This window comes from Dipodomys spectabilis, unplaced genomic scaffold (genome assembly GCF_019054845.1).
Source record: "Dipodomys spectabilis isolate Male_0828 unplaced genomic scaffold, ASM1905484v1 ptg000073l, whole genome shotgun sequence".
In the NCBI taxonomy this organism is placed as follows: Eukaryota; Metazoa; Chordata; class Mammalia; order Rodentia; family Heteromyidae; genus Dipodomys; species Dipodomys spectabilis.
In genome coordinates this window covers 36,114-107,787 of record NW_024870750.1, presented here as the reverse complement: position 1 = coordinate 107,787, position 71,674 = coordinate 36,114, and the positions used below count along the sequence as shown (strand labels likewise).

Here is a 71,674-nt window from a genome sequence, read left to right as displayed (position 1 = left end):
GTGTGTGTGTGTGTGTGTGTGTGTGTTCGTTCTATCTTGAAGGGAAGAAAATAACATACATAGAAAAGATATGCCTTTGTTGACTAGTCTATAACTAATTGCAAGAGCCTAGCTACTTTATAAAGAAAAGATATTTCTTCCATTCACAGTTCAGGAGATCTAAGAGCCTGGTGTTGGCTTCTTGGCTCAGATGAGAGCTCTTATTTACATCAACAGATGACAGGTACCATCACTCCCTTTATAGCAACTGAGTCTCCTGGAAACTAGCTGGGTCCCTCAAGAACTACATCAATCCACTCTCAAGGCAGAGCCTTGGGTGACATAACCATGTAACACTAGGCCCCATACCTTAAACATTCCACCAGTTCAATACCATTACCACCTAGGGGACTAAGCTTCGAGCACCAACCCTTGGGGTGACATTCAAACCCTGCTTGGATTGTGGCAGCATCAAATCCACAGCTGTGAGTGGAGGAAACACGTCCTCTACCTCATTTTTTCCCTGTATTTTCCACTCTTCCACATGGGAAAGAAGGCCAGACTTGAAGGCAATTTCAAGCCTTATGTATTCCAAGTTGTTTGTTGCTCAGCCCCCTGCCTAAGATCACATCTTCACCCCAGAGACAGAAGTTTCCCACGCAAGGATTTTGAGGGGGGGGAAGAGAGGGAGAGAGAGAGAGAGAGAGAGAGAGAGAGAGAGAGAGAGAGAGAGAGAGAGAGAGAGAGAGAGGAGAGAGAGTCCTATAGAAACACCTTGGTCTTTGAGCTAGAGGTATTTTCTTCTCTTTGTTTTAATTCTTAAATTTATATAAGAAGTCAGAATACTTAAAAACCAGATATACTTACTTTTTTCCCCTAAAGAGTGTGAATTCATTATCATGTTTATAAGAAAAATTTTTGGTAGGTATGGATGCAACAAAAATTAAATCCCACATCTTCAAATTTATTTATTTACTTTTTGTGGTGCTGGGGTTTGAACTCGGGGACTTATATAAGTACTCTTCCATTTGAGACATGCCCCCAGCCCTTTTTGCTTTAGTTATGTTTAATTATATGTTAGGTAGGGTTTCATATTCTTAGATGCCCAGACCTACACCCTGATCCTCCTATTTATGTCTTCCACATAGCTGGGATGACAAATATATTCCACCCCTCCCCTCCCATTTTTCTCTGACCTTCAACACCAGTGTACTTAAAGGGCAGGGTTCTCTTTTTATTATCCCAAGCCAAAATTGTTCTAAGGGTCTCACGTAGTCTGAGGACTGTCTAATACTGATTTGTTCCTGGAGGAGCATGGAGTCATTGCTTTGCTCAACTGGCCGCATTAGCCAGCTGCCTATCTTCTCTGGGTCTCTTGCAACCCAGGATAACACACATCAGGCTCTCCCAAGGCTGCTTTGGCCCTCTCCCTAGACTTCGGGGTATGCCTTTGGATCTCTCCTTCTGGCTGAAGGGCTTAGAAGTGGGAGTCACAGATAAAAGTGGGCCCCAAGACACTTCCTCAAAAACCTCCTCTTAGGAGCTCAAATGCTAGATCCAAAGCCCAGTGAGTCAGACCTATAGGCAGGGATTGTTCCTTTGAGCAGCCCTGATGGGTAGACATATTCAGAATTGAGAAATGAGTTTTCAATATGTAGTGTGTGTGTGTGTGTGTGTGCGTGTGTGTGAAAACTGGTACTTAACCTCAGGGTTTTGTACTCTCACTTAGCTTTTTGCTCAAAGCTAGCACCCTACCACTTGAGCCACATCTCTGCTTCTAGCTTTGTGCTCGTTAATTGGAGATAAGCATCTCAGATTTGTTGGCCCATGCTGGCCTGTAATCTTTTTTTTTTTAATAAAAAAATTGTATTTCCTTAGAAGCATGCAGAATGTCAACAAAACATCTGCAACTTTCTTTTTTTGCAATTACAGAGTGGTATTCAGCTAACAGAACAATTATTTTGTATAAGCTGCGTCAGACAACTGAAGATGAAAAAACTACTGTTCCCATGTATAACTAATTAGCTGTGCACCAACCAGAACCTGCTTTAAATTTCCATGCCAATTTACATCCCCCATACTGCACCCGGCAAGGTTAGTGGCTATTGAAAATACCACCAGGACAGGGCTATCTAAAGACACATTCGGTAGTGTGTTAACTATACAAAAAAAGACACTGTACAGTTTAAAAACAAATCCTACACAGCCTTACATTTCAATTTTTTTCTTTAAAAGGAGTGAGTTGTGTACAGGGGGGTTAAATGCTTTATAGACAGGAAAAAAACCCTGTGTTAGAACCAACTTATTCATCATCATCCTCTTCATCTTCCTCTTCATCCTCTTCCTCCTCTTCTTCATCCTCTTCATCTTCCTCCTCTTCCTTCTTCTTCTTGCTCTTTTCAGCCTTCACAACTCCTTTTCTTTGCTGCATCAGGCTTTCCGTTAGCTCGGTAGGCAGCAATACCCTTTTCGTACTTTTCCTTCAGCTTCGCAGCCTTCTTTTCGTAAGGCTGCTTGTCATCTGCAGCAGTGTTGCTCTACATCTCTCCCAGTATTTTTTGCCACATCACCAATAGACAGGCCAGGATGTTCCCCTTTGGTTTTAGGGCGATACTCAGAACAGAACAGGAAGAAGGCCGAAAGAGGCCTCTTGGGTGCATTGGGATCCTTGAACCTCTTTTTTGTTTCCCCTTTAGGAGGGATGTAGGTTTTCATTTCTCTTCCATAACGGGCCTTGTCTGCCTTGGCCATATCTTCAAATTTCCCTTTCTCTTTAGCAGACATAGTCTTCCACCTCTCTGAACACTTCTTAGAAAACTCTGAGAAGTTGACAGAAGCATCCGGGTGCTTCTTCTTGTGCTCCTCCTGGCAAGTTTGCACAAAGAATGCATATGATGACATTCTGCCTCTCGGCTTCTTAGGATCTCCTTTGCCCATGTTTAGTTTTTCCTCCGCGAGGCACAGAGTCGCTCGGTGCCCGTCCAGCTCTCACTTGCCCCTGCGCTGTCTCTATGGAGCTCAGTGTACTGCAATGGCTCTGGCCTGTAGTCTTGATCATCAGATCTCTGCCTCTCACGTAGCTAGAGTTGCAGGTATCAGACACCAATGCCCCACCAAGTTCTCTATATTTTACATTGTTTACATCTTGACCCCAAACTTATTTTGCAGTTTCCTTTCCACTGTATCTTAGTACAATGATAGAAATGTCCAAATTATAATATGCAGTTAGATTTGTGTATTGACTTTTATGCAATGATTGAGTACCTTTCATATGTCAGATATATAAGAAGATGAGTCCTTTGAGAGCTTTCATTTTTATGAGCAAGGGAGTGAACAAAATCAAGAGTTCATTTCATCTGTGATGAGGAAGCTGAAGTCAGAAGTACCACTGTCTCTCTCCTTTCCTGTGGCTTCTGTTCACCTTATATGCTTGGAATAGATGCTTCTGTAATTGCCGTTGAATAAGCCTTGATCAAAGCATTCAATTCTGAAGCTCAGTGCAGTGATACACACTGATAATCCTAGCACTCAGTAGCCTGAAGCAGGAGAACCCTGAGTTCAAAACCAGCCTGGGCTTCATAGCAATCACTAATCAACCAACTAACCAATCAATCAGCAAACCCAATAACAAAACACAACACTACATTCACTCCTGGGCAAAGGGAGAGACAAAGAACAGCATCTTCCTTGTGTTCTTTGTAGCCTATCCCCAGGGTGGGGATTATAGGTAGAATGACACTAATGCCACAGTAACACCTAGAGTATAAAATTTTGAAGTGAGAGAAACATGAATTTGAATCTGCTTTCATTACAGGACAAGTGTCCTGATCTTCCCACATTTTATCAGTGGAATGGTGAGATGGTTAATGGCCAATTTGGTTGGGCCATGGTATATCTGGTTAAACATTATTCTGGTGTAGCTGTAAAGGGTGTTTCTGGGTGAGATTAATATCTGATTGAGTTAACTGTTAAAGCAGATTGCCCTTCCCTCTCTCCTACCCAATGAAGGTGAGTTCCATCCAATCGGTTCCCAGCCTGAAAAGAACAAAGGTTGACTTCCCCATAGTGCGAGGGAAATCTTCAGGCCCATTGCCCTCGAATAGGCACCTCATGCTTTCTGCCTTTATACTTGTCCTGAAACATTGGCTTCTCCTAAGTCCTAGCCTGCCAGCTAAGTGCAAACATGTCATTGGGTCTCCAGGGTCTCCAGGGTCTCCAGCTTGCTGGCTTACCTTGAGACACAATCTTATGAATCAATTCCTCAGGACAAACCTCTCTGTGAGTCTATGTGTGTACTGGTAAGTAGATAGATGCTCTCTGTCCTACCATGGGGTCATGTCTGAATACATCCCCAGTAAGCTGAAAATAGTGTTAAATTGAAAATGCCTTTTATTCACTTACCCTACCAAGCACAGTACACTGGAATGGGTTGTGATCATTTGGCTAACTCTAAGCAGTAGCTCCCTGCTGCTGCCCACAGCACTGCCCAACCCAGGAAAAGGTCTAAATACAATGTGTAAGGTATGCTCTCTATGGAATGCTTTTTGCTCTTGCGTCATCCTGAAGTTGAAATGTTCTAAGTCAAAACCATACACAGGGAAATGTTTGTGTATGCATTTATAAACATCTTATTAGTGAACCTTGATTAATAGGAATGGAAATTTCATTTTCTACCTCATAATTTTGTCAACAGTGACTGCACTTGTTCATTTCTCTTTAATGAAATTCCTGAATCTAGTACCTATATAAAGAAAACAGGTGTATATTTTGGCTCATATCTCTGGATATCCAAGGTTGAGCCTCTGCATCTGGTGGTGACTTTCTTGTAGGGAATCACGTGGCCAAAAACAGAGAGGGAGGAGTGGAGAGAAGTGGAGGGAGTGGGGAGAAAGGGAATAAAGAGAGGGAAGATAGGGATAGAGAGGAGAGAGAAAGAGTCTTCTCATTTTCCTTCCAAACACCATAGTCCCATTAAGTTTCCCCTTTATCTATCCTCACAATGAAGCTTACATTTCAGCACAGAAACCCTTGGAGTTCACATTCAAGCCATATGCAAAGCATAACAATGATGAAACCCAAACAAAGGGAAGCTAACACAGGAACAAACTTAACACAGTCCAGTTGAAAAGGGAAAGGAAACTATGTAGTCCTCTTCTGGTATCATATCTCAGGAAATAGGCTAGCCACACAAAAACACAGAATTGGCTCTGATTTCCTGTTGGTATACAATCTATGTGAATAGACTAGATGGGGGCTAAAAAAATTGGGAGAAAGAATTTAAAGAAGTTCAGATGTGTTAAATTTGGTCCTTCTGTAAGACATAGAAGTAGAATATCTTCTTTTGGCACTTTCTTCTTTCCACTCATTCCTTCGTGGAGGACCTTGGGCTTGCTAGATAAGCACTCTGCCACTAGAGCCTGGCCTACAGCCCTGGAGCAGCAGTTCTTTCACTTCAGGGTTGTATGAGTCCATTTTCTGTTGCTGTAACAAAATACTGATGGTTGGGTACTTTATAAAGAAAAGAGGTTCATCTAATTCATGGTTTGGAAAGTCCAAGCCCACGTTGCCGTAATAGTCCCACCACTGTGAGCTCCCCCTCGGCTGCCCTGGCAGCGACCGCAGCTGCTGCTTCTTCTTCTTGTTCTTCTTCTTGTTCTTCTTCTTGTTCTTCTTCTTGTTCTTGTTCCTGTTCTTCTTCTTCTTCTTCTTCTTCTTCTTCTTCTTCTTCTTCTTCTTCTTCTTCTTCTTCTTCTTCTTCTTCTTGTTCTTCTTGTTCTTCTTCTTCTTGTTCTTCTTGTTCTTGTTGTTGTTGTTGTTGTTGTTGTTGTTGTTGTTGTTCTTCTTCTTCTTCTTCTTCTTCTTCTTCTTCTTCTTCTTCTTCTTCTTCTTCTTCTTCTTCTTCTTCTTCTTCTTCTTCTTCTTCTTCTTCTTCTTCTTCTTCTTCTTCTTCTCCTTCTTCTTCTCCTTCTTCTCCTTCTCCTCCTCCTCCTCCTCCTCCTCCTCCTCCTCCTCCTCCTTCTCCTCCTCCTCCTCCTCCTCCTCCTCCCCCTCCTCCCTCCTCCTCCTCCTCCTCCTCTTCTTTCTTCTTTCTTCTTCTTGCTGGCCCCAGTGCTTGAACTCTGGGCTTGGGTGCTATCCCTGAGCTCCTTTTTGCTCAAGACTAGTGTTGTAAAATAAGAATCCTACAGAGTTTCCTGCTTGGACCAGCTTCAAACCATGATCCTCAGATCTCAGCCTCCTGAGTAGCTAGGATTACAGGCTTGAGCCACCGGCACCAGATAGGCTTGTTCCTTCTTTCTTTCCTCCTTCCTTCCTTCCTTCCTTCCTTCCTTCCTTCCTTCCTTCCTTCCTTCCTTCCTTCCTTCCTTCCTTCCTTCCTTCCTTCCTCTCTCTCTCTCTCTCTGACTCTTTCTCTCTCTCTCTCTTTTCTTATAACAACCTGCTCTCACAGGGCTGGAGTCTCTTCTAGGGGAGGCAACCCCAGTGACCTAATGGCAGGCTATCAGACCCCTCCTCTTAACGTTTCCACCACATCCAGACTCCCACCCTGGGATCCGAGCCCCCAGCATGGGAGTCTTGCTGGTTTTTCCAAAGCCATATATACCCACAGCAAACACAAGCCTGCAGGGCTCCGTAGTTGCTGGGTCCCACCTCCAAATTTCTCATTAAGAAAGTTTGGGTGGAGCCTGGGAATTAGCATTTTCAACAAGTTCCCAGGTGGTGCTGATGCCCCTGGCCTGGGTTTCCACTCTAAAAACAACTCGTCTAGACAGAGGATAATTCTAGGGGTCTAACAGCCATCTGTCTACAGATAACAAATCCGTGGGATGAGATGAAATTGCTTAATGTGCCTGAGCAGAGAAAGATGGGAAGGAGGCCCTGAGTGACCTGAGGATGGACAGGGAGAAAGACCTGATCAGATAGAGAAGGAAAAAGGAAAGCATCAGAGAAGGAGGTAGGAAAGCAAGAGTGAATACAAAGCTGGTATGTATGTGTGTGTGTGTGTGTGGCGGGGCTGGGGGAGGGGTGATGTGAGGGGGCAGGGAGAATTCTAGACTGGTGTTGAGAAGCAGAAAAAGAAGCAAGTGGCACCCTGTCCATCCATTTAACAATATTAGAACTGGGAACAAGAGCAAGGGATTCACACACCTCTCACCTGTTCTTTGGTCAGGATCTAGCCCACAGACATAGCCAGGCCCTCATGGCTCCTGCCTCAGAAGGCTGAAATTTGAGCACTGTGGTTAAAAGCCAGCTTGAGCAGGAAAGTCCATGAGATTCTTATCTCCAGTTGACCACCAAAAAAGCCAGATAACTGCCCACCTTGAGTGAAAATGCTAAGGGTTACTTCCCAGGCCCTGAGTTCAAGCCCCAGGATTGGCACAAAATCAAAACAAAAGATCACAGATCTTTCACCCTTTTCATTGGCTTCCCATACTCAATTCCAACCTAGGCCTCATGTCTGCTCAAAACCACAGATTCATCCGTGATCAAAAGATGACAGAATGAAGCAGGTGCTAATTGTTAGTGTCAATGTCAAACAACTGTTTTTTGGATGCCCAGTGTTTGGTGGTTTCCAGACATTGAAGGTTGATAGAGTGGGGATAGATTCATGGAAGGGACTGTCACATGCCTCCAACCCACCACGGTAATGATTTCTAAAGCGTCTCCACGGCCTTCTGGAGTCAGTATCTTAATCACACAAGTTGTGCAACACCAGGACATCTGCTTAGCCAGAGGAGGGAGACAGGGAAACTAGTGTGCAGCCACTACCATCTCCCCACATGTCACCTGCTTCTTCAATGTGGCATCCAGCTCAAAAATGTACCCCTCCCCACCAGGTGTCCAGGGTTCCAGAATGTTCTTTTATGAGGCTTCCAGTCTTTGCTTCTTTGGTGTCTGTGGGCATTTATGATGGCTCAAGCATAAAGGAAAATCTGGGTCTGGAATAAGCTTTGCGGTTCCTTGCCAGTGTGCAAAAGTTGATGGTAGAGACCAGACACGCATCTTGTTTGTGCCAGTGTACTATATTTCCTTGCAGAATCAGAGAGAAGGGACTACATCTTCACAAAGGAAGGAACGGGCTCCAGAGGTTCAGTCCTAAGGCAGGAGGGACTTTCACTTCCTCCTGTAACTTCTGAGAAAGAGAGGTCTCAGAGTAAGTCTGCTGTGCGGGACATGCTGAATAGTTAACCATGAATAGTTAAGAGTGTTACCTCACACTACCAAGTGGGGAGCCAAATGGGAGGACCAGGGGCCTGTTTGGGAGGAGTTGTTGAGCAGCAAGGCTGTGACTTGGATTTGATTTGGAATATGGGAGTGGGCAAGGGCATGGCTGAGACACCAGCTGAAACTTTACAGGAAATATTTCTTTGCAGTCTGATCTCATCCCTGTGTCTTTTGAGAGGACACAATCTGTGTAGAAACATACTTCTGGGTTCCAGTGGCTCATTGCTTATATTCCTAGTTACTCAGGAGACTGAGTTGGGAGAATCATGGTTCAAAGTCACCCAGGCAGGAAAATCTATGAGACTTTTCTCTCTCTTTTCTTCAAAAAGCCAGAACTAGAGTTGTGGTTCAAGTGATAAAAGCTAACAGACAATACTTAGGCCCTGAGTTCAAGCCCCAGTACCTGGCAAAAGAAAAAAAAAGAAAGGGAGAAAGAAACATTTTGAGACTCAAAGTGGCTACTTGAGTTGGCAAGCAAAAACAATGGAGAAGAAATTATACATGACTGCTTTTGAAGAAGCTCTTACATAGTCTTTAACCCCTAAGGGCTGCTACAAGCCACATGCACTGGCCAAAGAAGTTTCCAAAAAGGATGTAACCATAGGCTATGCTTGTTTACTCTAGCTATTCAGTTCACTGCTTCCCATTCTGGGAAAATTCTCACTGCTGTTCTTATTATTTGTAAATCCCATAGTCATGAAGGTCCTGAGGCCCCCAGAGATTCTCACTGAATTCTACCTGAAGGTCGCACACTTTCTTCCAATGCTGTCAGGTACAAATTTGCTTGCACATGCATGCATGTATGCATGCAAATGTGTCAAAATAACATTAATATTTATAATAATACTTTGCAATTCTACCCTGGCTTTCATCTATAGATCTGAAGGTACTCTGCAAGTATTCATTAATTCTCCCAACATTCCTCTGAGGAAGGTAAATATTATTATCCTCCCCTTCCCAGATGAAGCAATAGAGACAGATAAGTGATTTGCCTGCAGCCAATGAGGGAGTGTGGGCGGAGGACTGAGGTTCAGAGCTCAGAGTTCCTAGAGATGTACAAGAAGAAACCCAGTAGCCAAGACACAGAGAGCCTGGTGGCGGGTAGCCAACAGGACTACTGTTGGGCTCACTTTCTTCTGCCAAACCTATCACCATGGTAATAATTGCTACAACTTACTAAGCATCTACTATGGGTTGGATGCTTTACCTATCACTATTATTTCCTTTCTTCCTGTTGAAACTAGAATTACCCTCATGGTAAAGATGAGAAACTGAAATTTATAGAGATGAAGTGTCCTTATCAAGAGCTCATAACTTGTAAGAATCTGGATCTCTGGTACAGGAACTCATACCTCTAAACCCACTACTTGGAAGGCTGAGATTAAAAAAAAAACTTGTGAGCTAAGGTCATTCTAGGTATAACCAATAAAAAGCAAGCATGGTGGCACACACTTCTGATCCCAGCTACGTGAGGAGCATAAATAGGGGGAACACAATCCAGGCTGGTCTGTGCAAAAAAAGCAAAGCCCTATTCAAAACATAATGAAGGACTGGGAAGGTGGCTCAGTGGTAGAGCGCTAGCCTTGAGCTGAAGAACTGAGGGACAGCGCCCAGACCCTGAGTTCAGGCCCCACAACCGACAAAACAACAACCAAAAAAGATAATGAAAGTGTGAGGCTCTGATGGCTCCTATTTCTAATCCTGTCTACTCAGAAGGCTGAGCTCTGAGGATTGAGGTTTAAAGCCAGTCAGGGCAGAAAAATCCAGGAGACAGTTATTTCCAGTTAATCAATAGCAAAAAGGCAGAAGTAGAGGTATGGTTCAAGTGGTAAAGTGTCAGCTTTGAATAAAGAAAGCCAAGCGAGCTTGAGAGGCCCTGATATCCAGCCCCAGTTCCAGCACCCCTCTCAAAATAATAGTAATCATAATATTATTATATAATAAGTATATATAATATGTCTAATATATAATATACATGTATAAATATATATAATATACAATATACAATATGTGTATATAATATAGCATATAGTATATATAATATATTATATCTATATACTATATATAACCTATACTATACATTATGTAATATGGTATAGTATAACCTATCTACTGTATTATATAGTATATATCTATAATTTACTATATTATATTGAAGTATATAATATATACTATATTATATAATAATGTATATTATATATTATTATATACAACATTATGTATTATATAAATATATATTGTATATAATATATATGTGTATATAATATATAATATAGTATATATAATACATTATATCTATATACTATATATAGTTCATACTATACTATAGATAATAGTATAGTATAATGTATCATAGTATATTATATATTATAATATATAATTTACTATATTATATCTAATATATACTATATTACATAATAATGTATATACACACATATAATAATATATATTACTATATACAATATTATATATTATTATAACATATATTATATATAATAATGTATAAAATACATTCATATATTTTATAACATTTATATTATAAAATATATAATTATAAAATACATATGTATTTTATACATTATTCTATATAATATATTGTATTTTATAATTATATATTTTATAACATAAATGTTATAAAATATATGAATAGCATATATATTTAACATATATAAACACATAGTATACTATAGACTTTATATTTATTATATTATATATTTGTTATATGATATTTTACTTATTTATTGCTTATTGAACCTAGCAGGGAAGCACCTTTCTTCTCTTCTGTATCTCTTCCTCTAGTCCTAGTCCTTGTCTCCTAGCTACCTACCAACAGTTTCTTACCTTTGACCAAATTTAAAGACTGACGCTTCTGGTATTCCTGATAGAGACAGACATGTTCCTATTTTGAGGCATGTACAGAAGCTTTATTTAAGCACTTTTGCTTTACTTCATGTTATTTTCTGGTGGGTGTATCAACATGGCTTCTCTAATCAGAATAAAGAAAACAGCCTCAAGGACAGAACATAAATTCTCCTGGAATAGAGATAATTCCTGCTACACTGTTAGAAGTCAAAGGGCTAGCCAAAGGCCTTAGAGAAATTAGTTCTTAGGGATTTAGTTTTCCTCTGGTTTTCAGACTCCTCAGAATGACACTGCTTGCAGGAGCTGAACTGAGCCTTACGATTTTTATAACTCAGCTTGCAACTCAAATGGTGTGGTGATACACACCCGGAAACCCAGTACTTGGGAGATGGAAACAGGAAGACCTTGAGTTCAAGGCCAGCCTGGGGCTATATAGTTAGTTTGAGGCCAGCCCAGGCAATTTAGCAAGACCCTATTCCACAAACAAACAAGCCACAGCAGCAAAAACCATGACAAGAAAACCCTCCAAATGGTGTCTCTCCTGAGCTGCAGTCAATGGAATTACAAAGGTTGCCAGAAAGATCTTCATGCCAAGTTCACTGATATGGGAGGGAACTTGAGCAATAGTGTGCCTCCTGATATATACCATGATGCCTATTGGATATGAGGAGGTGGTCTGGTTCAATCTCTTCAGTGGCTCCTGGAAGCAGGATTCACAAAGACCAGCCATTGGTCACCAAAGTTTGGTCCTGGGTATAGAGAAGGAGACATGGGATTGGGCTCCCAAAATTCAGCCAACTACACCCAAGTAAATAAAATCTATACCCTTTGGAGAAGCTGACTTCCTGGTTGGGTTCATTTGTATGCAAGCTAAGAAAAAAATCAAGTTTTGATCACCACTCAACTGAAGCTATTTTTCTTGGAAAACTGAGAACTAACTTATTCTTTAAAATGTGATTATACAACAATCTGAATCTAGGCAACCTGCTCATTGGAATCCTTTCATTGTGCATGTGTGTGTGTGTGTGTGTGTGTGTGTGTGTGTGTGTGTGTGTGTGCATAAGCACGCATGCGTGTGTGTTGATCCTAGGGCTTGAACTCAAGATTTGGGTACTATCTTTGGTGTTTTTTTTTTGCTCAAGGCTAGTGCTCTATTGCTTGAGCCACAGCTCTATTTCTGAATTTTTGGTGGTTAATTGGAGATAAGAGTCTCATAGACTTTCTTGCCTGGGCTGGCTTTGAATTGTGATCCTCATATCTCAGCCTCCTGAATAGTTAAGATTACAGGTGTGAGCCACCAGCACCCAGCAGCAATTAATTTAGTTTTAATCCCAGTGCACCTTCTCAGCTATTTCTTTTCTTTACATGATTCACACATAGTTCCTGCCATGTTGGGCCATTTAACAAAATGATTAACTCAGGTGGGGTGGTATGCACCTATAGTCCCAGCTACTAGGGATGCTGAGTTAGGAAGATTCATTGAGCCCAAGAATTTGAGGCAACAAAGCATTACCTTGTTCCCTGACCAAACAGCAAACAATTGGTCATAAACAAGTTCTCTTGGTTTGATTCAGATTCCACAAACTGTTGTGTGTTCATACTCCCTTGTACACATGCTGGTTGCAAGCTCACAGACTGTGTGTGTGAAGCCATCTTTATGTATAGTAGGGGAGCTAACCATCCTTGCTTGCTGGTAGCTGAGGTCTCTCCTGAGATGCAGGACTTCTACTTTCCAAACCCAAAATGTCCCAGGGAAACTGGGGGCTGGCTGATCAACCCTGTCACAAACAAACAAAGATTCAACCTAAGCTTGGAAGGCAACAAATTGTTCAAAACATGTCAAACTTCTAAACAAATGCAAATGTAAGCCCGCTATCCACCCCACCTTAATGGGATAAATTAATACCATACAATTGACGAGTATCCATACATATTGGAAAAGACTTTTAGCAGAATTCTAACAGTAATTTTTTAATTTTAATTTTCAAGGTCACAGAATAAGGATTCTGCTGGGGTTTGGGGGGTTAAGTTTGAATGAAATAAAATCTCGGTGTTTATTCTGCTCAGTGAATAAACGTTTTAGGAAAGTGTTGAGTGGAGGGTAGGGCTGGTAAGGGGCGGGATGATAATGGGCTGGATGGCAGTACCTTCTTTAAATACATGTGGGGATGGCTATAAATCCCAAAGCTGGGTCCAGTGAGAAGGATGAGCTCCTATTCCCACATAATCATCAAGGGCACACCTCGACTAATCCTCTCCTATAGGACAGCAGGGAGTGTTAGCATTTTTGGACTGCTTCACATTCCTTCTTGCTTACTTTTGAGAACATACTACATTTTCAAACCTGTTGGTTTCTTTCATGTTTTATTTGACCCTATGTAATTGCATTCCTGAGGGACTAACAGACCCCTCTAGTGATTTACACCCTGTATTAAATGTCAGTTTTGAAGAGACACAGTTAACAGTTTGGTTTAACCTCCTGCCTCCCCTCTCCCTATTAGCTCAAAACCGAATCTGAGCCCCAGCTCTAAGGACTCGGAGGGAGGGAAAGAAGGATGGAAAGATAAAAACTGAGTTGGAGTGGCAGTGTTGAAGGGAGAGTTTGTAGTGCTTTCTTGGTTCACATTTCCCCTGAATATCTTGTTACTGGGCCGGGAAGAGACATCCTTGTAAGTGCATTCATTGCTGTTCTGGCGTAGCATACGCGGTGGTGACTCAGCTACATCCTGGACTCTCTGGGACTCTGGTTCACATGCTCAATGACAGCCCAGCCTGCGGCCGCATCATCTGCTGCCATAAACCATGGTTCTACTTCAGCCAAGCAGCACCCAGTGAGTAGCGGGTTTGATGAAGCTGGAAAAATATTGTCTTCATAATTTACTTTATGTTGTTGGTCATGGGGCTTGAGCTCAGGGCCTGAGCATTGTCCCTGAGTGTTTTTGCTCAAGGCTGGTGCTTTACCACTTTGAGTCACAGCTCCACTTCTGGTTTTCTGGTGGTTAATTGGAGATCAGGGTCTCATGAACTTTCTTACCCAGGCTGGCTTAGAGCCCAGATCCTCAGATCTCAGCCTCCTGAATAGCTAGGATTACAGTTGAGAGCCATTGGCACCTAGACTATTTAATTTTATTTACATAGTTTCTACAATATTGTTACTCTTTAAAATATTTTGTTTTCCCTTGTAGATTCATTTAAAAAACACTTAACTATGACTTACATACTGTGTTAATAACTAGAGAACCTTTAAATCCATCTTGATCCTGTAATATATTTTCTATGATTCTCTCTGTCTCCATTTCTGTTTCTCTGTCTCTCTCGTTTTCTGTCTCTCTTACTTTCTGTATGTATGTGTGTGTATGCGCTCATGAATCTGTGTTTAATATCTAGAAATAAACACATCCGGTGTGATAACCTGACAGGTAACTTAAGCAATCATTACTATTTTCAGAAGTCCATATTAAACATATGAGATAAAAGAGATTGTGTGTATTTCCTCCCCCCTTAACCAGATTCTATGAGATTTCTTAGAAATGACTGTATCTTTCTGCTAAGAAATGAAGTAAGTAGGGGCTGGGAAGGTGGCTCAGTGGTAGAGCGCTTGCCTTGCATGCATGATGCCCTGGGTTTGATTCCTCAGCACCACATAAGCGAAAAGAAAAAATCCGGAAGTGGCGCTGTGGCTCAAGTGGTAGAGCATTAGCCTTGAGCTGAAGAGCTGAGGGACAGCGCCCAGGCCCAGAGTTCAGGCCCCATGACCAGACTCCCCACCCCACCCCACCCCCCCACCCCCCCGCCAAAAAAAAATGAAGTAAGAAATAACAATTGGCTCAATGAAGATGCCACTATGAAGATGTGTCCTAATTTGATCCTATCAATAAAGTCCTCAAATACCATACCAAGAAACCATTGTAACCGCATCATACAACTACATCATCATCATCATCAAAACAATTACATAGGCCTTTAACTTAGAACTCTGTAGCTGCAAGAAAATCAACACCGATTCCAGAGGTGTGGAAATTTGGCTCTGGGTGCATATATTTATTTTGACCTTATTTCCTAAGTCATTTAACAGTTTATAAAATAGATTGAAGAAATTGTGAGTAAAGTGAAAATAAAGGTAAAAGAAGTAAGACAATGTCAGAGAAGAAAGCGTTCATGAAAGATATTGGCCAAGTGTAATAGTCCCTTGCCTGTAGAGTGCTATGTTGGTCTATTCAAAGTCTGCACTAACTCCTGATGCTCACACTCTCAGAAGGCTTTGCAGTGGGCAATGACAACTGTGAGACATCTTATATTCTCTTGTTAGCAGATCCTGCAGAGGCAAGTCCTGTCTTCCAGAAAGGGCAAAAGATGCTGGTAGCTCACACCTGTAATACTGGCTACTTAGGAGGCTAAGATCTAAGGATCAAGACTCAAAGCTAGCTTGGTAAAACAAATCTGAGAGATTCTTATCTCCAGTAAACCAGCAAAAAGCTGGAACTGGAGGTGTGGCTCAAATGATAGAGCACCCCCCCAAGAATATGAGGTGCTGAATTCAAGCCCTAGTAGTGGCACAAAAAAAGATGTAGAGAAAAGGCTTGGAACTCATCTTCCCTTCATAGGAAGCAGCTTTGAGACTTGGCTATTATCTGTTCTTCCACTTAGTACGTTAGCCATTGGTGCTGATGTAGTTATTATAACTTGTATTATAATTCCAACAACTATAGTATGACACTGATAACAGCACAAGATCGGGGGCGGCGGGACATATCCAGCTCTTCATTGAAAAAGAGAGGAATCTCTTAAACTTTTCTGCCTTTTCTGGCCTCAAATCTTGATCCTCTCATCCTCATCCTCCTAAGTAGCTAGGATTACAGGTATGAACCACAGATGTCCTGCTCAACTGTATCAGACTTTTGAAATGATGTCCTGAGCTGTTACTGATCCCTTACGTCGTTAAGAGGTAGAGAGATGGTAGGTTTTTTTTTAAGTCATAAGAGAAGGAAGGCAGCAACCTGTTGCTGACAGGAGGTCCTCAAAGGAGACCTGGTGAAATTTAGCAGAATAAGGGGAGGTGAAATCCCAGAGGTGTTCCATGGAGCGGAGGAAGGGTCTAGCACATACCTGTGAATAAGCAGAAGGTAAGAAGACTCAGGCAGACGCTTTCTCCCCATCTCACCACCCCCTACTCCTCTGCCACATATTCTGCCTTAAAACCCTGTTTCAAATTTGGAAGTGGCTAGATCCTATATTATAGTGGGTGTCAGGAACATTTTCCCAATAGATAGGTTACATTATAAAACCTGGTTGTCCACCTGTGTGCGCGTGCGCGCACGCACACACACACACACACACACACACACACACACACATACACACACATACACTGTAGCTTTCTATTTTCTACTTTAGTACGTAGGAAAACACATACGTGACTTAACTTCCCACCTGTCCACAATGCCTGCCTTAACATCTGCAGCACAGGTAGACCTCTTTATCCTCTGAGCTTTGACGCAGCTCCAGTAAAACATTCATATTTGGTACTTGATTACATGCTGTCTGGTTCTAGGATTGTCTCAGGTGTTAGTTCTTTACCTGACAATAGTGTAAGTTCTTTGAGCTCAACCACTGTCTTATATTTCCTTTGTAAGTCTTCAGGAAATTCTTGGAGATGATTGGCTGATCTGAGTGTAAAATGCATGGAATTTACATTGAAACAAAATGAAAGAAGATAAAGTTTTCCATAAAAATTTCACAAACTAAATTCAAAATGAAGCAGATATTAAAACATTTAAAAGCTAAACAGTGAAATGATTAGAATAAAATACAGGTGTGTGTATTTATAGTGAAATGAGCCTAGCCTTCTAATTAGGACACACAAGCCTAGAAGACATGAAATAAATAACAACAAAATTCAGTCAGGTGCTGGTGGCTCACACCTATAATCCTAGCTACTTAGGAGGCTAAGATCTGAGGATTGCAGTTCCAAGCCAGCCCAGGGTCCAGTCTGTGATACTCTTCTCTCCAGTTAACCAGTAAAAAGTCAGAACTGGAGATGTAATTCAATTAGAAAACCAGCCTTGAGCAAAAAAGCTAAGTGAGAATGCTAGGCTCTGAGTTCAAACTCCAGTACCAACACACACACACACACACACACACACAAAATCTAACTTTTCTCTGGTAAAGACTTTAATTTGTGAGGATCTTGAATAGTCAAGAAGATGATTAACAACCCTTCTTCAATCCAAACTACAAGAGGGTAGAAAATGTCTGAACTTTCCTTTCCTGACTCTTGTTCTTGACTGAACCCATTAGGGTTCTTTCATCCCAACTAAAGATTATCTTCAAATTGTCTCCCTAAATTTGTCTTACTCCATTTTCCTGCCTTTCTGTTGGAATTCAGGGCCTTTGTGATCGCACTTTGGGCAAAACATGACTTGCTTGAACTTGCTGCAAGTGACTTGCCCAATGGTTGTGTTAGACTACTTTCCATTACTATAACATAATACACGAAATAACCAAATTAAAAAAGACGCTGTTTTGGAGGTTCTAGTCCATAGTGGGTTGACCCCATCATTTTGTGTGTGTGTGTGTGTGTGTGTGTGTGTGTGTGTGTGTGTGTGTGTGTGTGTGTGTGTGTGCCAGTACTGCGGCTTGAACTCAGGGCATTCCACTCTTGCTTGGCTTTTTCACTCAAGGCTAGCACTCTACCCCTTGAGCCCTTGAGCCACAGCTCCTTTTCTGACATTTTTTGCTGGCTAATGGGAGAGAAAATTCACTTGGGGATTGTCTTCCCAGACTGCTTCTAATTATGATCCTCAGAGCTCAGCCTCCTGAGTAGCTAGGATGCCAATGGTGAGTCATCACACCTGGCTGGCCCATTGTTCTTGGGAGTATGTGGTGACACTTGTCACCACCTGGCTGGATTTCCAAAGAGGATGGGAGCAGGAAAGGAAGGTCTCACAATCCCCTTCAAGGATAAATCCTCAGTGACCTAAACCTTTCAAGCGGGCCCCACCTCCTCAAGCTTCCACTGCCTCTCCCCACAGTGCCAAGTGGAGGACTATGCCTTTCCAATAATGGGTCTCAGGGGGACGTTCACAGATCCAACTTGTAATGGTTGTCAGTGGTGAACAGTATCACTGGCTAACGCTGGGATGGGCTCACCTGCCGAAGCAGCTCATTGTACTCAATGGGCAGTGAGCTGGGTGTGTTATTGCACTACTGCAACACTACAACATGGAGTCCTGGAGCTTCAGCACAGCTTGTGTGAGGGTGGCAAATGAAGCTTTTTTTATTTGTTATCACTAAGAACGGATAAGTCTTCTGAATATTGCCAAGCAATTGAGAAAAGGCTTTTGTTCATGGAGAAGATGCTGGGGACAGACGGGAGAAAAGGTGAATATATGAGCTCTGTGAGCTGGTATTTGAGGATATTGTTCGTGAGTCTCACATAGACCTAAGGAAGTCATTGAAATTGATCTCAGTTAATTTTAGTTTCTTTGGGAGCACAGGAAAAAGCATTGTTGTTTATCAAGAGGAAAGAAGCCTATCTTTTTCAGAGTATAACCTATTACAAAGAATAAAGATGAATTCAAACTTTCAGGTCAGAATACCTGAGAATGTTCCCTTAGGAATGCCCAAATCCTGATATTCTGATTATTTCAAAGACGAAAATGTGGAAAACCCAGTGCCCTTGTTTGTCTTTAGGACTCCTTCTACACATCCCGAGAAATAAAGTTTTTGTGAACTATTTTTAAGTAGGACATTGGGAAGTCTTTTCATCAGAAATAGGTATATCTATGTGCCTGTAAAATAAAGTGAAAGGTACTATTTATATAATACATTTTATTGAAGGATATGGAAACTTAATAATGATGATAATGCTGATTTCACACCTAGTGAAGTGGCTCATGGCTATAATCTAGCTGCTTGGGAGATGGATTGATAGGACTGAGGTACAAGGTTAGCCTAGGCAAAAAGTTGGGAGGCCTCATCTCAATCAATAAAAAGGCTGAGTGTGGTGGTACACTCCTGTCTTCCTAGCTTAACAGGAAATGTAAACAGTAAGATGTTCAGGCTGGCCTGGGCATAAAAAGAAGACTCAATTCACCTAACATCAACTTATCTGACCATTTTTGCTTGTTTCAGACATATACTAGTTATTGCAATTAAGGGAAACCATGGGATCTATGTTTCTTTGGGCGTGGCTTACTTCACTTAATATAATTTTTTCCAAGTCCTTCCATTTCCTAACAAATGGGGCAATGTCATTCTTTCTTTATTTTTTTTATTGTGAAAATGCTGTATAGAGGGGTTACAATCACATGGGCAAGATAATGAGTACATTTCTTATCAAGCATTGTAGCCTCCTCCTTTGTTTCCCCTTCCCATCCCTTCCCATCCTCCTCCCACCCCCCCACCTAAACTTCCTCCCCCTCCACCAAAGTTGTAAAGTTCGTTTTCAACATAATGACTTGTATATCTCATTGTTGCAATGGGTCCACTTGTATCCCTAGTTAAATGATTTGTTTTTTCCCTTCCCCTCCACAAATTATACCGACACCAAATACAGTGAAAGCAGGGGTTATATCGTGGGGGGAGGGACATACAAAGCAACAAAGAAATAATCTTATAAATGTGTTAGAAAAAAAAACATTTGAATACATATCTTAGGGTTCATTTCCCTAACATCAACTTATCTGACCTTTTCAGACATATACCAGTTATTGCAAATAAGGAAAAACATGGGACCTATGTTTCTTTGGGCCTGGCTTACTTCACTTAATATAATTTTTTCCAAGTCTTTCCATTTCCTAATAAATGGGGCAATGTCATTCTTTCTGATGGAGGCATAGAATTCCATTGTGTATATATATACCACATTTTCTTGATCCATTCATCTACTGAGGGGCATTTGGGTTGGTTCCATATCTTAACTATGGTAAATAATGCAGCAATAAACATAGTTGTGCTGGTAGCTTTAGTATGGTCTTGGGTAAATGCCCAAAAGTGGGATTGCTGGGTCATAGGAGCTCTATGTGGAGTCTTTTGAGGAACCTTCATACTACTTTCCAAAGTGGTTGAACAAGTTTACACTCCCACCAACAATGCAGTAGAGTTCCCTTCTGTCCCCATCCCCTCCAGCATCTGTTGTTATTAGAGTTCTTGATTATAGCCATTCTAACTGGGGTGAGGTGGAATCTCAATGTTGTTTTGATTTGCATTTCTTTTATGGCTAGGGAGCTTGAGCATTTCTTCATGTGTCTATTGGCCATCCTTCTTTCCTCTTCAGAGAAGTTTCTCTTTAAGTCTTTAGCCCACTTATTTATTGGGCAGTTGTTTCTTTGAGGATTTGTTGTTGGGGGATTTAACTTTTTGAGTTTCAGGTATATTTTAGATATGAGACCCTTGTCCATTGTATGGCTAGTGAAGATCTTCTCCCAATGCGTGGGCTTTCTATTGATCTGACTAGCTATGTCCTTTGCCATGCAGAAGCTCTGCAATTTCATGCAATCTCAAATATTTTTTCTTTCTTGCTATTGTTTCTAACATATTTCTTTGTTACTTTGTATGGCCCTCCCCATGGTATAACCCCTGTTTTCACTCTATCTGATATTAGTATAATTTGTGGAGGGGAAGGGAAGAAACAAATTGTTTAAATAGGGATACAGGCGGACCCATTGCAACAATGAGATGTACAAATCGTTATGTCAAAAAATGAACTTTGTACAACTTTTGCACCGGGGGTGGGGAGAGGGGGTGTGGGGGCGTGGGGTGGGGGTTGGGGGGATGGGGGTTTGGGAAGAGAAGAGGAAACAAAGGAGGAGGCAACAATGCTTGATAAGAAATGTACTCATTATCTTGCTCATGTAATTGTAACCCCTCTGTATGGTATTTTCACAATTAAAAAAAAAGGGGGAGACTCAACTTGAAATATAAACAAAAGTTCAAGTGGTAGAACAACCTGCCTAACAAGCATAAGGTCTTGAGTCCAAATCTCACTACCCCTAAAACAGAAACAATAAGATTCCAATTTCTTTTTTTTTTTCTTCTTGGGTCCGGTCATGGGGCCTGAACTCTGGGCCTGGGCGCTGTCCCTCAGCTCTTCAGCTCAAGACTAGCACTCTACCACTTGAGCCACAGTGCCACTTCCGACTTCTTTTTTCTTTTTGCTTATATGGTGCTGAGGAATCGAACCCAGGGCCTCAGGCATGCAAGGCAAGAGCTCTACCACTGAGCCACCTTCCCAGTATAAGTTATACAGCAAATCTCAGAAAGGATCTGACAAGGACCCAAGTAGACTTCAGGCAGTTTCTCACCTGCTGAAGTGAGTTTCTGCACTGCAGAGTATCTCAGCCCAATCTCACACTGATTGTTTACCCCTTCCTGGGTCCACTCAATTCAGTTAATATAAACATCCCTGCCATTTTTGTGCCAGTACTAGGGCTTGAATTCAGATCCACACATTCTTGTGTGCTCATACCACTTGAACCATGGCTCCACTTTGGGCTTTTTGCTGATTAATTACTATTTGTTCCTCATATATGTGATATCATAATGCTTGAGGCAGCAGACACTGTCAATTCTAGGCCTGGAGTGCTGACTCTGAACACTGTTAAGGACATCAGCGAATTCCTTCACATAAATGAAATTTGGTGTGTGTAGATAAGCCACATGTGTTTTTCTAGGGTAGGATTCATCAGATCCTCAAAAGAATTGTAATTCCAAAATGAGAATGACTTTTCCCAAAGGGAAAAATCTCTCTAGAATTTCCCCAATGAGCAAAATTCTATAATAGCTGGCTCTTCCTTTTATTATTATTTTTGAATCATTAAGTTGACCATTTTAAAATTTCATTTCATTTTCTTTCATTTCATTTTCTTTTTATTTTATTAAAATATCTATTTACATGTAAATGCTATGTCACTCTTCAACCTATTGTAATTCAGGTGTTTTTAAACAAAATACCTTGTCTTTCTCAACAAAAAACAAAACTACACAGCCTGATTCTATCTTTAGGATCTGTAAAAGGTCAAATGTCTCCTCATTGAAAAATATGTAAGATTTCTAGCTGGCTGCTTAAAGTGTTTTTCGAATAGGGTCAATGGAAGGGATGAAATGGAATGATAAAAATGCTTAATTAAACCCATGCAAGACAGAAGGGGAGAGGGAAGAAAATTACAAGAATAGAAAGGGAGAGGGATAGAGATCAAGAAATGTATGATTCATAGAATGTAGTCAGATGGAAGAAATTGATGCAATGAAATCAATCTATATGTGAATGATCTAAATGTACCAATTAAAAAACAGAGATTGTTGGCTGGCTAAAATAATAAGACCCAATTTTGTCTACCAACACTCACTTTAAATGTGAAGTATTGGATTAAAAGTAAAAGCATAGAGAAGCTATGACACGAAAAATTAAAAGAAAGCTCAAATGGCTCTATCATTTTCAAACTATGTGGATTTCAAAATAGCAAAGATTTTCAAAACTAGGCAAGCATGATGCTAAGATGCCTATAACCCCAGGACTCAGGAGGCTGAGGCAGGAGGATCACCAGTTTGAGACCAGCCTGGACTCTATAGCAAAATCCCAAGAAAATCAATTTAGAGACTTTACAGACTACATATGACAAGTGAGTCAAATTTCTAAGAACATAACAACCTTAAATGTGTATGTATCTAACAATAGAGCTTCAAAACAGGTAAGACAAAAACTGATGGAAGTAAAGGAAGTAAAATGAAGAGATAAATATAGAATTATAATGGAAGACTTCAAAACATCCCTCTCAGCAACTGATAGAACAAGTAGGCAGAAGAGAAGTCAGGGTATTGATGAGCTAAACATTATCCAGACTTGATAAATTGACATCTGTGAACCACCCCACCTAGCGGCAGCAGAACCCATATTCCTCTCAGTTGCACATGGAACATTCGCTCATACCAGTTGTACTCTGAGCTAAGAAAGCACATTTTACCAAAATCAAAATAAGAAGAATCACATAAAACAAGGCCGCAATGGGATTAAATGCAACTATATACCAGAAAGATCTGGGAAATCCAGAAATGTTTGGGAGTTAACACCACACTCCTAAATATCCCAGGGGTCAAAGAAAGTCTCTCAAGGGCAATCTAAAGCAGAGTGTGAAGCTGGGACAGGGTGTGGTACAGGGAAGCTGGCATGGCCTCTCCGGGAGATGGAACTGGGTGCCAGGCCCTCAGGCTCTCAGAAAAGGACATGCAACTAGATGTGGGTTGAGGCTTATGCAAGGGTGGAGTTGTGGGTGTGGCTTGGGGGGGGGGGGGGACAATGCACAGAAGACACCAAGGGGTCCAACTTCTCCTCTGAAACTTCCACGGGAATGAACACAGTAAAACCATGCTTCCTTGGGTCACATGGGGAAACAAAGTCAAAGGGCATGACCTAGTTTTTCGTAAGGCCTTCAATTCAGAGCTCTTTTCTTTTAATTTAGCTTGTAGAAAAACCTATTATAAAGGTGATGTACAAAAGGGTTACTGTTTCGTAAGTCAGGTAATGAGTACATTTCTTTTTGGACATTGCCCTCTTCCCTCTTTTCCAGTTGCTCTTTGCTTTTGATTCAAGTGTCCCATGTTGTGCTTTCCCCATTCAAATCAAATTGCAGACTCTGTAACTATGCAGTCTCCATTTCATGGTGGGATAAACAAGATCCAGAGAAATTATAATAACACAGAGATGGTAACTGGCAAAGCCAGGTTTTCATTCCTACTTTGAGACTCAGTAGCAGTACATTCTGCCCAGTACCATCGGTGCTCAGTATGTCTGCATTATCATTTCAATCCTGAGTGCCTAGTGCAGGAAGGTCTGAAAGGACCTGCTAGGGTGGTGTTTGCTCTCTGGGACATCCTTGGTTCAGCAGGAGTTGGTAGCAGTGGAGCACACATTTAAAACATATTTGCTAATGTAGGGCTAGTTGTGCCAGCTCCAGGGGTCTTCCTATGGGCTAGTATTTCCCAAGTCAAGCCTTCTATGATTACCCAGAAAATACTGCAGTTAATGTCAAAAGGAAAGACAAAAATCCTCCTTTTCATTAAGCAGCAGAAATATTTAAGGAAAAGAAAAAGGATGCTAAATGGAGCAAAAAAGTACTCATGGAGGCAATAAAGCAAAGCATAGGTAGGTTGTTAATGGCCTAAGGCATAAAATTTACAGGTGATGGAGAGAATATATATATTTATATATGTAGTAATGTGTTTGAGATATTTTAAATTTTTATAATTATATGTCTAGCAACATCATAGAATTAAAATGTGTATGAAATAGGTCAAAGCCCAAGGAAAGAAAGCAAAAAGAAATATTTATTCTTTTTCAAGAGCCTGATCAAGTTTACTTCCGAGCTCCTTTCCTCTTTCTATACTTTGAGCACATTATTGTTGGTAAGCATTCATTGTATTTTGAGTACAAATTATTTATATTGAAATATCTTGGAAACTCTTTGAGGTCAGGAATAAGGTCTGGCTTGGTTGACTTCCTGAGCCCTCCCTCACTCTACCTTGGCCTGCAAATAAATCTACAGACACTTAGAAGACAGGGATACCATGGCTCATGTCTGTACCACAGTGACACTTCCAGTTTTCTGGTGGTTAATTGGAGATAAGAATCTCACAGACTTTCCTGAATAGGCTGGATTTGAACCTAGATCTTCAGATCTCCGACTTCTGAGTAGCTAGGATTACAGGCGTGAGCCACTGGCACCTAGCCTGAATATAATTTTATGTAGCATTTTCAGTGCTCCTGTGTTTGGCTTTGGCCCAATGCAGGAGGTCAGGTATGGAATTTTCCCCTGTGGTTTCATGTCAATACTCAAAACTGTTTGAATTTGGGAGCGTATTAGATTTGAGAGTTTCGGAGTAGGAATGTTCCACCTGTATTCTATTTTGTTCTGTTTTGTGCTGGTTGTGGGGCTTGAACTCAGAGCCTGTGCACTGTTCCTGAGCTTCTTTTGCTCAATGTTAGGGCTCCACCCCTTGAGCCATAGTTCTACTTCTGTGTGTGTGCGTGTGTGTGTGTGTGTGTGTGTGTGTGTGTGTGATATTAATTAGAGATAAGAATCTCATTAATTTTTCTGCCAGGGCTGGCTTCAAACTGTGATCCTCAGATCTCAGCCTCCTAAGTAGCTAGGATGATAGGCATGAACCATGGGTGCCTGGCTTCAACCTGTATTTTATTTTATCTTAACAGAGCTGGCACTACAATCCAAATGTCTGATGATGCCAAACTTATATGTGCTTCACTGAACCCCAGGTGTCTTTGATGGCTGATTAGGAGCCTCATAAATGGAGTCTTTGCAGCAGGCTATATTAAGACACTTAGCAACCATCAGAGCAGGTGCGGACCTGGTCCCAACTGATACCAAGGCTGGAGCTAGTGGTGGTTGCCTGGATGTGGAAGGAGAGTTCAGTGTACCTACTCCCCTCCACTGCCCCACCCACTGATAATGGCATAGCTCCCTTGCAGATACTATCACAAGGGACTCAGCTCCTAATTAGGGGTGGAAGACAGAAGCAGGAAATCACCTGCTTCCACTCAACTTCCAGGTTCCAGGACATATGAGAGTAAACAGAAAATAACACACACACACACACACACACACACACACACCTCTCTCAAAAAAATGTAAGCTGTTTCCATGGGTCAACGTAGAGATCTGAATTAGAAAACTGCTTTCCAGGCTCATGGTGGGGCTCAGTGGTAGAGTTCTTGTGTGGCATGCAAAAATCTTGAGTTCATAGCTCTAGCCAACACTGAAAGAGAGTGCAAGCAAGCAAGCGAGAGAGAGAGAGAGAGAGAGAGAGAGAGAGAGAGAGAATTGAAGAATGGTGATAACATTGCCCCTAAACAACATGTCAAGTTTATAGTCCCAAGTAACCTCAGTTTTGCCTGGCTGCAGCCCAGATCAGCTGTCCTTAACCCTTAGTCAGGGCCTTTGAGAAAGCCATGTGAGCTATAGTTGACTTTCTTTTTGTCTTGTCTTTTCTTTTTTTCCTTTCCTTTCCTTTTCTTTTTCTTTCCTTTTCTTTTTTTCTCTCTTTCTGGTATTGGGGTTTGAACTGAGGGCTTGGGTATTCTTCCTCAGCTTTTTCTTTGCTTAAGGCTGGCATTCTACCACTTGGGCCATAGCTCCACTTCTGGCTTTTTTTCTGGTTAATTGGAGATAAGAATCTCAGACTTTGCTGACTAGGAGGGCTTTGAACTGTGATCTTCAAATCTCAGCCTTCTGAGTAGCTAGAATTACAGGCTTGAACCACTGGTGCAAAGCTGAGATTGCCTTTCTTCACAGACTGCAGTGTAGAGAAAGTTCTAGTCCATTTTTTTTCTTATGTTATACTGAGGATTTATACTTGACACTTAATCTTTTTAAATTATACAACCCACCATCCTGAATTTTCATACTAAGTTGAACTTTTCACTCTGAGGAGCAGTTTCTAGCCTCCCACCCCCCCCCCCCCACCCCTTTTGTTTTTGGTTTAAGAATTGACATAAGCACTTCATTTCTAACTTACAAAGATTTCTGAGTTAAAAACACACCATCCTGATTTTTAAGTCCGTATTTATCACAGCCATGTCTAATAACCATGCCCACAAGGCATTTAAGGTAATTGGAAAATATTTGTGTGTGGCTTCACTTCCGTAAAAGTATTCCAACATCACTGATTCAAGTCACTAAAATAGAAGCTTGATCTTGGAATTAATTGAGGATTACCACGGAATCTTAATTTTAAATGTATCAAAGCAAAGAAAACAATTTAGACCCCAGTGTACATCAAAGGATAATTCTATCTGGCAACCTACAATGGTTTTGCAGCCGCCTAATCTTCCACCACACCCTAATGCTTCCATGACAACCACACTACAGAAGTCCCAACAACATCTCTGGCTTTGTTTCTTTACTAAAGGCATTCTCCCAAAGCACTGGGCCTGGGATTTCATTAATTATCACTATTGATGAACTCACAGAAGCTGGTTGCACCCCAAAATCTCCCTCTTTGGCCTCTGATAGCTCTTACTAAATGACTGATGGACCTCAGACAAGGAGATAGTCAGTTTGCTATCTCTGCAAAGGGAGAGGCTTATCAAGCAGGCTTGAAGAATTGGCTAGAGGGATGAATGAGGCCTCCAGGAACAAAATGGGAGAAAATTCAGTCTCATAAACCCTAGAGGTTCCAAGCAGTGTTAATCTAGGTGTTCAGTGGCTCATACTTGTAATCCTAGCTACTCAAGAGGTCAAGAGGCTGGGATCTCAGAACTGAGGTTCAAAGTCAGGCCAAGTTAGGAAAGTCCATGAGACTCTTAACCACCAAAAACAAAACAAAACAAAAACACAAAAAACAAGGAAGTGGAGCTGTGGCTCAAGTGATAGAGTGCCAGCCTTGAGTAAAAATGCTGAGGGACAGTGCCTAGAGTCTGAGTTCAAGCCCTAGTACTGGTACACACACAAGTGTGTGTGTGTGTGTGTGTGTGTGTGTGTGTGTGTGTGTGTGTGTGTGTGAAATGTCAGCACTTTGTCAGGGAGGACATTCAAATGCACTTTCTGTTTTCTGGGAGGCAAATAGTTCATGCACATTTTTTGCTGTTTTGCGCATTTTTTGCTGTTTTGCACTGCTTTGAAAATCTTGCCTGGATAAGGAAGGGATTACAACTGGGAATGTTTCATTTTCAAGTGTTTCTGTAGGTCTTTGCCTCACACCAACATTTTGCCATCATATAGAATGAGTTCACTAGGAAGCAGTGTTTCCTTTAAAATTTGACTAAGCACCATAAAATACACACAGGATTCAGCACGCTTAATTTGAGAAGAGAGAAATCTGAGTAAATTAATGGTCATTTATTTAGAGGTCAAGTTCTACCAAAACACCATCTTCCGAACCTGTGTCAAACTGCTCATAGTTTGAAACTTTGATAAGAGATTAAGATTGAGGACTTAAGCAAAGCTTTCTCCTTTCCCCTGTTCCCCCCACCCTTTTCCTCCACCTCTGGCTCCTCCACCCCCTCTTTCTACTCTTTCTTTACTGAAATAAATATAACTGATAGGGAAACTTAAAAGTTATCCTCAGTACAAATCAGTTCAATTACTTAGCTCCATTTCTAGCTAATATAAGTTCCTAAATACTCAGCTTGGGTGAAAGTACAGAATTGAGTTCCCCCTGTTAGTTAGATACTTTCTATGTTTCTGTGTCTAACTATAAGGGGTAACTTTGCTCTTGCTGGAAGTTAGAACAATTACTAGTACTATAAAGGCCAAATTCTTCACCTGGGTGGAGAGCCAGTCCTGATGGGACTCTCTTTCCTTATACTGGAAATGGCTCAATCTCCAGAAGGGTTTTCTGAATGGAAACAATGAATAAATAAAAAATGTTGTTAGTGAATATTTCCCTGGATATAAAGTATCTCTTAAAGAATGGAAATGTTGCACTCTCAAGAAATGAAAATAAGTAAATATACAAACTTATTCTCAAAGATAAAAAGTAATTACAATGAACATTTTCTCCTGCCTTAAAACCTAAGACTCACCTTGGACTTTGCATAGTAGAGTTTCCCAAATACACACTATGGTTCTCAGATCTTATTTTGCTTAAGGACAAGGGTTGAATCCCCAGTGGGTGAGTGATTTACCCTATCACCCTCTCTACAGAGGCTTCAAAGATCTTTAACTCTTTAACCAATGGCATTTAAGTATTAACAACACCCTGAAATATGCCCCAAGGTTTAGAGTCTCAGCTAAGAATAATATTTAAAAAAGACCAGCTTGGATATCAGCAAAGCAGAAAAAGAATAAGCCAAGTAGCTAAGTTCTGATAAGATGGGATGGGAAATCTCTGCAAATCAAGTAAGCTGAACTGCAAACAAGCACACTCCTTCAACAGAGGCTGCCTCTCCTGTATCCTGGCACCTTTATTCTCAGAGGACACTTACTGGCCAGGAAAGTTAGATAGGCTCTGGCCCAGCTCTGTGAGCAATGTGGTTATTCTTTTATTTTTGCAAACATTTTTAATCACATCTTCTTACCTTTCCTTTGTGGATCAAAAAGAAGTTATCTGCCCCCGAATAGTAACTGTCTCTCAGTGACAGCAGAGAAGACTGGTAAGTTCATAGTAAAACTAGTCAATTCAGCCTTGAGAGAAAAAGCTAAGAGACAGTGCCCAGGCCTGAGTTCAAGCTCCAGAACCAACACACACACACACACACACACACACACACACACAGTTTTTAAATTTAGATATGTTTTGTTCATAATTTGCTGGAAGTACTGGTTATATACATTATATACAAAATCCAACAAACAAGCAAACAAATGTCTCACTGAGACAGTTCTACATATTTAACTTTGTGACTTTATGACAGTTCCACATATTCTACTTAATGACTTTTTGCAAATCAAGCACAGTTTACATGTAATGTGAATTGTAAAAAGAATGTTTTTAAAAAGCCAATAAAAAGCCAAACTGGGGGTGTGACTCAAATGTAAGTGCACCAGCCCAGTAAGCAAGCCAAGCAAATGCAAAGCCTTGGGTTCAAACCTCAAAAGCCATTTTTAATTTCTGTACCTTTTGTCTTATATGTAGGCTTATGAGTTTTGGTGAGGGAAAGAGGAGCATAAAAATAGTGGAATAAGGGGTGAACAAATGCAGTAGTGCTATTCACAAGATACTAGGTTGAAAATGAACTCTACAACTTGTATGCGGGAGAAGAGGGGACACTGTTAAAAAAGAAATGTACTCATTAGTTATGTAACTGTAACCCCTCTGTGCATTGCCTTTATAGTAACAATAAAAAGAAAAAAGAAAAAGAAGGGAAGGAAGAAAGAAATATCAAAAGGGAAAGGAAAAAAGAAAGGAAGGAAAGAGGAAAAGAAAGATGTGAAAGGAAAAAGAAAAGGTAAGAAAAAGAGAAGAAAAAGAAAAGAAATGAAGCATCATGAAGCATTAACAACCCCTCCGTTGCTGTTTAGGCTGAGTAAAGATCTATGGCATGGTATTCCTCCTGGGCTTTTTGCCATCACCCCTTTCTGGCCTCTGGTCTAGACCATTTTGATTTCCTTCTAGCTGGACTTCCTGCCTTAAACAAACTACTCACCCACATGGTTGTCTTTCTAAGATAGTCTAATCCTGGCTTGTGACCTTACAGGGTAACAAGAGCTAACATTTATTGAGCTCCCCCCACCCCCTTGGTGTGCGGTGCTAAGCATTCATTATTCCATTTAATCCTCATTAAAAGAAAAAAAAAAGGCCCATGAAACAATACCCATTTTACCAAGGAACAAAGGGAGGCTCAGACAGTTTAAGTAAATTGTGCAAGTAAATTGCAGATTATAGTTTGGGTTTCATTCATCCACTTAATTACACACACACACACACACACTCCCCCATGCTGCTGCCGCCACAGAGCTGAGAGGCAGGGAGTAGGTGTGGTGGCAACTCTGTCACATGCTGCCGTCTGGGATGCTTTTGCCTACTTGGCACTCCAACAGGTCCTGGCTCTTGTGAAGCCATTCCAGACATCTCTTCAACTTTGCACCTAATCCCACTGTTTCCCCACCTGGTTTGCCATGGTTAGTTTATCTGTCTTTTTCTTTTAAGGGCTGAGCGTTAACCTCACTGTATTTGCATTTGTGTTCATTGACAAATTTTGCTTAGAAGACCCTCAACAAATAGTTCCAAATGGATACACTCTATGATGCTCCAGTGTCTTACAGAGGTTTATAGTCCCTCAACCCAGCTACAATGCCAGGAGGTCCCTCCATGGAATCCATCTGATATGGATGGTGGTTGTTGTTGTTGTTTTGGTGGTACTGGAGTTTGAACTGATGGCCTTGCACTTGACCTTCTCTACTGCTTGAGCCATTCTTCCAGTCTGACCTTTTGTGGTTAATTGGGCATGGAGTCCTGCAGACTTTTTCTGCTCAGGCTGGCTTTGAACCAAGATCCTCTAGATCTCAGCATCCTAAGTAGCTAGGATTCTAGGCGTGAGCCCCTGGCACCTATGAAAGAACCCATTTCTGATAGTCAGTGGTCTGAAGAACCCACGATTTCCCACCACTCTGCACCCAAACTACCCCTTCTGCATACTTTTCATTCTTTCTGGAGACGTCCAACAACATAAACCTCCTTAGAGAGTCACTCTTCATTTTCCCTGCTTCTAGGCCCTGCTGAGACCTGTCAGTCCTTCTTGTGAAATGCCCAATTTTCCTCCCTCTCTCCATTGTCCCTTGCTGCTCGCCTACTACAGGCTGGCAGCTCTTCAACTTTTAAATAGGAAAGAACTAGGGAGAGGGAGCCTCAGGCTGCCACAGAGGATGTTAAGGGACTGATTTTGAAGCCACCACCATCCACAAAGCAAAATACTAGTTTCATTTCACCTGTATATTACAAGTTAGTAATACAGCAAAGTTTTAAAGTATATGATAAATAGACAGTGTCCCTTGTGTATTTATATATTTATAAACATATCCACGTACTAGTGATAGATATTATTGTAGAGATATCTATTTTGTACAGCAGCCATTAGAATTGTTTCTTGCACAGGTTCTTTGTGTGTGTGTGTGTGTGTGTGTGTGTGTGTGTGTGTGTGTGTGTATACAGGTCTTGGGGTTTAAACTTAGGGCCTCTTGATCTTGTTTAGTTTTTCTACTCCAGTCAGGCTTTCTACCAATATAGCCACATTCCCATATCTGGCTTTTTGCTGGGTAGTTGGAAATAAGAGTCTCTTAGATTTATCTGCTCCAGCTGGCTTTGAAACCCAATCTTCAAATCTCAGCTTCTAGACTAGCTAGGTTTACAGACATGAACCACTGGTGCCTGGATTCTTGATTCTTTCCTTTCACTCAGAGTACTTTGTCTTTTTCTTTTTGAGATAAATTTCCATAAAGCAGAACTTCAATATTATTACTAGTTAAAAATCTTCACTAGTTCCCTACTACCTAGTAAACAGGAAATAGTGGTGTGTGTGTGAGTGTGTGTGTGTGTGTGTGTGTGTGTGTACGTACATGCTCATATACTTGCATGCACTCACTGGTACTGGGACTTGAACTCAGGGTCTTTTGCTCTCACTTAGCTTTTTCAATTATTGCTGGTGCTATACCACTTGAGCCATACCTGTAGTCTAGCATTTTGCATTAAATGGAGATAGAGTCTTGAGAGTTTTTCCACTTGGGATGGCTTCAAACTTTAATTCTCAAGATACACCTCCAGAAATCTACATTTCCATGAGCAGAAAGAAGACAACATCCCTAGCAAACATTGAAGGAAAGTGCTTTCTAGAGCCTATCTTTTTTCTTTTTAAATTATTTTTGTGCTGATACTTGGGCTTAAACTTAAGGCCCTGGCTCGACCACTTGAGCCACTGCTCCAATTCTGGCTTTTTGGTATTTAATAGGAAACAAGAGTCTCTTGGACTTTGCTGCCCAGAATGACTTCGAACCGCAATCCTTACATCTTAGCCTCCTAAATAACTAGCATTGCAGGCATGAGCTGCTGGCACCCACTTTGTCCTGTCTTAAGGGGAAATACTTTCCCAGACTGCTAACCTAGCAATCATCTTGCATATGACTCAATGACCAGAAGTGTGTCACTCAGTGGAAGGTGACAGGAGGAGGTGACGCTGTGGATAGGGGTGGGGCCCGACAAACAGGAGTTTTTGCCACACCTACCACTGTAATTAGGCAGCCACCGACTTATAGAACAGCTGTGCTCCTCATTTCCTCCACCTTGAATGATCTTTGCCCTACCCCATCTAAAGTCCTTTCATTATTTTTCAGTCCTGATAAAGGAACACCTCTTAGTCGCTCTGACAAAATGTCTCCTCCGAGACCAGCTGCTTGTTTGTCTTTCTGCCACACACAGATCTCACTCTTTTGTATGGTTCATTTAGTGTGCTTTGTCTCCTCATGCTTCAAGGCCCGAGGCAACAGGAAACATGTCCCATTCACGTTGGTATTTCCAAGGCCACTCAGCACTGAGTAGGCATTCCGTAAGTGTTGCATGGATGCCTGCATATTCTGCAGTATTCTCCTCTGAATGGAAAAGTCTGCAGTGGCCTCACTGTCTAGCTCCATCCTTCCAATCCAAGTTAAAGGGAGCATCTGTGGTCTCTATGCTGTCTTCTATCCTCAGCCAAGCCAAGGCTCCTGAGATGGCAGTGTGGCTCTTCGCCAATGCCTTTTACATCTCTCTACCCAAATGGGCAGCTGTGTTTTGGGTACAAACTAAGAAGGCAGTCAAAATCAGATAAAGCTATAGCAATGCCAGCAGGAACTTATCAGGGTATTAGATTCCAGAACCTCCAAAACAAGATGCAACATATACAATAATAATATCCATGCCATGCAAGGCAATAGTAACATATGCCTGTAATCCTAGTTACTCAGGAGACTGAGATCTGAAGATCATGGTTCAAAGCCACCTGGTCTGTGAAGCTCTTATCTCTACTAAACTGCACAAAGAGCCAGAAGTGGCACTGTGGCTCAAGTGGTAGAGGACTAGCCTTGAGCAAAAGAAGCTCAAGAACAGTGCCCAGGCCCTGAGTTCAAGCCCCAGGACCAGCAGCAGCAATAGTAGTAGTGGTAGTAGTAATAGTAGTAGGAGGAGGAGGAGGAGGAGTAACAATAATATATCCATGCCAATTAATAGCATTTATCAAGGCTTTTCTGCCAGACACTACCCTTTATATGTATTTGGCCACAGACTCCTCAAAAGAACAGATTTTGTTCATTTATTAAGAAACCAAGACCCAGTAAGGTTCAGCTATTTGTGCAAGCTTACATTGCTTAAAAGTGTTAGAGAGCTGGCCAAACACTGGCTTTTTTGCACATGCGTGTGAGTATTAGCTCTCCCATCAGGACAGGAGGACTGCTGCCAGAGAATTCAGGTGATCTGCTCAAAGCAGAGTGAGGGAGTGGCTAAGAAGAAATGGACTCTGATGTTGGACTCAGTAGGCTTGATTTCCAGGGCTACAATGTGCCAGTGTAAATTACATAGTTTCTATGCCTCAGTTTCCTCGTCTGTCAAATGAAGATAACAGCTGTTGCATAGCCTTTATGAATACAATGTGAGTTAAATGTACTTAGGCTGATCTAGCATCAGTCCAAGAGCCTCTTAGCTGGAGCTGCCACTAGGACAACCTCAGAGCCAAGTGTCTGATGTACTGAGCACAGTATACCAATATTGGGTATTCCCAGGGCTTTAGCTACTCTGGAGAAAAGAAACAAATGTTGTTCTCGTTTTCTTTTCTTGTGCTAGTACTGGGACTTGAATTCAAGGCCTCAGGAGCTTTCCCTTAGCTGATGCTCTACCACTTGAGCCATTCCTCCATGTCTGGTTTTTTGGTGGTTGATTGGAGGTAACAATCTCATGGGTTTGTCTGCCCAGCTTGGCTTCAAACTGAGATCCTCAGATCTCCCTGACTAGTATTTGTGCCTGGCACAAATACCATTTTCTGACTCTCAGTGTAGGAGTCCTCTTTTTTGATAAATGAAATCCCTAGGTTTACTAACGCTGCCTAGCAGAGAGTCATACTTTGTGCTCAGAATGGCTCTATTAGCATTTCTATCCATGACAGCATAAAACCACATGGAATAGCAAGCTGTGGCTTTGCACTTGATCTTGTAAAGAAGCTTTACCTGGTGTTGCATTCTGTGGGTGATCTTGGATAGTTCAAGTTCATTTTGCCAAAGCCACATTCCCCATTGTGGGAGCTCATCTCCAAAGCCCTCCAATGATTGTCTTCCTTCATGGAATAAAAATGGTCTGATACAACTCATGGAGTATGGTTGAAGGTCATTGTATGACTTCTGGGCCATTGTGTTCTATCAGAAGTTCTATCAGAGATACCAGCTCCTATATAAAAATGTTAAACTGCTGTAAGACTATTACACTGCCATAAATCTCCAGTTGGCAAGGCCAGATGAGGACTTGAGTCCTCAGTGATCTGAGGGGAGAAGCTACCAGGATGTTTAGCCCTGTTGAGAAACAAATGGTTGAACCTCACTACTACCTGATTGTAATTGCCAAGATAAGCCCAGTTTATCCATAGACCCCATGGGAGATGGCTATTATTGTTTAGTCACTCTATTTTGTGATTATTTAGTATGAAGTACTATGTCAGAAACTGGTGCCTCACACCTGTAATCCTAGCTATTCAGGAGGCTGAGATCTGAGAATCATGCTTCAAAGCCAGCCCAAATAGGCAAGTCCATGAGACTTATCTCCAATTATTCGACAAAAAGCTGGAAGTGGAGCTCTGGCTCCACTCTCCTGTGGTAGAATGCCAGCCTTGAGTGGGAAAAGACAAATGAAAGCAAGAGGTCCTGAGTTCAAGCCCAGTAAACAGCACATACACACACACACACACACACACACACACACACACGTGCGCGTGCATGCAGACACTTTTCCCAAAGCTGTTAGTACACGTATAACACATATAACTCCAAATTGCAGTGGAATATGGTAAACGGTTTCATTTTATAAAATTTGATTTTGTGATAAATTTGCAAATCAGGATCCATAGAACACAGCATATAAAACTTTTGTAATTCTTCTTACTTTTCTTAAGTAGCAGAAATAGAATTCTACCACTGCCCTATCTTTACTTCAAGTATTTCACCAAGTATTTCTTCTCTTTTTGAATTTAAAGTCCAAGATGGCAAGTAGTTATGTCTGTTTCATTCTCTTCTGTACTTCCAGTGCTTAGGAGAGTGCTTGGCACACAGTGGGTATGTAAGCAATACTTGGTGAATTAATTGAGAGGATCCAGGCATGATGACTTGTCATCATGGCACTGGAGTCAGAGGCAGGAGGATCCTGAGTTGGAAGCCAGGAAATTCCATGTTCATAGTTGTGTAAAAGTAAACACTCCAGAGCATTGTAAATGTGACACATTGTGGAAATACAATGTGCTGAAGGTAGCAAATTCTTGTCCGTGAGTACCTACAAGGTCCGTAAGGAAATGTCTTAAAACTCACCCGACAGTGGAAGAGAAAACCGCCTCTTCCCTGGGACAGAAAAGCCTTCTTGCTTGAGAGTCAGCATACGCCAGGATGGAGCAGCCTCCATTCTAAATGATTTCCTAGTAGTCAAATAGTGGTCATATCAAGTAGTTCACTAGCCCCTCTGTGACTTACTGTAGCGACCAAAGGCTGTGAGTCTAAATGAAGTCCAGATATTCTCATGGGGAAAGATGATGGAGATTCTTGTGTCATATACAAGGTGTTAATCAGCTTTCCCTGACTGTCATAAAAATACTTGATAAAACCTCTTTAACAAGGTCTACTTCAGCTTATCCTTGAGTCCAAAGATCAGTTGGCTCTCTTTGTTTTGGCTCCTATGTTCACACAGAGCATGATTACAGGGATTATTATTGCAAGGACTCTGTGGTGGAGTGAACCACTCACCTTCACAACACTGAGAAGCAATGAGAAAAGAAGGATGGGTTCTAGTAACATCTACAAGAACATACCCCCAGTGACCGAACGTCCTTCCCCTAAGCCTCACCTCCTAAAATTTTCAGTACCTCCCAATAGTGCCACTGGATGGCTAGCAAACCTCTCTGGGAGGCAGTTAAGACCCAAATCATAACAGTCAGTATAGATATCTCCTAAGGTGGTCCCACCTTGTTCTCTGGATGCTCCATTATGGGGAACTAAAGATTATTTCATGGTGAAAATGCTTTCAAGGACGTAAAGTAACCCCACCAATGATCAGACTGAATTTATGTACTTTAAAGTCGCCTTACGTCTCTGTCCTCTCTTGGCTTTCCTACCTCCAGTATGATTGGAAACAACACAGTCTTCCTTACCTCCTCCTTCAGCACATCTCTCGCCTGAAAAGTCTTGTCAGTGAATCCTCCCTAAATCCCTTGGACCCTGGTCTCTCTCTTTTGTTTGTGCTAGGCCCTGGGTGGAGAATCTTGCCGTCTCTTATCAATACTTGTGCACCAGCCTCAAACAGATAGTTTCTGATACCATTCTTGCCAGATTGCAAAGGATTCTCTGAAGATGAGGAGCAAGTTATATCTTCTTAAAAACTGTCCAGAGGACATTATTCCTTATAGATGCTCAGTAAATGACTCTCTTTGGTTTCCTTGCTATCTGGGAGGTAATCACGGAGGTAGGAAAAGCACTGGGGTTGAGAAACTGAACATCCACTTTCTAGGTAGATCTTTGGTAACTCACAGTAATCATTTTATTATGTCTCATTTTGTTTGTAGATTAGGGTTTGAATAGGGTATAGCAAAGGTCTTTTGCATTCACTAGAGCCTCAAGTGAGGCCATTGAAAGACTTGAAAACCAAAATGGTATGACATCTAGGTTGGAGAATTATCTGGAGGCACCTTCATTTACATGAGTAGTGGTTGATACTGATGATAACTTAGGCCATCGCTGGATATCCATCAGGATACCGACATCTGGCTTCTCAAGTTGCTTGAATTAATTTGGGCTTCCTCATAGCGTGGCTAGGACAACTGAGTTTTAATATCAAGTGATTTCTGACAACCAGTTGCAGCAAAATCACTTTCATAACCTACACTTATATAGCATCAATTCTTCTGCAGTTATAAGCTTATTCTGTGTATTAGAAAAATAATCTTCTAAAATGTTCACATCCTGATTCCTGAACTTGAAAGATAAAGAGGCTTTGTACATGTGGTTAAGGACCTTGAGGTGGAGTGATTATCTAAATGGCCACATAAAATCTAAAAATTCTCACGACAGGGGTCCAGAATGGTCATAATCAGAGAGGAAGATAGGATGAAGATGGAAAAGGCAGAGAGATGCTTTTGGGAGCCAAGGAATGCAGGCAGATTTTAGAAGCTAGCAAAGGTAAGGAAACAGATTCTACCCAGAGTTTCCAGAAGGAACACAGCCCTACAAACACTTTGACTTAGCCTACTAAAACCTATTTTGGAATTTTAGTTTCTAGAGCTATAATATAATAAGATGTGTTGTTTTAAGCCACAATTCTTTTTTTTTTTTTTTTGGTAATTTGTTATGGCAGCTACAGAAAAGTGATCCATCCAGATTCAAGGGGAGGAATGTAGATTCCCCATCTCTCAGTAGGAAAAGTGTCAAAGTCACCTGTAAGAGCATGGGACAGAAGCTATTGTTACATCCAGCTCTGAGAAATACAACCAGACACACTCTACCACTAAGTAGGTGGCTAATTACAGGTTGATCTTACTGGATCTCTGTGTCATCATTTGTCAAATAAGATGGTTGAACATGAGGAATTCCAACATTCAGGACCCCAGAAATCTTAGTCATAGGAGTGAAAAGATGAGAATTTTCCTAGTGAATCATAGCAATGTCCTAAGTTATTCTTCAGTGCTCATTATCATGTATTTACCACTGTGGATAGAATAGATATGCAAAGTAAACATGCGCCAGGAAAAGCTTGAATTCCTAAGAAGGGTAGACTTTGTTTTTGTATTCATAAAATTTCAGACTGCTATAAGATGCAAGGAGGGAAAGAAGGAAGAAAGAATTGTTGGAGGAAGGGAGGAAGGAGGGAGAGAGGGAAGGAAAGAGGAAAGAAGAATGCAAAGAAGGAACAAAAAGAAGGAAGGAAGGGAGAAAGGGAAGGAGAGAGAAAGGAAGAAAAGAAGGAAGGAAGGTAAGGAGAAAAGAAGGAGGGAATGAAGGAAGGAAGAAGGAAGGAGAGAAAAAATGAAGGAAGGATAGGAGAGAAAGAAGGAGAGGAGAGAGGAAGAAAGAAAAGAATAAGGGAAGGAAGGAAGGAGAAGAGAGGAGGAGAAGAAAAAGAAGAAAGGCAAGAGGGAGAGAGGAGAGGAGAGAGGAAGGAGAGAGGAAGAAAGGGAACACTAAAGGAAGAAAGGAGAGGAGAGAAGGAAGAGGAGGAAGAAGGAAGAAATGAAGGAAGGAGGAAAGAAGGAAGGAAAGAAGAAAGGAAGGAATGGAGAAAGGGAGGAAGGAAAGAAGAAAGGAAGGAATGGAGAAAGGGAGGAAGAAAGAAGGGGAGAGGAAGGAAAGGAGAGAAAGGAAGAAAGCAGGAAGGGAGGAAGGGAAGGAGGTTAGAAGGAAAGAAGAAGGAAGGAAGGAGAGAGGAGAAGGCAGGCAGGCAGGAAGGCAGAAAGGAAAGGAGGAAGGAGAAAGGAAAGGAAGCAATGAAGGAGGGAAGGAAAGAGAAAAGGAAGGAAGGAAATGAATTCCTTGAGGTGAGCACCATTTCTTGCTCCTTCTTGAAATTGAATGACATGGAGTCATTTAGTTCATGTAGGTGACATTTTGTGAAAGCTGAATAAGATAGTTCAAGATCCCCTGGTTCCATGTCTGACTGCTATTTGGAGAACCTGGATGCTTGTTGGGTTTTATTGTGTCATTGTGTCCATATAGATAATCTGGAATAATCACCCCACCTCAAGGTCCTTAATCTCATCTGCAAAGCTTCTCTACCTTTTGGTAATGTATTACCGATTCAGGAATCAGAATGAGCTCCTAAATCAGCAGCCAGAATTATCCTGATAAAAGTTAAGAGGGATCATGTCATTTTGCTCCTGAAAACCCTGTTTCTGTATGGCATATGAGCTAAGAATGGATTTATGGCTTGAATTGTGCTCTTGCTACCCATTGTTGAAATAATAACATGCAACACCTCAGAATTGCGAACTTAGGAAATAAGGTCACTGCAGATGTAATTAGTTAAAATGAAGTCTTACTACAATAGGGTGGGCTCCTAAACTAATATGACAGAGTTCTTACAGAAAGGGGCAATTTCTATATAGACTCACTCACAGGAAGAACACCTTGTGAAAGGCAGAGATTGAGGTGATACATCTAGATTCCAGGTTTCTTAGTCCGTCTGTGTTGCCATTATACATACTCTAGCTCATGTAATGCATGAACTACAGGAATGAATTCTCCTAGAGGCTAGGAAGTATTCTATGTAGCTGTCAGTATCTGGTGAGGGCTATGTCATTCTAAAGGAGAAAGTAGAAGGCAGTAGAGTGTCTCGCAGAGAACTCTTACTTGCTGAAGCCCGTCCATCTTGTACCCCCCAGCTTCAGAACTGTGAGTCAAATGAACTTCTCTTCCTTATATATTACTCAGACTATGACATTCTGATACAATAGCACAAAACAGAGTAAGACACATACACCTACTGGTGTTATTGATACTGACTTCAAGTCTATATTTTTTTTCAAATCATACCTCTTGGAGTACTGTGCTTTTAAAAGTCATTTCATTTTCTTCTGGTATAAGTACCAGAATGTTACTAAGATGTTTTTGAATCTATTATTCCCAACAAACAAAAAGTATTATTCCTAATACTTTGAGCAAAGGACCTACTATGTTCCATGTTGTTTTCTTATTTGTGCTTTTAGCCTTTGCCCGCCAGCAACTAATTTTCTATGATACTAGTTCTCAAGTCAAGACATAATTAAAACGTAATTAAAGATCAAGAACAGATGTCTGCTTGTTCTCTGGAGCTTCCACAGACTGTTCTACTGACCTTGCTATTGTGTATTATATGCTAGAGAGATACTTAAAAGGAGAGCTATCAGATGAACAAACCCACATACCAAAGATAAAGTCAGTGGAAAGCACTGAAAAGAAAATGGACAGAGTTTGTAGTAGTTCAATTATGTCCAAAACTCACAGGATAGCTAAATGAATCTGTTTCATCTGCCTTAGTTCAGTGACTTAGTAAGAAAAGGAGGTGAGAATTACCCTAGTGAATCATAGCAATGCCTTCGATGCTCGTGATCATGTATTTATCACTGTGAATGGAATGGATATGGAAAGTAAACATGGGCCAGAAAAAAAACTCTGTTTTTGCTCATTAACCTTGAGTGAGATATCTTGGAGGGGTTCTCAGTTTTGGCATCTGCTCATTGCTGAAGATGATGGTTCCTATTACAAAGGATTCCTGGAAGGTTTGCAAGAGCACCCCTTCTAGGGCTGCCTAATTAGTTGAAGAAGCTAGATGCCACTAATAGGGAACTATGTGTATACATTTCAATTAAGGTGCTAGTAAACCTGAATTGTGGAGGAAATGAAAAAACGTAAATAGGTTAAAGACAGTTGGCTGGCAAAGAAAAGATGATAGAATGGAATCCCAGGTACAGTGGCTCAATTTTAAACTCCTGTGCTTGGTGAAAAACACGCATGGAATTAAACTCAACTAAATCTAAACAAAATTAGCTTTTTTTTCCCCCTAATAATCCCTTTTCAAAGTAGGGACTTTATCTGAAGTTAAAACTTGATGCTTGTTAGCTGGGTGACTTAGGCGATTTAATCTCACTATGATTCTTTCCCCAAAGGTTCAGAAAAATGTTAAAGGGAGGATAGCTGTCATGTAAGCCACAGATTATTTCAAGGGTTAAGTGAGATGGTAAAACAGGAAAATGTCCAATAATTGTTGAGTATCCAAAGTATGTTGATTTTCTTCTTAAGTATATGATTGAAGAAAATATGCAAATACTCATATAATGATAATTACTTACATAATTGGTCATTTAATTACATGTGGAACTCTATCACACTTCTTTTCATAAACCACTAGCCATATATTTTGGGATCTGGACATTGGTTTCATATTTTAGTGTGTGAGGATCACAATTAAGCATTTGCTACTTTTAGTTGTTCTAGTTAACCTGGGGAGAGCAGAGATTTAGGCTATGGGCTGGGGTCTTTTTTCCTGCTGATTATTAACTTTTAGTGAATAATGCTTGTCTTTGTCTCAGCTTGCATGTTTCATTGAAGCAAAGTTGTGTGTACAATTTGGAGATATCCTTGGGCCATATTTTAGAGAGGGTTGTGTGTGTGTGTGTGTGTGTGTGTGTATGCATGTGCGAGTTTGGGACTTGAATTCAGTGCTTCACACTCTTGTGAGCTAGCACTCTACCCTTTGAATGCTTGAGTCATACTGCTACTTCCAGCTTTTTGTGGTTCGTTGGAGATAAGAGTCTTAAGGACTTTTCTGCCTGGACTGGCTTCACTCAGATCCTCAGATTTCAGCCTCCTGCTTAGCTAGGGTGTTGGTTTGTTTGTTTGTTGAACTGATAAGCAAAGCCATACTCTGCCCTCTGGCCAGCCTGTCACAAGGTGGGAAGCTCTTGAAGGAAGCAAACTTGGCAAATACTTTCCAAATATAATGTTCTGCAATGCAGTCAGAGTTCCTGTAATGTGTTCCCCACATCCTTAGGACTTCAGGAGGAAGATGTTAGGAGAAGACTGTAAGATTGTCTCTGGGGCTGTTGGGTTACTGCCACAGAAGTTTCAATGATTGGACCTTCCATCTTCTTTGATTAAAAACAAATAAACAAAAAAAACAACTTTTGTGTTTTTATATATGACTCAAGGAGCGGGTCATAATTTCCAATGTTGCAGTGGCTGAGTAGGAGGTGGTACATCCAAGTCTCAAAAAACTCATTGTCCTGGAGACTGCTGTGTATTCAAGTGTGGGTCAGGTTAGCCATCCTGGCACAAATCCAGCAGCAGGATGTGCCAGCTAAAAATAACCAGGCTTAGCTAGCAGGAGAGGCCATGTGGAGGTAGAGAGCTGGGTCTGTATGTTGGGGAGACCCTCCATCTCCTCACCTTAGACTAACACACAGATGACTAGGGCTTTTCCTGGGGACCTTAAGAAGCAGCAGGTCTGGGAGCTGCCAGGATCTCCCTTACTACCTAGTTACTGCTTGTCTCCAGTGGCTTTTCACAGACTTTTCTTTATGCTAGCAGGAATCTGGGAAAGTGTCTGACCAACGACATGTGGTTAAGGAGCTAGGAAGTTGCCTCTGTCAGCTGGCCAGGGCAGGGATGGGAAGGCACTGGACCTGGTAAGCTGTGTGTCTCTGGCTAGATAGCCCCACCACCATCCACGAAAGCCAAGTGTCCCTGTGAGTTTCACTGATTGTGCTTGGTCCCCTCCAGTGATTCTCTTTGAAATCGAGTTTGCAGATTCCGAACCTGGCCTTGCTAACGCAAGAGCTCGAGAAGGGTCAAGCCTTGGCTATGTTTACATTATGAAGCCCTTCTCTCTGCATGAATCCTTTGGAGAAGGATCAAGAGAGTCACTTATTCAAAGCCGCGTTTTCCTGATTACTGTCCTCTCGCGGGAGCCTTTCCCAAGCTCTTCAGAAGACCGAGGATATTTCTTTCTCTCAAATTGTTACCTAGTCTGTTTTTTGTGCATTTCTGTGCTGGTAATAGAACAGCCTGATTTATGCTTTGCGATGCCCAGAGTCTTCCAGCAAGAAGCTAGGAAGAGTTAGACCAAGAAAGCACGAGCTGCTGATTCCCCCCAGAACTTCTATTCTGATCCAGCAGTTCCCAGAGGCCTCCTGGCTTAAGAAAAGCATGGGGGGAGCATTGGACATCTACTAAATACTGCTCTAGGCCTAGAAGCCAGGCCTCTGTTGCTGTGACTTCTAGTTTTCCAATGAAGACCCCAGAGTAGACTCCCTGAAGCCTCTTGAAGTTTTCTGTTGGTTTCTTGGGTGTGATGGCCACCAGAGGATCATAGATAAAGGCTCGTCAGTTTTGGCTTTCACAACCATTTGGCTCTAAACATGGCCTCTTTCTGGAACTTTTAATGGATGGCTACTGACAGTAAGAAGAATAAAACCCAACCACTTCAAAAGCAGATTTTCCAAAAACCTTTAACTCAAATATAACATCAAAAGGAAGTTCAACTCTCTTAGGTACATAACTGAATCAATTTTCAAGGGAACATTAATAGGCATTTGAGTTATTTGTTACATATGCATCATCCCTAAAGGATTATAAATAATATGCATTCTTCCCCTTGAGCCACCTCTTCCCTTTTGGCTTTTTGCTGGCTACTTGTACATAAGTCTCTTGGATTTTTCTGCCTTACCTGGCTTTGAAAAGTAGTCCTTAGATCTCAGCCTCCTAAGTACCTAAGATTATAGGCATAAGCCTGGAATAGTGTCCACTTATACAATTATCTTGAACAGAACATCAAGAATAGGGTACCCTTCACCCCCAAAGGACTGTGACACATTTAGACTACTAATTAAAAACTACTCAAGTTTTACCTTTACAATGAGAAAACTTCTTAAATCACTTATCCCTTTGAATAAACCTTCTTTATGAAAAACTAGAAAGCTTCTAGCATAAATTGAGAGTTGAATGTATTGCCCAATTGACATCTGATTAGGAAATCATAATAACTCAGTTGTCAGACATCAATATATTACTATACAATACAATACAGTCCAAACTGTTCTCTGCATTCTTGCCCAAGTCACACCATTTGCAATCACCAGGGAGAGGAAGGGGAAGTTAAAAGGATGGATGACCTGAGAATCTGTTGTTGAATTTGGTGAATGCAGTCAACTGTTCCTCAGAAAGGAAAACAAAATGGGCAGAAACTATACATTCTTCATTGTGCATCAATCTCTCTTGAGCTTTCCCTAGAAAAGAATTTGCATACCCTTGCCTGGTCTGCCTTTCATGTGTTAATTTAAAAGTGTTATGAGCCAGGCAGGTGGCTCAAGTGTAATCCTAGCTACTCAGGAGGCTGAGATCTGAGATCTGAGAGGATTATGGTTCAAGGTCAACCAAGACAGGAAACTCTGAGAGTTCCAATTAACCACCAAGAAACTGGAAGTGGTGCTGTGGCTCAAAGTAGAAGAGCACGAGCCTTGAGCAAAAGAGCTCAGGGACAGTGCCTAGACCCTGAGTTCAAGCCTCATAACGGAAAAAGAAATGTGTTATTATGATACAAAAATAGTTTTCTCTTCTAATATCACTGCGGTCTCATTGCCCACCTTTTCATGTTATATATTGAAGAAGTTAAAAAAGGAAATCCAGAAAATAGATAACAATTTAAGGCACTGGGAACTGATTTCAGCATTGCCTTTTTCTTTTAGTCATAAGAAATATTCTAATATTCTTTAGTTTTTATTTTCTTTATAGTGGTGAAGATATCAAATACAGAGTCCAGTAGATACTAGGCAAAGCTCTACCCTATTATTTAGCTTTAAATAAGATATATCAAGGGTTGGCAACCATCTCAAATATTTAGAGGAACAACTTGTATAACCCAGTTAAGTTTCTTTTGGGGCCCAAGATAACTAAGTGGTAGAGTACTTGCTTAGCATGTACAAGAGACTGGATTCAATTCCATATGGCAAAAGAGAAAAACAACAACACTTCAGACCAGGAAAAAGGAAATGGCTTTATATTTCCCCAGACCTAAAGAAACCCTCAGACAAGCCTTGCTTAGTTGCAATCTGTGACCACAGGAATCCATCCTCCATTCAAACCTAAGGTTTGTGCAAGGAGAGGGAAAGTTCTTAAGTAAGAGGATTTAGGAAGCTGGAAATTTGGAGATGAAAATGGGACATGTCAGCAAGTCTATTATTTCCTAGTTCTCAGTAGACAGGAATGGACAGTTAGAAGTTGTCTTGGCAATTATGTGCCTGGATCAGATGTACATAAACAAATCATAATGTTAACTCACTGTACATTATTCATGCAAATGACAGCCCTTATTGACTATAACACTAGAGATTCAAAGAATCAGAGACAACAAGTAACTATGAAATACATTCTTTTCTTTAAAAAGCTTATCACCCACTTAAGGTTTTACTTTTTTAAAATTACAATTTTAGCATATTAACTGTACAACTTAATGGGCTTTGCTGGGACATGGATATATTTCTACATAAAACCACATATTGAAATGTCTTTGATATTCTCCTTGCTCATGATTAAAGTAATCATTATCTTTATAAGGAACAAACAAATCTTTACTGTGCTTTGTTGTGCTTACTGTTTTATTATAGTAACTTATTTAAGGCTTGTAGGCCTATTATGAAATAAAAGTTATTCTCAGGTTATAAATGAGGAAATGGAGACACTGGAGGACAGACAACTGACTATGATTTAACTCCTAGGATACAGTCTTTGTAGGTCCTGGCAGGCCTGGGAGGTGGGGGGGGGGGGGCACGGGAAGGAGGGCTGAGAAACCCATGAAGAACCTGTGCAGTCATCACAATTTGCCAGGAGCAAACTTTAACCCAGCAGAGGTAATTAGCTGCTTTCTTCAGAGCACAACTTTTCTCAGGGAAGGTCACAGAATGTCTTGCCCTAAGGTGGGGTTATATGCCAAGTAGAAGTAAGCTTCTGGGTCTTGATTTTCTGCTGTCATATGGTGAAATTCTCTATTCTAGTGAGCTGCAGGAATGGATGCTTTGGTCTCTGGAAACCCTGGAGGGCATGCCTGTTTAGTTTCAAACTGTGGTCACAGGAATCCAATTCCTCTGCAGGCCTCATTCCAGATATGTGCAAGAGGAGACTGGCCTGGTCTAGCTTTGGGTTCTACTACTTACCATCCTGGCAACTTTGAGTAAAACTTATACAATCTCTGTACATGTCAGGTTCTCAACTGTAGAATGGGGATTTTTATCAAGATGGTTGTGAATGAGAGACAGCAAAATATGTAACACACAGTAAATACTCAGAAGAGACAAACTAGTAGGCTTCAAAGATTGCTTTCAATTCCACTTGTAATTGACTTATCTTACTGTTTCCCAGTGACTAGCCAGGATGCTGGTAAGTCCTTCAAAGTATTCCCTAAAGTTTTCACACACATCTCACTGGCAAAGAAAGTTTGATAACTAAACGTAGTTCACAATTGGGGGTCCTGGAAGGAAGGTCTACTAGGCCTAAGCTACCCTGTGTGCTTTGACCATTATAAGATTATAACTGCTGCTTATAAAGGACCAGCCAAGGAAAGTCCTTACCTATTTATAATGTCTTAGCATCTGCCTTTGTGTGTATGCTAGTATTGCGGCTTGATTTCAGGGCCTGAGGGCTTTTTATTAGTTTTGAGTTTTTTTTTGCACCTAACTATTGTTTCTCTTTTAATGATATTTCTCAGCTCTAAAACTATAAATCAATATTTCTTTTCTTCTTCTTTCTTTTGCTTTGTGTAAGTCCTGGAGCTTGAATTCAGGGCCTAGGTTGTTCCTGAGTTGTTTTTTATTTTTCCTCCAGGCTAGCACTCTACCACTTCTGGCTTTTTGGGTGGTGAATTGGGGATTAGAGTCTCATGGAATTTCCTGTCTTCACTGGCTTTCAGATCCTCAGATCTCAGCCTCCTGAGTAGTTAAGATTACAGGCCACAAGTGTAGTGCAGAACAATATTTCTTAAACTGTCATGTGCTCAGAATCTTTAGGAAACCTTGTAAAATATGGATACTTCTACCTTTTATTGGTACTCATCCTTATTCTAAAGCTGATGGTCTTTAGAACACCTTGCTGTTTCAAAGGACTAGTTGAACAGCAAGTCTTTCGTGATGCTGTCCATGAGAAAAACAACAACAACAAACAAATACACTCCATGCAGCAGAGGAGCAAGTTGCTCCTGAATTGTTCTGAGAGCCTCTCTTAATCTATGTACTTTAAAGTATAGATATGTTTTCTTTTGTTGGTTGTGGTGCTTGAACTCAGAACCGGGGCACTGTCCCTTAGCTTTTTCACTCAAGGCTTGTGCTCTACTACATTGAGCTACTGCCCTGGTTTTTGGGTAGTTAATTGGAGATAAAAGTCTCATGGACTTTGCTACCCAGGCTAGCTTTGAACCATTATCCTCAGATCTTAGCCTTCTGAGTAGCTAGGATTATAGGCATGAGCCACCCGCACCCAGCGAAAGTATTGTTTTATTTGGTCTATCATATCTTAGAAACACTGAGATTCGTAAGTAAGCTTGAGAGAAAAGAACTACACTGATTTCCCTCACCAGTGCTGATCACTGGGCTGTGATGGATTGGCTCTCTATCCAATAAGTAATTTGTCTTTGGCCTGAATGAGGGAGGAGGAAAAGAGAAAGAGGCCTGGGGAAAAGCAGTTGATAACAGGTAGATTGCCCCCATCTAAAATGTGGGGAGGTAAAGGTAGCCCAAGAGAACTGAAGCTAAGTTTTTCCATCACACACCTAAAGGCCCATGTACTGTCTAAAGAAGGTATGACTGAAAGCTCCTAGAATGTGGTCATAGGTCTTGGGTAAACCAATGGACCCTTTATTCATTTCAATGACTAGATGGCATCCAAAAACAGTTGGAGCAAAATAAATTAGAGTGCATCAACAAAAAGAATCTAAGAATCTTGCTTTTGAGGGTAGCTTAGCACTGTCTTTTCTGAGTTTAACTATTAAGGGATACTTTTTGTTAATTATTAAAACTATAGTGATTGATTTCAAGGGGCTCAGTGAGCATTTAATCTGTTCTTACAGTGTGCTAGAAGAGCACCTTGCTTCATGCTGCAGGAGAGACTTGAGTAACTAGTTAATGAAGCTTTAATTTCATGTTGTTGTCTTAAATAATTGTAATTTGGACTGTGTTGGAAGCTGATGGTATATTTTCAGTCATCTTTTGAGGCAACTGTTATTGCCTTGCTCTAATTGATCAGATACTTAAGAGAAGGTAAACGCAGGAGTGATTTAAGATGAAAGAAGGTAGATGATGTTTATTAAAATTACAATAAAATAATCTATTACTTTTCAAATGAAAGTGAATATGGAAATTATCTGCTTTCATATTTTCATAGTGCAGGCAAGAAAACTAGTACCTGTAGGAACAAAAGGACTTGGCCAAAGGCGTTCAGTTCAGCTTGTTTCTTTTGTTTGACTGGAAAAGATGGCAGGATGCTGTGGCTCCGCTCTGATAGTAGTGTCTCTCTGATCTCACTTACTTCCTAACCTTTGTAATCTTGGTTCACAGGTTACAGGAAGTACTTCCTGTTCTCTAAAGTTTAAAGGTGTGTAAATGTAAAGCTTTTATAGATGAGTTACCCTAGGCAAGTCGGTATCTGTTTAAGTAAGGAGCTCAAAGTGTGGTAGAGACCGAGAAATTCAACGTCTAATCTAAGGAAAGAAACCCAGGACAGGAAATGATAAGCCCTCCAGCTTTCCTCCCGCAGCCTAGAGTTCAGGGCCCAGAGCCACCCTACCCTGTGGCATTAGCTTGTAACTCCAGAGCAGAGACTATGATTCACTGCAAGGCTTTGGGCAAGTCTCTTTAACCTGCTGTCCTTCCTTTTTGGTCTTTGTCAAACTGAGATAGAACTGATAGCTCCCTTACAGCTCCATCCCAGGCTGCGTGGGAAATGAGTTCCTGTTTGAGAAGATTTGAAAGCCACCACCACGTTCCACCTCCCTGCTAATATGATTACTAGCACTTTTTTTTTCTTTTTAGTTAAAGGACCAATTCTTTATTCCCTCTCTTCTTTTAAAAGCAGACCAAAGAGCATCTTTTCTTGGCTCTTTGTGGCCTACAAGGTGATTGCTTCTAAGGTTGTTACCTGCGTGTGTGTGTGTGTGTGTGTATATGCATGCATGCGTGCACACACGTGCCTGCTGTAGGGCTTGAATTCAAGGCTTTCCCTTGGCTTTTTCACTAAAGGCAAATGCTCTACCACTTCAGCCACAGCTCCACTTTCAGATTTTGGGTGATTAATTGGGGATGACTCTTTCCTGCCTGGTCTGGCTTCAAACTGAAATCCTCAGTTCTCAGCTTCTTGAGTAGCTTGGATTATAGGCCTGAGCCTCCAGTACCTGCCTGGCTGGTTGTTATTTTGGAAGATCAACTTGTTGAGATGATGAGGAATTCTTAGGTACACCACAAACACAGAGACAACAGTGACAAAAATAACTGCCATGGAAGTGCTTGAGAGAGCTTTTGAACCACACACACACACACACACACACACACACACACACACACACACACACCACTTTTCTAACTGTAAAAGCATGGCCCAGCCTGTCTGCAAGCCACTTCTGTCCTCTACAAAGGTTAGGCTGGGGAGAAGGGAAGGAAGCCCATCAGATGGGGTGGAGTGACTGAGGGTTACCACTGAGTTAGCCGTTCTGTAAAAAGCAAGCAAAAAGATGTTTTAAGAAGGAAAGACACCTTTTAGGAGCTCATCTGGGGTGCACAGCCTGTTTCCCAACGTTTGGGAATCCTTTAACAGTTTATGGAAGGCCACCCTTTAAACCAATCCAACAGCTCCTTTCTCCATAACCTGATTTTAGAGGTGTTTCATTATCTCTAATTACTCGGGGTAAATGGTGATTACTCAGTGTTTTAATCATCAGTTTGGGCAGCAGTTACTCTAAACTCAGGGAAGCCCAGACTCCCATGGGTATTTTTGGAAGGTTCAGCGACTAGTCGGTGCATGCTTTTTTAGTACCTCTGCACGTGGTGCGCAGGTGAGCCCCGGCTGCCTCCACCGGGCTGGCGGTGGAGAGGTCCCAGCCCAGGCTGCCTCGGTAGGCTGGCTGGGACGCAGTGCGAGCTTCCGGGACCTGGGCCTGCCAGGCAAGGCGAGGCCCGGCGGCTGGATGGGAGGATGTGGGCGGGGCTCCCATCTCCAGAAAGGGAGGCGAGTGGAGTGAGGGAGGAGGGCAGAAGGGAGGGGCTGCTGGGGAAGAGGAGGAGGAAGGAAAGAAAGAAAGAAAGAGAGAAAGAGGGAGGGAAAGAGAAGGAAGGAGTAGATGCGGAGGGCAGAGGGTAGGAAGGAGAGGAGCGCGGAGCGCAGAGCCGGCCCGGAAACTAGGTGTGTTGGGGCATCCGAGCCGAGGGGACCAGAGCCTGGAACGCCACTGAGGCCCGGCCTGACTAACTTGCCGGTGTCCCTGATGGGATTCCTGTCCGAGCCGTCTCGAGCCTGCAGCGACCCATTCCCCGGCCCTCGCCCAGGTTTCCCGGAGCTGCTGCTGGCGAGCCCGCTACCGCTGGGATCTATGGTGAGCGAGACTACCTGACCACCCGCACCAGTCCGGAGACGCATCCTTAGGGGAAGAAGTTGGGGGGAGAGGGATTAGTCTACAACTGGGGGGAAAAGGTGGCCCATTTTCTCCCCAATAGCGCTACGGGAGGTGGGGGATACTGGCTCTTAAAGACCCCTCCAGATCGCCTACTACTGCCTCCTCTATCAAACCTTTTTGGTCCGATGGCCCCGGACGAGTTCCACTTTGGGAAGGCGCAGAAACACGAGAGGCGGAAAGGAGGGGAAGTCCTTGGCCAAAGACTTGTGGGACTGAACACGTTGCCCGTGGGCTGGAGGTGGCGATTTCCTGGACGGGAAAAGCAGGAGTGGGAGGGAGTAGGCTCTGAGTTCTGTACAGAGGGAGGGGGCAGAGGGACCGCGACTTAGAGAGAGCACTTGGCCAGCGCTGGCTCCGCGGCCGAGCGCGCAGTCCTGCTGCGGTCCTGCCCAGCGCGCGCGCCGCTCGCGGGGCTACGTCGAGGGCTGGCTTTGCACCCCTGGGTCTTGTGAACCACAGCTGCAGAACGCGCCTTCTCCACGAGCTATTTTCTTAGACTTGGGGGGCGGGGGGCACCCAAGGACCGTCCTCTTTTATCATTTCATGGTGCAAGGTTCTAGGTACAACGGTTAGGATGCCGGGGATATCCAGTGGCCCTTTTCGGTTGAGTTGTATCCTACTGGGAGTCGCTATGCGGGACGCGGCTCTGCCAGGCCCTCCGCGCTCAGAACCGACGTGAAACAGGGTCTTGGGATCGCCGCGACCCCGCACACCTCTTCCCGCAAAGGGCTTCTGACGCCCTATGGGACACCGCATGGGTAGAGGGTTTGCGTCGCGCTTTATGAGTTGGGGAGATTTGGTGAGATGTTTAAAAGCCCCAAAGGTATACATTTGGCACACTGAGGCTACCGCAGTTTAGGGAGAAGGTTTAGGTGGGGGGAAAAGAAGGATAACCGCCACAAATTGCGTTCCTATCCCCTAAGAAAAGTTCATTTTGGGCTTTCGTCTTTTTAACTTAAAAAGTCTGCCAAGGAAAACGTGCTTAGAGATGAATCCTAGTGACTCGGAAATCGAAACACCATCCTCGACGACCCCCCTCCCCCACCATCCCCCAGTCACTTGATTTTTAACGCTGGCGAACCCTCCCGCCACCGACCGCCCGGGGAGACTGGGGAGCTCAGCTTTGTCCCGGCTCCCCGGCGTGCGCTCCTCTCCATGTTTCCCCGCCCCGCGTGCACCAGCGCGCCTCCGTCTCTCTTTCTCACTTTGGAGGGGTCCCCGAGTTTATATTTCCCTCCGATATTATTTGTTTTGTTTTTCTATAGGATTCTTGGCTTTTCACACACACACACACACACACACACACACACACACACACACACACACACACACACACAGTTTGCGTTCTCCAGCCCTTTCCCACTTCTCCCCCACGGTGGCGCGGGTTAGGAAAGCGGCTCTGGGTTGGCGCGGACCGACCGTCGCGCCGAGGCGCCCGAGGCCTCCGCACCTGGGTCCGCGGGTCTCGGGTGGCGTCGGCCACGAAGGAGGGTAGAACGGATCCATCCTTTACCAAGCCTCTGCCTCCGTGGCTTCCCGCAAGCGTCCGGAAAGGAAAGGGAGGCTGGATGGGATGGGTTCTGGGCGGGAATCCTGGGGATCGAGTTCCCCGGAGCGATTTGGCGCTGAGACCCAGGCTGAACGCAGAGCTGCCCCTGCTCAGGTTTTGGAACAGGCCTCGGCGATCCACGCGTGCGGCACCTTCGGCGAAAGGTCAAGTCACCCAAGTAATTGCTTGAGCTCCGGCTTGATTTAAAAAAAAAAAGTCTCGCAGGAATATTTGCTGCGACGCCGCAGCTGGTGCAAAGGAGGAAAGGGGTGTTGGGGAGGGGGGGGAGGAAGTGGCGGGGGGGGGTAGTGGGGTGGTGTAAAAAAATAAGTCAAGCCTGGGTTAAAAGACGCGGAGGTCGAGTGCAGGCCGAAAGCTGTTCCCGGTTTTGTGGACTTTGGGGAACGTGTTGGGCCGATCTGGAGTTGTAAACCCCTGGCGACCTTAAGATAGGAAAAATACGATGCGCCCTTTCTTAGGCGACGCCTCTTTCGGAATGTGTCCGGAGTTTGGGGACCTGGCGCCCTCAGCTCCTCCCTGCCTGCAGGGCGACCGGTTTCTCGCGAATTTGCTTTGCTTGGAAGGGATGGAAGTGGGGTACCCAGCGGCCGATGCCCGGCCAGGATTCTCCGCCTCGGTACCGGAGAAATAACCCTAGAAGCCGCTCCCTCTTAAGTCTCCACATGAACCACAGCCTGGCCTGAGAGTCTCCCAGCTCCCGGCCTCGTTCGTGACATGGTCAGCCACTTAGGGCTGGAAGCTAAATCCGCTGTCCAACTCCTCTGAGCCCTCGCCGGGATTGGCTGCCTGGCCCTGGGAGCAGGGTTTGGCCTCGGGGAGACCCAGGGGAGGAAGTGTCGGGGTGTGCATGTGTGTTTGCATATGCGTGTGTGTGTGCGTGCGTGCGCGCGCGCGGGTGTGCTAGGTCCCTCGGCGTTTTCCTTCTCCAGTGCCTCTCGGTGGTGAGGCTCTAGGGCAGTGAAGACTCGTCCTCCCTCCACCCCCCCCCCCACCCCGCCCCGCACCGGCTCCGGCCCCGGCCCCGGCCCCGGGTCCCACTGAAGTGGTGTTGGCGCTGCTTTGCATGGCTCATCCCCTGCCCTGCGCCCCAGACCCTCGGGCTGCAGGCCGCTAGTGCCAGGGTCCGGCCCGACGCAACGCAGGTAGAGAGGAGCACCGGGTCCCCGGCGCGCGCTGGCGCCCGCGCCGGGGCGCCGGCCCCCGGGCCCGGCGGAGCGCGGCGGGGGGACTCCTCCCAGACCGCCGAGACTCCGGCGGCGGGCGCTGGGGTTGGCCTCGCCTGGAGGGGCGGGTCTCGAGTCTGGGCCGAAGTGGGAGGAGGGGTAGGAGGGGAGGGCGGGGCTTCTGCGTCCACGTGATTCCGAGGGGCTGGAAGAAAAACAGAGCCTGTCTGCGCCGGAGTCTCATTATATTCAAATATTCATTTTAGGAGCCATTCCGTAGTGCCATTCCGAGCAACGCGCTGCCGCAGCTTCTCTGAGCCTTTCCAGCAAGTTTGTTCAAGATTGGCTGTCAAGAATCATGGACTGTTATTATATGCCTTGTTTTCTGTCAGTGAGTAGACACCTCTTCCTATCTCCCCCCCACCCCCCCGGGAATTCACTCTGCCCTCCCCATCCCCGGTCCCCGGGGGTCCCTCCCGTCGGATCACCCTTCCAGCGTCCGCGCTCCGCTGTCCCGCAGCGCTGTTGCTCTGCGTTCTAGGCCCCAGAGCCTCGGGTGCTCGAAGCGTGCCGGTTCCTTTTAAAGTGCTGCCCTCTCCCATCTGGTGTGTTTCGGGAAAGTCGGGCTCCTAGGGACTGGAGACGTGAACGGTCCGCAGCCCCGGGTGGTGCTTGGTTAACCCTTCCCTTCCCCTGTCCGGCTGCTGGTCGGCGGAGAGCCCAACGCCTCCGGGGCTTGGGGAACTCTTGTCAAAACGGAGTTGCCTCGGGAACCTTCCAAATGAGAGTTGAGAGCGCGGGCGCGAACTGGTGCTTTTAACTGAGCGTGTCCAACTGGTCGGCCACAAGTCAATAAGCCTTAAAGCCACCCCGAGAGGCCTCACCCCCAGCCCCCCGACTCCTTGCTCGACCCCTGGACCCCGCCGCCCCAGTCTTCGCCCGGTCCCTGCCTCGCTGCGTTCCCTCCCTCCTGCTCCCAAGCAGTTGAAAGTTGTGGAAGTTGGGCTGTGAGGGCGGAGGGAGGAGGGGGGAGGGATGGAGAAAGAGGGGGAAAGGTTGAAGGTCTGAAGTGGAGAGCGGTGGCATTTTAATCCACCCCCCCTCCTCCTTGCTTTTTACCACCTCAATGTTAACTGTTTATCCCTGGAGAAGCCACTCTGAGATCACCGGCTCTGATAGCAGCTGAGACAAAAAAGGAAGAAAACAAAAAAGATTCACAGGATGGAGGCTATCTGATTTGGGGTTATTTGACTGTAAACAAGTTAGACCAAGTAATTACAGGGCGATGGTGACTTTCAAGCTGTGCGTGGCTGCTGCTGCTGCTGCTGCTGCTGCTGGTGGTGGTGGTGGCGGTGGTGGTTGGTGGATGCCAGGCAGAAAACACAAACTTGATCTTCCCGGGCCCGGGGTTTCGTCTCCACCCTCCATTACCAGCGCTAGATGCAGAGGCATCCCCTCCCTTTCTATTTGTTGGTGTTTATTTATTCTTTAACCCTCCCCCCCCCCCCCACTCCCCAGAGACACCATGATTCCTGGTAACCGAATGCTGATGGTCGTTTTATTATGCCAAGTCCTGCTGGGAGGCGAGAGCCATGCTAGTTTGATACCTGAGACCGGGAAGAAAAAAGTCGCCGAGATTCAGGGCCACGCGGGAGGACGCCGCTCCGGGCAGAGCCATGAGCTCCTGCGGGACTTCGAGGCCACACTGCTGCAGATGTTCGGGCTGCGCCGCCGCCCGCAGCCCAGCAAGAGCGCAGTTATTCCGGATTACATGCGGGATCTTTACCGGCTCCAGTCTGGGGAGGAGGAGGAGGAAGAGCAGATCCCGGGCACGGGGTTGGAGTACCCTGAACGCCCCGCCAGCCGGGCCAACACCGTGAGGAGTTTCCACCACGAAGGTCAGTCCCAGCCCCTGGTGGGGGGGGGGGGGTAGGGTGGGGAGGTGGGGATGGGGCGGGCAGTGGGGCTGGCTGGGCTGGAGGGGCCGTGGAAGCCCTGGGGAAGAGGAGTTCAGGTTACATCAAAGCCTCGAATCCCGGAGGCAGAGGAACAGAGCCACTTACCTCCAAGAATTTCCAGAGCTGCCTCTGAACTTGTTTTCTGGAGACAGAGGGGGAGCTGCTGGCGAGCAGGGTAGCGGCATGGCTCAGGAGCAGACTCGGGCTAGCCCCAGTGATGTGTTGCTGCTGTATCAAAGCTTTTTTTTTTTATTATTTAATTTAAAAAAAAATTTTCCCCCTGCCGGGTTTTCTGCCCATTTTGTTCAAAGCACCTACTGAACTTAATATTACAGCTGTGTGTTTGTCAAGGTTTATTCAATAGGGGCCTTGTAATCTGATCTGAATATTTCCTAGCGGATGTTTCTTTTCCAAAGTAAATCTGAGTTATTAATCCACCAGCATCATTACTGTGTTGGAATTTATTCTCCCCTCTGTAACTTGATCAACAAGGCATACTCTGTGTTTCCAAGGTCACTGGGGAAATGTTTAGTAACACACTGGAGAAAGTGGAAGGAGGGCTGGAGGGTGTGTGTGTGTGTGTGTGTGTGTGTGTGTGTGTGTGTGTGTATGTACATGTGTATGTGTGTACACATGCAAGTGGGTTTCCTTCTGCCTCCACTATGTTGGTCCCTTTTTTTCTTTACAACTACTTGTAAAGAAAACTGTGTACACAAAGCCAAAAGAGGATTTTAAAAAGGGGAGATTTTAAAAAGGAGTTGACACATGGAAATTATTACACACACACACACACACACACACACAGGAGTTTGGAAGATACTTTCTGTCTTTAGTGCTTGACAAATGCTAGTTAAAATTTGCTGCTTCACTAGCTATTCCATTCTCTGCTTCTTCCAATGAAAAAGTCCACTTATGTTCTCCTAATTGAAATACAATATATAAGCAGTTGCCATCTATAGCTACATATAACCACTCAGTTGTCTTTTTGACTTTCCATCTCTTTCCATGAATGTTCATGTGCTTTTTCTTTTCCCTTCCCTTCCCAACGGTGCCTAGAACATCTGGAGAGCATCCCAGGGTCCAGCGAGAACTTGGCTTTTCGTTTCCTCTTCAACCTCAGCAGCATCCCGGAAGATGAGGTGGTCTCCTCCGCAGAGCTTCGGCTCTTCCGAGAGCAGGTGGACCAGGGCCCTGATTGGGAGCAAGGCTTCCACCGAATAAACGTTTATGAGGTTATGAAGCCCCCAGAGGAAGTGGTGCCTGGGCACCTCATCACACGACTACTGGACACCAGACTGGTCCACCACAATGTGACACGGTGGGAAACTTTTGATGTGAGCCCTGCGGTCCTTCGCTGGACCCAGGAAAAGCAGCCCAACCATGGGCTGGCTATTGAGGTGATTCACCTCCATCAGACACGGACCTACCAGGGCCAGCATGTCAGGATTAGCCGATCGTTACCTCAAGGAAGTGGGGATTGGGGCCAGCTTCGGCCCCTCCTGGTCACTTTTGGCCATGATGGCCGGGGCCATGCCTTGACCCGACGTCGGAGGGCCAAGCGGAGCTCTAAGCATCACCCACAGCGGTCTAGGAAGAAGAATAAGAACTGCCGGCGCCACTCACTCTATGTGGACTTCAGTGATGTGGGCTGGAATGACTGGATTGTGGCCCCGCCGGGATACCAGGCCTTCTACTGTCATGGAGACTGCCCCTTCCCACTGGCAGACCACCTCAACTCAACCAACCATGCCATCGTGCAGACCTTGGTCAACTCTGTCAATTCCAGTATCCCTAAGGCCTGTTGTGTACCCACTGAACTGAGCGCCATCTCCATGCTGTACCTGGATGAGTATGACAAGGTGGTGCTGAAAAATTATCAGGAGATGGTGGTAGAGGGATGTGGGTGTCGCTGAAGTCCAGTCATTCTGGAGGATAGACAGACAGACAGACAGACAGACACACACACACACACACACACAGACACATACATGTTCCCATCCACCCACCCACCTACCTACACACTACACAGACTGCTTTCTTATAGCTGGACTTTTATCTTTAAAAAAAAAAGAAAGGAAAAAAAAAACCCTAGATGTTCACCTTGACCTTATTTATGACTTTACGTGCAAATGTTTTGACCATATTGATCATATATTTTGACAAAATATATTTATAACTACGTATTAAAATAAAAATAAAATGAGTCATTATTTTAAAGGTAAATGATGGCCTTTTTCTCTTTAATCTTGTTTCTTCTGTCCTGTCCCTTTTGAGGGAGGTGGTTTCCTGTTGAGGTAAGACTGGAGTGGACTGGAAGGCAGAAGGTGATAAGTGGAGATGGGCAATTGACTGATGGCAGAGAGAGATGGTAATCGCCAGGATGAATTGTTTTCCATTTCTAGTGAAGGTTAACAAGGACACAGCACCCTCTCCCATCTGGATGACCCAAGCCTTGGAGAAACACTGGGGTGAAAGGTGTGAGCTGGGCTTCTTGCACAGATCTTTTGGTTCACCTGTTAGAGGTGTGTCACAGCTAAGTAATGTAGAGGTCTGGACTCCAAGAAATTGATTCCCACTTATGCCAGTTTTGTTTTTTTTTTTAACTAGAACCTTGAATTTACTAAGTTGGCACTCTACAACTTGAGCCACACCTCTAGCCCTATGTTTTGCTGATTATTTTGGAAATGGAAACTAGTGGATTTTTCTGCATGGATTGACTTTGAATCAAGATTCTCCAGATCTCAGCCTCCCAGAATTACTTATATATGTAAGCCATCAGTTTGGGGCCTGCTTTCTTTTATCTTTGAGAGACTACCTCCTATCCAGTGTCTCCAGCTATGACAGGTTGGTGTTAAAGCCAGAATGAATTCACAACTCACACACTAATGTTTGTGTTCGCTTCAGTTAAAAAATAATCTTTTGTTTTTCAAGAAGTGGGTTTGATCACCATTTTGATAAAACACATGGTTGGATTCTGCAGTGTTTCTTGGCTATTCTCCTTTGCCCCTTACCACCCCCCTGAAGGTTTCCATCAATTCAAAATCCCAACAGATTGTGCTGATTTGGGGATAAGGGAGGGGCAGGCAATGAGGCCAGGCAGTGAAGGGGCAGAATGTGTGGGCACTGTGAAGTGTTCTGCTTATTCCATGCAATCATGAGTCAAATGCCCTCCATTTTCTTGCTGTCTCTCCCACTCACCTTTCTCTGGAGCTGGGCAGAATATGATATACCTGATGGAGCTTCTCTTGTTTGAGCCAAGGTTTCTTGGAGGAGCAATGTTCCATTTGGCCACAGTGACAAAACGATGATGATGGGACTCTAGGTCAAGGACAGAGGAATGGCTTTCTGGATGTGAGTGTAGGAGTTAAGAGGACCAAAGGAGAAGCCTTTGTTTTTCTTTAGCAGCAGCAACTAAATTCAGCCTGGATTCTGGCCTGTTCAGGCTCATTTCTTCTTTCTTTTTTTTTTCTTTTTTATTGTACTGGTACTGAGATTTGAACTCAGAGCTTGAGTGCTATCCCTTAACATTTTTACTCAAGGCTGGCAGCCTACCTCTTGAACCATACCTCCCTCTCCCAGCTTTTTGGGCGTTAACTGGAGGTAAGAGTCTCACAGACCTTTCCTATCTGGGCTGATCTGGCACCATGATCGTAGCTTCCCAAGTAGCTAGAATATAGACATGAGCTACCAAAGTCTGGCTTCAAACTCATTTCTTATGTGCTCTTTTATTTATTTATTTTTTTTATTTTAAACATAGAGTTGGATGGGTCAGAAGGGCCAGTGTCTTCCTAGAGTCCTTCGGTGAGGAGTGGTACGGGTGCATCTCTCCATCTTGAAGGTGTAGAAATGAGTGGTAATGATAGTATTGCTGTGTGTGTGTGTGTGTGTGTGCGCGCGCGCGCGCGCACGCACACGTGCGCATCCAGAGAGAATGTGGTAGGCACACACCTGGCATTTGTGCTTTTCTGTGTGTGATTCTTGTACACATGGTCTTACATATGCTTTTGGGATGGAGTGAGTGAAGCAAGATTCATTTTTGTTTTTAATTACTGAAGTTCTACAATCCTCCAAAAGGAGCAGCTTAGTGAAAACCAATAAAAATAGAAGTGGGGTGGTTGCCAAAAGCCCCAGCTCCCTGGAGAGCACAGGTGGAGAGAGGAGATCAGAGCCCCAGGCAAAGGCAGCAAGACTCCAAACTCCCTGCAAGGAGAGATCTTTCCCCCCTTCTTCAGCCCCCCAGGTCGCTGCCCCTTTGATTAATGGTATGGAGCTTGAATAAATCATTTAGAGTAAGCCCATTAGGGGTTTCCTTCATTTTGTTTTGCCCAATTTCTAGCAACTTTTCGAAATGTGTTGTCCAAAAAAAAAAAAAAAAAGCCCAGTTCTGGAACCAAGGATCCTGGGCTGTCCTGAGGCCGGTGGCTCTCCAACTCAGGTCACTTTCTAGCAACCACTTCCTCTGCCTGCCTTCCCCTCCTCCCTTCCCCTGGCTTATTTTCAGGAATGGATAATGTTGTTTATTTGTTCAGCCAAATATTTGGTCTGGGGAATTTACCGTGAAATTCTGTGAATTGCATATACCTAGTTAACAAAATAGTGGTAATGTCACAAATGTTAGCAGGGAAAACAATGAACTATGGCCAGCTTTAACTCTTTACATTCTATTTGCAAGCTTCGTGCTGAGAACCAGGGAGATAAGGAATTGCCTGGGCGTGGAGATTAATTAAGCCGGGTTTTAATAGTCTCTGCTTTAGGTTGGGCCCACGGCCTTATGAAGTCCCCTGCTTGTGTGGCTTCAGGATCTAGCCTGAAACTCCCCCCCCCCCCCCACCTTGTTTTTTTATTTAAAGAAGAAGAAGGAAAAAAGAAATCCCCAGAGTAATGTTCCCATTACTTAAAGAAAAATGGAGAAGGAGAATCGCCCTTGAGGAGGTCTGTGAAATCGTAACCACATCAGAAAAGCTGCTTGGTAGGTAGATCCCTGCCCAATCCTTAAACTGGAACCGGCTTCCTAGGCGCAGAAGTGTGGCGGGGGCAGGTCGGGTGGTGGGGGGGGGGGGGGCGCGGCTAGCATTCCCTGCTTTCGTTGCATAATGCGCTCAGAACCTGCCAGGTGACCTGCTGACTTTGTTTTCGGTCTGGACGGAATTCATTCCATCACTTCTAACAACCCCCCCTTCCCCTCCCCCTCTTGCGGGCGAGCCGCGCGGCTCGGCCTGAGCCTTGCGCGGCCATGGCGCTGGCAGACCCCAGTAATCACCCCAGTTTTGGACGAACTTCAAGATCCCCCCTCCGGCGGGGTCCCAGCGCCCCCAGGCTGGGCGGGGTGGGGTGGGGGGGGGCTGAGGAGTGCAGGGTGTTACGAGTGGGCAGGGGCGCATCCTTCCCACTCCTGCCGGGGACCGGCGGGGATCATGCACCTGGCGGCAGTGCGCGCGCCCCCAGCCAGGCCGACTGCAGTGTCAGGTTCCCCCACTCGAGCTGATGGTCCGCCCAGCTCATCCACCCTGGGGAGCCCGCGCCCAGGTGAAACTCTGCAGACAGACCCATCTAATTATCCGGGCCTGGACCGTTGCTGTTCGTATTTAATGGGGTCAAATGGGCGCACAAAGTAGGCAGATGGGAAGGCTTGCCAGGGTAAGAGGGGTGGTGATCTTTAGGGGATTTCGGGGGTGGGGTTAGGGGAGTCTCTTGCCACTGAGCTCTGGATGGGCCTGCATATTGGAGTGACTGAATGGGGGATCTGAGGGCTCATGCAGTGGGAACAAACCTATGGGCTGAAGATCTGACCAGCAGGTAGGCCTTGAATGAAGGCCAGTCCTCCCTCTCAGCTTCCTTGGGGATACACAGAACCCGGGCCTGGAATGGATAGCCACATGGAGCCTCTCCTTCCCCTGCCCCCTTTCCAAATGTGAGGGGTGGGAGCAGCAGAATAGAAGAGACTGTGGGACTGTGGGTGTGCAGGAATAGAGCTGCCCCATTTCTTTGAGAAAGGAGATACCAAGCCCTTACTACATCATGAGGGTACCGCAGCTCTCCTCTAGGCCCAGGGACTTCGCAGCCACAAGGCTTCCCCTCTGAAGGTGAGCCTAGACAAAGAGAAAAGTCTATCTGAGGCCAAGGTCTTCAAACTGTTTGTCCCCAATGCTAGGTCTTCTGCCTCCACACAAAGCAAATTTTATAAACTCTTCACACAGCCTCTTGTCAAAATGAATATGTATGTGCATATACAGGGCTGGGATGTAACTCTGGCAAAGGGCTTGCCTAGCAAGTGCAACGTTCTGGATTCGATCCCCAGTACCAAAAAAGAAAAGACAAAAAAATGCAGTTAAAAAAACAAACATACTATGCATACATACACACATATACATATATATATATATATATATATACATACATAAATACATACCCACACACATACATACATACATACCCTGGGCCAATTGCTCATGACTGTAATCCTAGCTACTCAGGAAGCTGAGATCTGGAAGATAATGGTTTGAAGACAGCCCAGGTAGAAAAGTTTGCCAGACTCCATTTTCAAAATAACCAACAAAATGTAGGGCTGATGGCAAGGCTCAAATAGTAGAACACCAGCCAATCAAACCAAAGGAGAATGTGAGGTCCTGAGTTCATTCTCCAGTAAGGGTTAGGGGTGGGGGACAAAAAAATTCTGCCAAAGCAACATTAAGTGATCTTAAGTTACTCAAGAATAAAGGATTATTATTTCTCCCAGAGAAATTTAAGATAATTGGTGGACTGCCAAATGAGAGTCATTACACTTGTTTAAGTTTACCATGTGACACTTACCAACACAATACAGAAGAGTATACCTAGAAATAAGTGTGGAGTTGTTGGAAAGGTGGCCCAGCGGATACAAGGCAGAATAAAGAAGTGCAGAACTGCCCTGCTTACAGTGGAGAAAAGGGGTTGGTTTTAAGAAAAAAAAATTGATTTGCTCTTATGTTAAAACAAAACAGCAAATATAGACATTTTAAAAAAGCAGGCAAAAATCCCAGGTGCATGATATTTAGTCAGTTCTCAAAGTAAAATATTTTTTACAGTGAAGAAGCCAGTTGCCATTCCTAAATGGGTTCATTAACTTAAGTTCCAATTGTCACTGCTTTTCCTTACTTCAAAATATTTTCCAAGACAGGTGCTGGTAGTGGCTCATGCCTATAATCCTAACCACCCAGGAAGCTGAGATCCAAGGTTTGCGGTTCAAAGCCAGCCCAGGTACAGAAATCCAAGAGACTGTTGTCTCTTACCCACAAAAAGCCAGCATTGGAGATATATAGAGCACTATTCTTGATTGGAAAAAGCTAATCAAGAGCATGAGTCCTTGAGTTCATGCCCCAGTACTGGTACACACACACACACACACACACACACACACACACACACACAATTGTAAATAAAACCTGACTGCAATTATAAATGCATAGTGTGCTGTTCTGATCAAATTATTTCGAAAATATGCTCTAGGATTCAGAAATATTTACTTGAAAAGTGAGTGTTTTAAGGACATGAAGACAAGCTGGAACAATGATGCGCCGAGTTGTGTTCCTATGAGAAGTTCACCTTTTAGTCACTTTTGCCACACTTTCTGAAGATGAGATTTGACCAATCTCACTTGACTTCCTATAAGTTGATTTCTAGCAAAAATACTTAAAAACAACAAGGCCCCTCTGCTCCCAATTTTTGGACTCCATAGCAAGTAGATTCTGATTCTATATGGTTTCATTAAAACTTAAACAATATTTTTTTTCAGTTTTATTAACTGAAGCTCTGTCTAGTAGATAATTCTTGCAATGGTCCAATGCATACTGACATTAAGTGATCAGATTTGATTGTTTACTCCACTAATTATTTCTGTCTCTCTTGGCACCAGCAATGGACATCCCATGGTTTAGTTAAGAAAACATACAACTGCCTTCAACTCAACCTTCATACAGATTTAATCTTTTCATTTTTGTTGTTCACTTTTCAGAGAGGTTTGTTTCTGAGGTCAGGGTCTGAGGAAGAGCCCAAAGATAGGTTTAGTTTGGGAGAGAGAGAAAGAGACTAGCCAACTGTCCTTACTTTAGTTTTTATTATTATGAAAAAAATGCTCTTATTTTTTTAGTGTGTGTGTGTGTGTGTGTGTGTGTGTGTGTGTGTGTGTGTGTGCAGGTACTGATCTCAGTTTTCCTGCTCAAGGATGGTGCTCTACTATTTGAGCTGTGCCTCCAGCCTGGCCTTTTGTTGGTTAATTGGAGATGGAGTCTCAAACACTTTTCTTAACTTTGAACTAGGATTCTCTAGGACTCATCTTCCTGAATAGTTATGGTTACAGGTGTGAGCCATGATGTTTGGCTGAAATGTTTGTTTTAAAGTACAAAAGCAAATATGGTTAAATCAAAACCCAGAATCCCTTTAATTTGCCTATAATTCAAAGAGAAAGATGTCTGCCTTTTGAGAACCGATTTCTAAACTGTCTTTGTCAGTGAGAGTTATGTAACCCAAACAGTTCACTTTGCTTCTGGAAAGTTCAGTCAGACGCATTGAACATCCAGTTGTAATTTCTCAATCCAATTGGTTAGGTGCAACTGTCTCTTCCCTTTTCTTACTGCTTCTATTTTTTCATAAAATGACTTTTTTAAAAAAGCTTTATGAAAAATGTTGGAGTGATATTACACAGAATTTTCCCCTTTGATCCTTTTCCATTCATTTACATGTTTTTTATTAGCTTTTGTGTCCTGCTTTTTAAAAAGTACATAGCAATGTAATAACCTTAGCATGTTTTAAATTCTAAATTTAATTATCAATATGTGATCCATTTATGTATATGTGGACCATCTACTGCTTTGTAAGAAAAAGGGCTGGGCATCAAATTTAAATTGTTAACCTCAGACAATTTTAAGCAACCTGACTGTAGCAGCAGGACCTTGTGTATTGTGTGTGTGCTCAAATCTTATGAAGTTACCTCCTGATTCTTACGGCTTAACTTAGGCACTGTATTTAACAGAATGCTCATTTATTTATCAGGAAAAGTGTGTTACCTGACATTGTAGGCTGTGTGTGTGTGTGTGTGTGTGTGTGTGTGTTGTGTTGTTGTTTTTAGGCAGGGTCAGGCTATGTAGCCCAGGCTGACCTCAAACTTGAAATCCTTCTTTAGTACTGGTCCTACAGTCATATACCACCATACCCTGAAGATGTGTGTTAAGTGGTCCTATTGTACTAATATCCACATAAATTAGTTGTCATCTTGGGAATATACTTCTTTCCTGGAGAAAGTCAGCTGTGACTTGGAGAGGGGGAAACACTCAAAGTTCTCTGTCTCACATATTCATTAGTCACTGTATCCCTCATATGTATCCCTCATTTTCTTGTTCTGATTCGTGGGAGATTGAAGACCATGAGAAAGGGAGACAGAATTATCTACATACAGTAATTACCTAATTGAAATCTATTCAAGAAGTTGGTTAGTAGACTCAGATTGACCTTGACACTTTCAACTTTTGGATTCCAGTTACTTGGGGTCAGACACACAGGTTGAGTTGCCCAGTGATTTCTACATGCTTCTTTTGTGTACCTTAACAAGGGCAGACAAAAGATGTTTTTCCAATGGGACTCATTCTTTACGAGGCCTGACCCTCCAAAAAGCAAACTAATCTCAGGTGATCTTGAGGTTTTAGGGCACTAAGAGGACTTTTAGTGCCTGGAGAAGTAATTTATTCAATGGTACTTTAAAAGAGTTAATTTACCTTGGAAAGGTGAGTTCTTTTTACTGTTCTGAGTCTCCTCACTTCCTCTGGGAGCAGACATGTTATTTGCATAGCAAAGCATTCCCTTTATCTGGAAAAGAGGGAGAGGGGACTGTTACCTAGGAAAGTTGCTTTTCCCACAGTCTTGGAAAACTTAACAGTGTGATAAGTGGTTTGATCAATCTTTCCCCTCCCCTAACTTCTCAAACTTCAGGCTCCTTTGCTTACAGTCTAGCTTGAGATTGACCAGCCTTTCCGGGTGGAAGAGTTACAGGATTTAGCATCTAGCTGGGGAGAGGACAGTTTTGCTAACATTGTTTATTTTGGCAAGTTAGTGTAGACTTGAAGGTGGAAACTCCAGGAAAACCAAACAGCCAGCTCCACTAACCTCCCTCTTCCTCTTTACAGACATTGCTTTTTATTTTTTAAATATGTAACGAATAAATCAGGGAGATCAGTAATATGTTGGAGACACTCTGCATGGGAACGATTCAAATTCATCTTGATTATAGTCTGCCCCTTGGCTGTCCTGCTGCTCAATCCAGACTCATCCATACACTTATATCCTGGTCTCTCAGGACCTACCACTATGTGTAGGTTATTGTTTATTTGATTGTCACTTAGCAATTCTCCAGAAATAGTCCAGGATTTATTTTAACCAAATGTGCCCCACCTTTGAGACCCAACAACATAAATAAAGGAGACTTTTCAACATTGTAGAAGGTTCACCACTCAGGTGTTCTAATCAGCATGGATTCCACTGGTATTCCTATTAATGTTTATTATTTCCAAGTTGGCAAATTAGTCTCAGGAATCTGAAGGAAGAAACCAAACCTTTCATCGGCTCTGTTGATAAGAAGGAATGACTTCAAAAATGTAGAGAGGTGCTGCCAAAAGATAAACTGTGACTTGCAGTTGAAAACTGTTACCTGTTGAGCATTTTGTAGAAGAATCGACTTCCAGCTGATTACACCACTGGATCCTTAGTGTTCTGTGCCCAAGTCACAGTGAGCTGAAGACAAAGAAATGTAGAAAGATGTTGGAGGAGGAGAATAAACAAGCAGAAAAACTAGTCATGTTCTATTGACAGTGTTCAGTCCTCTGACAAGGGTAACAGGTTGAGGAGAGTCAGTTTACAATGACAATACATTTAGATTGGAGGTCTAGAGCTCAATATAGAACTTTGACCAAAGAAGTATTTACTAAGACATAAGAACTAATAATGTCTCTGTGTTATAATAATAGGACACTCTTCTTTTTTCCCTCCTTCCCTCCCTTCTTCCCTTCCTCTGTCCTTCCCTTCCCTTCCCTCCCTCCTTCCTCCCTTCCTTCTTTCCTTCCTTTCTTCCTACCTTCCTTCCTTCCTTCCTTCCTGGAAGTAGATATATGACAAAACAGAAGTCTGGCTAGTGGGAAAACATTTGTTTTAAGGACAAAAGTGCTCATTAGATTAATGCAGCATTCATGAAAATCTCCTTTAAAATACCTTATGAAAGCTGAAAAATACTCATAGGCCAATAAGTAGAAAAGAAATCACTGGCCTTAGATGCATATAAAATGACAGCCATAAGAAGTCTTTGTTGTTAAGAAGAAGAGAGAAATAAGCTGATAAATGAGAGATAGACTTCAAATACTTAGAGCATTTAATATCTGACCAACTAGGAGAATGAAGGAGCATAGGAATTATTAAGAAATGATATTGCATCCAGGCACTAGTAGCTCAAGCCTGTAATCCTAGCTACTCAGATGGCTGAAATCTGAGGATTATGGTTCAAAGCCAGCCTGAGCAGGAAAGTCCATGAGACTCTTAACTCTAATTAGCCACCAAAAAGCCAGAAGTGGAGCTGTGGTTCAAGTGGTAGAGTGCTAGCCTTGAGAAAAATAGCTCAGGGACAGTGCTCAGGTCCTGAGTTCAAGCTCCAGCAGAACAAAGCAAGAATCAAGACATAAATCAATAATAAAGAGATATAATTATGAATATAATCCAAGGCCATATGAAGATTTATAGTCAAAGTAACTGGACAGATGTTTTAGAGCAGCAATAAGCAAAGGTTTTCTATAAAGGCCCAGGTGGTAAATAAATTTTATTTATGGACATGGAGATTTGCATTTCATATCATTGGTGCATGCTATGAAATATTCTTTTGAACATTTAAAAACTATTTAAAATTCTTAGTTCATAGGCTGTACAAAACAGTTGTGGGGGAGGCTGGGGGTATCGTTCAGTGGTAGAGCTCTTGTCCAACCTGCAAGGGGCTCTAGGTGCCATTGCTAGCACCACAAAACAAGCAACCCTATGAAAACAGCAATAAGGGACAAGTGGAGGGCTGGATTTGCCAAAGAGTACCCATCACTCTGATTCCCTAAGGATTTTCCTCGAAACAAAACTCCTTTATGAAAGCAAGCATGCAGTGAGGATATAGACGGGAAACTCTGTCATTCACATTCTCCTCTGGAACAGTTCCAAAGAATTGTCATACTTTAAAGGCTCCATAAGAGAGGTTACATAAGGAGAACCTGCTTAGAATGTCATGCCTTAACTTCATCCTCCTCCTTTCTTTTGTGTGGGTATTAGGGCTTGAACTCAAAGCCTTGAACTATTGCTTGTTTTCATTTTTTCTTTTTTCCTCTCAAGGATGGCACTCTACCACTTGAGCCACACCTCCACTTTCAACTTTTTGCTGGCAAACTGGAGATAAGAATCTCTTGGATTTTTCTGCCTGGGCTGGCTTTGAACCACAATCCTCAGATCTCAGCCTTTCTGAGTAGCTAGGTAGGCATGACCCACCAGTAGTTATGCTTTTCTCTCTTTCTCTTTTTCTTTCTTTCTTTCTTTCTTTCTTTCTTTCTTTCTTTCTTTCTTTCTTTCTTTCTTTCTTTCTTTCTTTCTTTCTTTCTTCTCTCTCTCTCTCTCTTTCTTCCCTCCCTCCCTCCCTCCCTCCTTCCCTTCCTTCCTTCCTTCCTTCCTTCCTTCCTTCCTTCCTTCCTTCCTTCCTTCCTTCCTTCCTTCCTTCCTTCCTTCCTTCCTTCCTTGTGTTTTCTTCATGTTTTCAACTCTGAAAGACTTCTCCTTGATTTGGCATTTGCCTTTGTTCCCTCTCTGACACCTTGATATCTCTTTTCTCTTCTTAACTATATTCCAACCACATTGTCCTCGTTTCTGTGCTTTAAGTAAGCAGTGTGAATGTTTATTCCTGTCTCTGTCTGTTGTCTCCTTCATCTAAAGGTTTCCTTTATAAGATCTTCACAAACCCAGCCTTGTTGACCCGATTTCAGCTTAGCCTCTGTGAAGGCTTTCTCTGATGGCCATTCTAGCAGAGCTCTCTCCTTCCAGCACATCTGGCCACATGATTCAGTAGTTTTCTCCACTGAGTGTCATGTGAAATTGTCTTTCTATCTCTGTGTATGTGCATGGGTATGCATGCATATTATTGTCTCACTGCAACAAGGCAAAGGATCTTGTCCATTGTCTTTATTAGATCATCCTATCCCTTGCAGGAATGTCTACCAATAAAATGAATTCAATATGGTTTCATTTGTAGAGACTGCAAGAGAGAAATGAGAAAGCCAGACAAGAAAGAGATAGAGGGAAACACAGGAAAAAGAGGAGAGAGAAGGAAGAAGAGAGAGAAGAGAGCTAGAAAACAATTTTACAGGTCATACTTCACATGTTAGCAAATAGTGTTAAGCCAAAGAAAATACAAATGCTAAATTACCTCCCTGCCTTGAAACAAATACACTGATATCTTTAGTAGTTACAATGCAAATGAATACAACTTAACCTTTGCATCAGTTTTTGTTGTTTCTGTAAATAGCTAAGCTTCAATAAGAACTATAAAATTGTGCTTTTTGTATTTATGCTTTTTGACACTTGGGGAGAATACACTACCTAGAAATAATCTGAAGTAGATAAGTTGATATCCACCCTGGTAATAATAGCAGCGGACTGGAAATTATTTTGCTCTATCCAAGTAAAATGGCGATAGTAAAAGTACAGAAACCTAGACTTGTAGCTATCAAATAATATAAATACACAAAGCAAAACAACAAAATGTGTGCCCTCTGATCATGCAATCCCATGTAATCCACTAAACACACCTAGGCAAGTGATGGCAATAAAGCAAATTAAATTTCACCTGTTGCAGTCTTTTCTGTGTAATGTGAAAAGGTTGACAATAGACTAGGGATTGGAGCTTGTCTGCACTGAGGAGAGAAAACCGGTTCTGGACATGCTTTAATTTGTCTGAGGTCAAAGAGGACTTAAAGATCCTGAATTAAAGGTGGCAGAACTTGTCTCATTCAGCCTTTCAAGGTAAGTCTGAGCCTGCCATCCCAAAGGCAATCTTATTTCTCAGCGAATGCATTTCATTGTCCTCTAAGTTCCTTGAGACTCAGAAGGTTACCATTTATGCTGGAGTGTCTGCATTAAATAGGGTGCTTTGGCATAAATGACACAAAAGATATTCACCTCCTACCTCTTGAATACTTTAGCTTTGTTCTGTTGCCTTAAAGGTGTAAACAGCACCTGCTGTTTAAAATCTTCAACAGTAAAAACTCTTCCATGCCTGGTTACACAGAGATGAACCAAAAGGGCTAGAGATGGGCTACGTGTTTAGAGGTACTCTGCAACCAGGGCTTGTTTGACCTGCAGTGCGAGCATCCAGCGGTGTGTACGTGAGCTTCGTGGAAGAAGACCAGCGCTGGTCAAAGGAGAACTGTTATGTAATTATAGCATCCACAGCGTCCGACGCGCCACCCAGCCGAGCCTAATAGTTTGTACTGTGAAGTGGGCGTCAGAAAGAGAGTGAGAATTAATTAATGTTTATGAAGACTGGCAAATCCATGGGAGCAAGACTCTCTGTGAAGGCAATCAATGTGCTACGCTTGGAAATAGTGTCTTCTTAAACTACAACTCAGAAATAGTCATTGCATTTAACCCTTTCCTCCCCCCTTCCCTCCTTCCTTCCCTCCCTCTTTCTCTTCCTTCCTTCCTTCCTTCCTTCCTTCCTTCCTTCCTTCCTTCCTTCCTTTCTTTCTTTCTTTCTTTCTTTCTTTCTTTCTTTCTTTCTTTCTTTCTTTCTTTCTTTCTTTCTTTCTTTCTTTTTCTTTCCTCTTTCTTTCCTTCCTTCCCTTCCTCCCTCCCTCCCTCCTTCCTTCCTTCTTTCCTTTCCCTTCTCCTTTCCTTTCTTTTCCCTTCCTTCCTTCCTTCCTTCCTTCCTTCCTTCCTTCCTTCTTCCCTCCCTCCCTCCCTCCCTCCCTCCCTCTTTCTCTCTCTCTTTCTTTGTTTCTTTCTTTCTTTTTCATGTCAATACTAGGGCTTAAACCTAGGGCATGAGCACTGCTGCTTAGCTTTTTAGTTCAAGGTTAGTAGTACTCTACCACTTGAGGAATACCTTCATTTTTTGCTTTTTGGTGGTTAATTGGAGATAAAAGTCTTATGGATGTTTCCTGCCCAGGCTGGCTTTGAATTGTGATCCTCAAATCTCAGCTAAGATTACTAGCATGAACAATTGGGAACTGGCTTTCATTTAATTCTTCAGGAAATTTAAGGCAAATTTCTCATCTTATGAGTCAGAGATAGTTTGAGTATGGTAGATATTTTGTTCCTATTCAAATTCGAGGAATTGATATTTGACAGAATTAATGTGTCAAATTGTGTCATTTTCACCAATAAGCACAGTTCATATATGTATCAATCCATATTTTTATAGGATGCATAGTAAGCAAGTAGACTGTCTGTAAAATGTGATAGTTTATAGTCCAGGAATAACTTAGACCCAAATATGAAGAAACGTAGTAGCTAGAAATATATATTTAAATTATTCAAATATAAAGTTTTCTTTTGGATTAAAAAGTTAAAACTACATTTTAAGTGCTATTGAAATTTTTTTAGTACTATTGAAATTAAAAAAAATAATGTCATGAGCCAGACAATTATTTCTGTGCTTAAAAGAGCATTATTTGAGTTCTGAAGGTAGCAAAATAAACTTGAAAAGTAAAAAGTCAATTGCATACTTGGGGCCATAGTTCAAGTGGTAGAGGGTTTGTCTAGCAAGAGCATGTCCATGAGTCCAAATTTCAGTACTGCCCAAATGAAAACAAAACCCAACCCCCCCCCCCCCCACAATTGCATTAATTGTAATACTGTTGGCTCACCCATATGACAGTCAGTATAAAAACATTTTTATTTAATCATTTGAAATGTAACACAGCGTAAAAATAAAGTATCATGAAGGTCCTGGTGACTCATATCCATAATCATAGCTACTGAGGATGCTGAGATCTGACGATCATGGTTTGAAGCCAGCCTAATGCACAATAATTTTGGAGACT

The 71,674-nt window shown here is 42.9% G+C and overlaps 1 protein-coding gene and 1 pseudogene across 5 annotated transcripts; one reads left to right on the top strand and one right to left on the bottom strand.

Moving 5' to 3' along the window:
* Positions 1-2,087: 2,087 nt before the first annotated feature.
* Positions 2,088-3,013, bottom strand: LOC122110047 (annotated as a pseudogene). The gene has a single exon (XR_006147802.1). The product of XR_006147802.1 is annotated as a high mobility group protein B1-like (transcript).
* Positions 3,014-13,862: 10,849 nt separating this feature from the next.
* Positions 13,863-57,654, top strand: Bmp4 (bone morphogenetic protein 4). 4 transcript variants are annotated; one of them, XM_042682539.1, is made up of 4 exons: positions 13,863-13,898; positions 53,904-54,028; positions 55,156-55,535; positions 56,652-57,654. In XM_042682539.1, the coding sequence occupies exons 3-4, from the start codon at positions 55,163-55,165 to the stop codon at positions 57,506-57,508; spliced, it is 1,230 nt and encodes a 409-aa protein (XP_042538473.1). In that variant the 5' UTR covers positions 13,863-13,898; positions 53,904-54,028; positions 55,156-55,162; the 3' UTR covers positions 57,509-57,654. The 4 variants fall into 4 exon arrangements, with proteins under 4 accessions (XP_042538473.1, XP_042538471.1, XP_042538474.1 ...); XM_042682537.1 differs by lacking the exon at positions 13,863-13,898 and adding an exon at positions 50,563-50,823; XM_042682540.1 differs by lacking the exon at positions 13,863-13,898 and adding an exon at positions 50,572-50,633 and having other exon boundaries at positions 55,209-55,535.
* Positions 57,655-71,674: the final 14,020 nt, after the last annotated feature.

What these genes read in the sequence shown, in the direction of transcription:
- Bmp4 (XM_042682540.1), top strand. Translation starts at nt 50,572, where the DNA reads ATGCGGAGGGCAGAGGGTAGGAAGGAGAGGAGCGCGGAGCGCAGAGCC. An exon ending in AGAGCCGGCCCGGAAACTAG is followed by an intron (nt 50,634 to 53,903) that starts GTGTGTTGGGGC and finishes TATTCATTTTAG; the next exon opens with GAGCCATTCCGTAGTGCCAT. An exon ending in ATATGCCTTGTTTTCTGTCA is followed by an intron (nt 54,029 to 55,208) that starts GTGAGTAGACAC and finishes TATTATGCCAAG; the next exon opens with TCCTGCTGGGAGGCGAGAGC.